Here is a 70,316-nt window from a genome sequence, read left to right on the forward strand (position 1 = left end):
TTATAACTACAATTTTCTCTTTAAGATATGGTGGCCTGTACATGTAGCTGTAATGACACGAGCATTTAATAATACCTCACATTACAAACAAATGCTTGATGGCACAAAAAGAAACCTCATGGGACAAACAAATACTTAGTCACTGAAATCATTGTGAAAGCTCAGTTCAACATGATAACACCATGTGGTATTCTGCTGACCCTCTGAGCTAGAGTGTGTGCCATATACACTAATCTACATGCTCGCAAAGAGCTATCAACAGCTGTTAATAAAAGGATAGAGTAAAGACTGATGCCTTGACTGCATTGCAGCTGCAACACTCTAGTCATTGTCTTACACGTATATCAGACCATCACTACCACTTTACAAGGTCCTAAGGCTTATTCGATTGTTATACAGTAGATATTTAGCGGTAGATGGCATATTATTTTTATAATTACTTGAAGCCACACAGTCTGTGATGTACTTTTTCTCCTAATTCAAAGTCATTTATAAGTATAAAATTATTCAAATTAAAGCCTCAGACATAATTCAAGCAAACAATTAAGTATAACCTCTCACTGAATATCACTTCCCCAACAGTTTTTTTTTTTGCCTTGAGGTATAACTTATTTTGTGGTAGAATGTTTTTCTCTAGCTGTGTCACTTTTTGTTTGTGCCCTTCAAAGTATTTGTTCCTGCCATTTGAGTTTTGATTTGTTGGAGCTGACTGACCATAATTATTAACGGATGTGAATGATACTTTAACACCATAACAGTAACTGTTAACAACATCTACACTGTAGGTCCACTCAAAAACTTTGTTCCTTTCAACCCTTGTCATGCTGAGTGACACTGCCATTAATGTCTATTGTTTAATGCAAGATGTTTTTACTCATCAATAGGAAACCAGGGGAGGGGAGAGACGAGAGGGTGGCGTATTTTTACATGGTCAAGTATTACGATCATGAAACTCCTTTTTTAAAAAGGCTGTCCTGACTACCTGTTAAGGAACACCTCTTTTATCATCAAGCTATCATGGCCTTTAAATGTATGACCAAGCAATTAAACAGACCAGTTCAACACCCTAGAGCAAGTAAGCAAAATAATGTAAAACTACATGTAGGAGTAGTCAGAAACTTAACATTCCTCTTTTTAGAACAGCTTCTGGACAGCCAACCTTTTACTACAGCTTTTACTATTCAGCTTTGGAATGATTTAGAACCTTCATTAAACTTAAGCCATTTGGTCCAAGCTTTTAAACAGAAAGATGCACCTAAAAGGTGTGGTGCATTAGTCACATGCAAATGATTTATCAATCAACCATGGACGCAACTTACGGCAATATGCCCATAATAATTATGTCATAAAATTTTATTAGTCTTTCTTTTTTTAATCCTGAGTCCCTTTTTCTCGCACTAGAAATATCCTTAAGGGCTTCTGTCTCTGTGTTGCTGTTTGTTGATCATTTTCTTGGATAATTAATCAGTCATGCTTGAATGAATTCAAACAAAGGCAGAACGTGAAGCCACCCCTTTTATAGTGCATCTGTGTTTAAGACGATTTAGTGTAAACTTTTGGAAAAATTTGAAATGGTTTTTAGTTCTTTATTTTTTTTGTTTTAAATACATTACTATCTATTGTCTATTTTCCTATTAACTTTTTAAAGTATTTTTAACATTATTGTAAATATTGTTCCTGAAAAGCCCCTTTGGGGAGGCAACACTAGGTGGGTTCATACCAGCGGAATAAGTACACCTTAAGTATACCCGAGCTCAAGTATACTTAAGATCGTCCATGTTTACTTACCGTGATGAGCGTTCATATTAGAATTCAAAGTATGCTTTCAAGGTAATCGTGTTGTCAATCAATTTCCCGCCGCACAACATGCTTGATTGACGTCCGTTTCCGGAATGTGTTTTGATAGTAGATAAGTAAGCTCGTAAGGATGGTCTGAACTAGACTTGAGAGTGTACTTCGGCTTCTTTGAAGGCAATGAGTTACCATGGCCACAAAGTAGGCTACTTGAGCTGAAATTAAGGCCGTTCACATCTCAAGTAGGGCTCAAGTGTACTTAAGGTATCCTTAGTCCGCTAGTATGAACCCACCTAATAAAGTATGTTAGTATGAGGGTGCAAAGATGGCCATTAAACTAGCACGTGATAGGACTAAAACCCAATCTTTTCATGTTTGTTCACATGTTACAGTAAGTGTACATATAGAGCGTATTCATATTATGCATTGCTAGCAAGATAAATTATTTTGGTGTACAGTACACCTGATGTCTTAATTATTATTTTCTGCACAATTTACTCAATAATAATTTATTTTTGCTTCAAAGACATGATTGCTTCATATAATGGTAATCAAAAAGCATTTACATCATATCCTTACGTACCTCAAAGTTCTTTAACTTTAAGTTCCACAAAAGTGGATCATTATCTTTGAGCTTAAAAACCCTCAACATGACAAAGAGAAGATGGACACAATGCGGTCTGGTGCAAGTACAACTCTGAAAATAACAATCAACACAACAGGGTGACTATTCATTAGGCATCAGAAATTGGTCTGGCATAGTTACAGGAAATTCTCTCCTAAATTTTCCTCCAAGCAGCCATTACACCACTGTTACACCTTGAAACTTTTAGCACAAACTCATGTGCAACGGTACTGCAAAACATGTTTCCATGGGCATTGCACCATGTAACATAACAGGTCGAAACTAGTTTGTGAACTTTGAAGCTGGTCTCGAAATGTTGTTTCAATGGCCTTGGTCTGTTTCTGATTGGCTTACACAGTGTAGCATAACAAGACCGAGCAAGACCAGTTTCACAAAGTCAGTTAAATTCTCTTTTTTAACACCAATGTGACTGCTGTAACCACTGCAGAAGTACAAAGCAGTTCTACTTTACGTAAAACTTGTCTCACAACAATAAGTTCAAAAAAGTTTCACAAAACTGACCATGTTACACGGTGAAACTTGTTTGACTATGCCATTGCACACAAGTTTTGGCTAAAAGTTTCAACACATAACTTTATAGTCAGAAAAGAGTTTTGTTCTTTTGTTGTACCTGAGGCCCTATCATGACACGGAATTTATGATCAGGAGAGTCCCCACCAATCAGAAATGAATTTGGACCAGTCTGCTGCAAAAGATACAATCTTGCTCGCATGGCTTTCTCCACTTTGCGCTTAAAATCACTGGACACATCACAGATTGGTGATCCACTTCTTGGGAACAGGAAGGAACAAGAGTTGTTTGGTGAATTACCAGGAGTGCGGCGGCGTGATGGTGGGGAAGGTATTCTAACAGACTGTAAACAAATAAGATTGAAAAAAATGATTAGTTAGGATATGGATTGGGATATAGATGTGGAGACATTTTGTTTTTGTTGTTGTTTATAGTAATTCACTTTATAAGGTCGCAATAGTAGCAAGTATGATAAATACTGTAGGAAACAGACAACTTTTTTAAAAGACATATTTCGGCATGCTTATGCCATCATCAGTTTAATGAGTTCCTAAGTGTGAACAGTAATAAAGTCTACGGGTAGATGAAAAAATTATTACAACATGACGTAATACAAAAGTGGGTACTATTTACAGCGTGACACCAAGAACATCAAGGTGTAAACTAAAACGTGAGAAAAGTGTTGTAATGCTGCAATTGTTTGATCTTATTTATATAAAAAGCTTCTTTGAATTCACTTTATCCTAACAAGCAGACAATCATTATTTGATTGGAGCTGGAGGGTGACTAAACTGCTCGTTGCAGGTTAGGGCTGATGTCATTGTTTCACCATAGCTGAGACAGCCCAATCCTTTACCAATGCTAACATTAGGCACAATGCTTTCGATAATGTTTAAAATTTGGTTAAATGTAATTTAACTACGTTAACCACCACGAGCTTAGCGGTCAAGTGGTCCACAGGCTTAGCGGTCAAGCGGATCATAAGCGCAGCAGTCAAGCGGTTCACAAGCTTAGCGGTCAAGCAGTCCACATGTTAAGTGGCCAAGTGGTCCACAAGCTTAAGTTTAGCGGTCAAGCGGCCCACAAGCTTAGTGGGCATCCAGTGGTCAATCCCATAAGTGCAGGCTCACATTCTATGAGGTAGCTTTGTACAATGCTAGGATCTGCAAGTTCTTTGTTGAGCGTTTGTGCAGTGGTCTGTGGAGCCCTTCATTTAACGTCTTCTCCCCCCTTCCCATCCCTTATTTTTCTTTCTTCCACTCTTTCATCAGTGTGATGGGTGCCTGGAATGGGGACTCATGGCTGGGTTGCGGGGATTTGCCAGCCATGGGGGCAGTATTCTATCTAGGGGCTGGCTGGACACAGTGGAAGCCCCTGGGTATCCCAGGCACCCACCTTCCACTTAACCTAAGGTTAGCATTTTTGTAAAGGTTTGAGTTGTTTCAGTTAATAATAATAATACTAATACATACAACAATACATACTTAATTGACCCCAACAACTGTTAAGAATCCCAACTGGCTGGAGGCAAACCAGTTAGCTATTTACAAGTGCAGCTGGGAAGTTGAACCAGGGACTACCAGAAAAATATTCAACGAGTGGTCAGCGCGGGTATTGAACCCGGGATCTCCAGATCTCAAGGCAAGCGCCCTAACCACTGGGCCACACTGCCTCCTTATGGTAAAACAATGACCTGCAACCCTCACTTTACACCTGCTGAATTGGAGCCACAAATAAAGGAATCTATAAGAATACAATGTTCTCTGCAAAGTAAACAGTTTAATCTTTTAGTTCAGTGATCAACATCTACGATAAAATGTTTGGATTACCGACAAAGGGACAACTACATTTAATAGCACAAAACAAATTCAAGGGGTTTTACATGCCACTTACAGAGGCACAAATCTTGTTCAAAAATATGAATTAATCAGATAGAGCTTTCAGTATACCCAACAATGTGTTACGTTGATAAATTTAATTATCTGCATCTGGTAAAACTTATTTGCAGCATTCAAACAATGATACTGTGGTAAAAATTGTTTGTACCTTACAAAACCTTCAGTGATAAATTATTTTAATTTTCTTGTTAAGTTTGTAATAAATCAAGTAGTGCCAGTTTTTAGATGAAATATTATTCAAGCTATCTTGTGCACTTGTTGATAATTTAAAAATTTTCATAATAAAATTATTATAGGGACAACCAACAAAAGAAGTAACAACAACTGACCACTGATCCAGACTGACACGATCTAATACTATTAGCACTTGCAGATGTCCCTGGTGATGGAGGCCTAGCAACCTGGCATTACAAAAAAGACAGTTTGCAATCATTATTGAGGGGTGACCCGAAAACACTGATTCCTGGCCAGTCCATGGACTACCCCGACGTACTACCCAAACGGAGTACCCCAAAAATACTATTTCAAGTGAGTACTATTGCTCGTAAGCAGCGTCACAATTAGTGCTAAGTCTAAACATCCATTTTAAAAAGCGTTTGTCAACAGTATTTTCAAGTCTAAGCAACCATTTTAAAAAAGGTTAAGGTTAGCTTTCAATACTTGTTGTGATGGCAGATTACTTCATGTAAGTGAATTACTGAAAGCTAACCTTTTTAAAATGGGTGCTTAGACTTAAATACTGTTGACCAACGCTGTTGTATACATGTAAACTATGTACAAACTAGGCCTTATTTATAAAAATATTATTACACAAGCTTCATTAAAATTTAACTTGTTTGAACAAATAAGTGCAGATGCCATTGCATTCCAAGCAACAAAAGCTCAAACCTGGAACAATCTGCAGATTTGATGCTCTGTTTTAGGAAATTTGGTTTTTGTGTAAGCTTACGTTAATTATAAGCGAAAATTGTGAAGACTGATAAGATCACCAGAATAAATTAAAGACGGATTGCTTAATTCCCAAGTGAACCCATTAACTTGATGTTATCTTGAAAGTATTTATTTTGCAAATTAATCGACTATGTTACGATTAGAGCAATGGTTGAGCCACTGTCTGCTCCAAGGAACACCCCCAATAATTTGAGAACATAATTATGGGAGTCGTCCAAAAACACCTGACGTGGTGCAACATAGAATAGCAATTATGAAGCGGGAATCAAACAATGTTTTTTTTGCTTTCGCGAATTAAAATATCACACCACCGACACAAAATACCGATGTCAAATATTTTTCAGATTTTTCAGCTAACGTTATTTTATATCGGAAAACACATAACTGACGTTCTATTTTTAGCAGTGTCTATTAACAAGTTGTCATGCTTCTGCGCTTTGCATTTGATCTGTACATATCTTACCACAGGCTGTGTTTTTCGTTTTTGCACGGTTTCTTTATCCTTCTTCCAAGATGGCATAGTTTTAAGCTTTTCCCTCAAAAGTGCTTGCTCCTCCAAAAAAGGTCTAACGTAAAAAAAAAAAACAGAGAATATTGAACCGGGTCCGATCGTGTTTACACGTATAGTAAATCGAGTTTGTTTCACAGCATTTTCTTACTTTGCCGATTCCGTAATTTTCGCTGCTACAGGTTTTTTCTCTTCCTCTGACCTCATTAGATCTTTCCCCTGTTTCCCAGATTTCTTCCACTGAGGAAGAATTGAATCTGTAGGGCTCTGAGCGGCCATTTCAGCGGAAGAAAACTTCCAAACTTCACCACGCTTTCGCGTTCTTGTCGTTCCTGCGAGAGGAATTTGATTGTGTCAGGTGAACTGGCGGCAAACAATACCGATCTCGATGACATCATTGTTAGCCAATCAGAACACAGCTGTTTTTTTACATCCACGTTTTTCCCGCCCATTATTTTTCCAAATATGGCACAAAACGTAATCATTTTGCGTTGTCATGGAGGAGAAAAACACAATGGCCGACAATGGCCTATAATTTTTGAATGTTGTTTTCATTGTATCTAATCTAGGGTCTTCGTTTGTTTACATTGTGAAACTGAGCGACTTTTAAAAACAATGTTGCGATCTTCTTGGTCAACATCGGTGCAATTATTAGCCGATCAGACCAGATGATATGATCCTATGATCTCTACTTTGTTTCTCACGCCATCTTGTTTAAAGCTGCGATCAGCTGGTGTACTCCTGCCAAAGAACCGATGGCTTCAAGGTGCATAAGTACTTTGAACGACCTGGATAAGATTTCAAACAGAATACATCACAAGCATTCAAAGGTAAGCCTCACATTAATTCCAAGGTAATTGACTGAATGTTTAATACCTAATGCGTCAAAGGCATGCAACGCTTCGTTGTTGTTTGATTTTAATAATTGGTATGAGACTTCTGGTCGTAATTATTCATCGGTGTCTTTCAACATGTGTAGTATTCCTTGTTTTTTGCTCTTCAGAGGAGATTTGGTGTTGGTATCGAAGCCAAACTTAAATCTGCACGCGATAAATTGGAACGATCTTTGCGAGAAATTGACAAGTCCTGCTCTCCGTGCAGCAACAAGCCCTCTGTCAACCTTCGATCGCCGGCAATCAGGTACATAGTCCACAAAAGAGCTAATTAATCAATTAAAGGTGTACACGTTTGACCACTTAAACTTGTACAATATATGATCCCCGATATGCTTAGTCATCCATGAGTTTTTATTAGTTACTTGCTACGTGTCAAAATATTATAACTAGTGATTATCAGCTAATGGTTTGATGTGTTAGAAATCTCGAAACAATCACTTCACTTAATTATTTGTTTTTCCTTTCTTTGCCTTGTTTATGGTGGCTAGAACCAGTTTCACAGTGGTGAGAGCACTCGATTCCCAGACTCGGCGTCATATGTGGGTTGAGTTTGTTGATTCTCTATTCTGCACCGAGAGGTTTTCTCCGGGTACTCCGGTTTCCCCTCTCCTCAAAAACCAACATTTGACTTGATTTGTGTTAATTGTTAATTTCAATTTACAGTGTCCCCAATTAGTGTTTCAGCGCTAGAACGACTAGACACTTAAATAAAGTTCCTTTTTACTCTGATAAAAAAATCGTTTGCTTATTTTCTTCAGAGTTTGAAAGCGTGCTCGCTTAACAAATGACTGGTAAAATTTTGAGATTTGATTTTTATCCAAAGGCTGTTTATTCTGAGTGTAAGTTTTGGATTTCACAGTCTTCAAAACTGACGGATTGGACCTCAGAGGGTTGGATCTAGCGAAAAGCGACGTCATTTACTCACTAGCTTAAAATTTCAGCGTGTAAACGCAACTTATTATATATGCAAAACACAAGTTTAAAAGTCTGAAAGCAGGAAACTCCCATGCTGCATATTAATTAAGTCACGTACACACCCATTGCTTCTTAAACCAGTGAGTCTTTGACGTCATTTTCTCCTCAACCCAGCTCTCTCAAGATCTTAAAGTTTATATAGTAATGGCGGACGAATAAATAACAAAATTCCAGTTAAAATAAACAGGTGGCTTTTTAAAATCGGAACTTAAAACTTGGGTCACTTAGTGTTAAGTTAACGTAGTTTTGAAATCCAAAGGAAAAGAAGAATTGTTTTTTGGTCGCAGTAGCACTTTAAGAGATCTTCTTATTAAAAGGGTTAATATATCATGTAACAGAAATATTAAGGTAAAATATGAAACACCAATTATTGCTAAATTATTGCTAAACACAATGCGCCGACTATTGTGACGTAATTGGTTACCATAGCAACATGAACATTCTCCAAAAACACCCTATATTTTGTCTTGACTTGCTTATATTTTAAAAATGAAATTGGTGACCCCCATGAAACCAATTCAGGCTACCATTAATTTTTTCAAAATTTAAGGTAGCTCTGAATTGGTTCTCATATCGTTTATTACTATTCTACAATAATTTTTAGATATAAGCAAGTAAAGACGAAAGAACGAAAGATAGGGTGTTTTTGGGAGCTTTTATGTTGCCATGGTAACCTATTACACCACAATAGTGGATGTATTTTGTTCAGCAATAATTGGTGTCTCATTTGATACCATAACATTACTGTAACCAGAGGGCTAGCAAGACAGGTTTTGCAGAAATTTATCGTATGAAGTCTTTTAAGTCGCCAGTCAGCCCAAATTTCTGGGCTAGTCACTCTGGACAAACCAGTTTAGGCAGCACGCGCATCATATTTTTGACTAGCTGACGCTCAAAATTGAGCCCTCAGTACGAAAATCAATATGGCATCTAGGAGTGCGATCAAGACTAAGGGCCTGGGTTTGAAACTGTCTCCAAGCAACGGCTTGTACATACTCAATTTCTCATTCTCGATTCCTGTAGAGTCCTTTCTTATTCTCATCGATTTAAGAAAGGCTCTGCTGGCAGGGTGGCATACAGCCTATTTGTATCATTTCTTTCATGTTTTGGGACAATTCAGCCGATTTTAACCAAAATAAAAAATAACACCCCCATAACAACAATCACAGATAGGTCAGTCGGTCGGTCAGTTGGTAATGATTGGTCAGTCAGTAAATTGACTGTCATCACTTGATCAATCAATCAGTACAAAGAAAATATCAGGGAAAGCGCAAATTAAGAATAGCTAAAAGATTTGTGAAAAATAATATTAAAAAATAATATATTATTACATACTGATTCATTGGTCATAGGCTTTTACCAAGAATATAAAAAGAGTCCAGCAATTTTGCTTGTTTGATTTAATTTGGTACCTTTGTACTAAAGCCTATGATGTGGCACCAAGAAGGAATAATTAATCCACAGCTCTCAGATTTTTGTTTTTGGAGTGGGAGGAAGGGGGGGGGGGGGGGCGGTTGTCAGGTTTACAAAATATCCGAGGATTAGTGGTTCCCTTAGCTTTGCATTGTCTTAAAAGTCATTCTATCCTTCTTTTCTTTTAGCATAACAAGTGAAACTCTTTCCTCAAGATACTTGTCACCAACAACAAGATCAGTAACATCAGAACATGGAAAAAAGTTGAATTCTAGTGAAAGTGCATCTAAGCCATCAACAACACAATCAACATTCTTTGCAAAAAGTAACCAGGCACAACACCGAAAAACAAAATCCTGCCCAGGCAGCTCCCTGGTTAACAGAGAGGACAAACAAAATATTGATGCTGCCAGTGATCCTTTCAAAGTTGCAAGGTCAGCATCTGTTTTTGGCAAGTTCAATGGGAAAGGAACAGAGTATAGACCAACAGCTTGGTTTAACCTCCCTCTGGAAACAAGTTTTGGGGTTATTGATTCATCTGCATGTGAGGCAAAGAAGGTACAGCCTCTGTGTTACTCTGTTAACACCAAGAAACGGGAAAGTGTGTCAAGGCTGCTGAGGCATAACTTGGAAGTCAGGGTTGGGCAAAATGGGATTGTAAGAACAGGGAAGAAAAATGAGGCAGAGACATTTGAAGATGATCATAACAAAGGAATACTGGAGAAAAAACGCACAGCTCCATTGTCTTGGGAGGAGCTGCTACACTGGCAAAATGTTAGTATTATAACCTATATGTATATTATATTAGTATATAAACCCGTAAAGTGTATTGGCATGTATACTGATTGGATTTCTTCCTCGAGTTCCTTTTAATTAACAATTCTAAGGGTTAGCAGGAACAAGCTAATTAACCATAGTTATAAGAGTGGGACGTGAACCTACAACCTCTTAATTTCAAGTTTGTACCTTATCCACTCAGCCATGACAAGTATGCCAAACATTAATACCCGTCACCTACTCTCGCACAAAATTATGTGAATTGCATAGTGTGTTACAGGAATCGTGTAGCCTATGTGGTACAGGAAATGCAATGTGACTGTAGTTTGTTCCAAGAAAGATCCTCAAGTAGAAGTGGTAAGATGAAGTGTAACAAGAGAGTGCCATCAAGGGAACAAGAGCAAGGGGCCATGGCCATCAATGGCAGCCCTGAATGTTGCCTAATGGCGCCTACTGATCAAAAGGGATCCTAAATCCTTGCTCATTTATTCCTTTGGCCTTGAAAAGCCCCTCAGGAAAATGGGCAGTTATGTATTTTTCATCGCCATTAACTGAAAAAAAAAAAAAAAGAAAAAGTTCGTGTAAGAGTACAGTTCAACTCTCAGTTGATCATTGAAGAAGCTAAATTGGCAGGTTTTATTTAACAACAAGACAGCTGGTGGCATTTACGTGGGATTCTGCTGTTTGTGTAAAATGTGAAAGTTGGTTGCAAATGTCACTGATCCCTTAAGCTGACTGAGAGTCACAAAGGGAATGGTAAAAGTGCTAAGGAAGGTTAAGTGTGATGACAATCGACCATTTTCTTTGCTACTGACTTCAAACATTTTCATGAATCAATCTTATTTGTTAATGTGCTCACATTCAATAAAAGCAGTTTTAGTTGCATTTATTTACAGTAGGAGCCGGAAGTGAAGGCAAGAGGTGTAATATTCTCGCGTTCATTGCTGTTCTTACGCGCTTTATCGACAAAATCGATTTCAAAGAAGGCTTGCATTGCTAGCTCTTAGAGCAGATAAAGGTCGCTTGCGAATAGGCCATTTCCGAGTTCATGTCTGCCTCCTCTTCAAAGCGAGTCTAAGTGCAAAGTTTTTGTTATGAAAATTAGTTTTCATTCATATGTAAAGTAGAACTAATTACCATCACAAAAACTTCGCACTTAGACTTGCTTTGAAGAGGAGACATACGTGAACTCGGAAATGGCCTATTCAGTGCTGAGAATGCAGTAATGCGGTGTGTGCGCTTGGAAGTCCGAGTGAGCTTCCCGAATACCTTTTGTGAGAAAGAAATAAAAAGAGACCTGCATGTTGTATTTCCGACATGACAGTATCAAGCCAAGAGTTTCGTCACAAGCACGTGGCTAATTATCATATCTGACTGCGATGAAAATGACAGTCTCAAGCGATATTTTAAACTTGGTATGCCACAGGCATCCTATGTAATAAGGAGAGTAAGTACTTGGTAATTTCAGACTGTTTTTGGTTGAAACTTGGTTACCCTCTAAAACGAGCGTCAATAGCGGTGGGATTTTAAAAAGATTAAAATTGTCCGCGGAAACAGCAGTGGTCAAGGCCCTTTCTTTTTCAGAGGGTTAGGTCATATCAACCGATTATTTTCCCCAGTAGAATAAACAAAAACCAAGCAACCTTCAACGTTTGTTCCCAAAGGCAGTGTGGCCCAGTGGTTAGGGCGCTTGCCTTGAGATCCGGAGATCCCGGGTTCAAGACCCGCTCTGACCATTCGTTGGATTTGCTCCTGGTAGTCCCTGGTTCAACTTCCCAGCTGCACTTGTAAATAGCCACTGGTTTGCCTCTGGCCAGTTGGGATTCTTAACGGTTGTTGTTCTGTTCTGTTGTTTCGTTGTGTTTCATTGGCCCTGAAAAGCCCCTATGGGGAGCGGTCAATTAAGTATGTATTGTATGTAGTAATTGCGTATGGAGTAACATTCAAAACAAACTTCTTGTTGTTCTTTTACGACAGGCATGTGTAGTTTCATCACAACCACAGACTGATGAAAGTTCCTCATCCAAGGTAATAAGTTTTCGCATTAGATTAGCAATGCTTAGAGGTGTTTCATGTTGAACTTGTAAGTTTGGGTCATGTAGGTGCTCTCCCAAAGGTACAATGTGATTTTGTTTCAACACAAGTCTAAAAGAAACGTCTATTCAGCGAAAAATGATGACTCGGATGACCAATACCAAGTATTAATATAATTACATAGGTGATTAATGAAAATTCTCTGCACCGATTGGTTGCAAGCGGTTTTTTTCAAAATGGCCGTTAGCCTTTTCGTCGAGGTGAAATTGTTTTGAAGAAAATGTATATTTTTCAAATAATCACTTACGTAATTTTACTAAAACAATTATTCACCTCAGGCTCGGATAATCGGTTAATAAGAAACCTCGACTTCGTCTCGGTTTTTATTCATCGATATCGTTCGTTGATACTGTTCATTGGTCGTAGTTTCTTTTTACAGTATCATTTCATTGTCACGAGAGCAAGTAATGGAAAGAAAGGAATATCACCGGGAGTTAAAGACCTCTGAACGGTCCCGCCCTGTCACTCCAGTTGGCAGACCGGGCCAAGGTTGGCGCAGAACGAATTAAAAACCGTTTCTTTGTCGCACTTAGGATTGGCAATAACCCTACTGAGAGAAAAATTGGCTCTTAAATATTCAAGAATTTCGGCAAAAATTGAATTAGCATGAAAAGGATCGGCACTGTAGTTTTGAAATAATTGAAAACTGATTATCGTGTGAGTACTTCCTTTAGACGACTTCGCATTTCGTCATTTTTCGTCGTCTTTTAAGAGAAGATGGTAAAGAAGCGTAGAAAAAAGAATTGCAGATCCTTTGGTTTTTCCTCATTACAAAAAGCTGTTTTGAGGCATTCACGGAGCCGTCTACACCGTGTTTACAAATACATCGTTCCACCCTGTGTGAATATATAGGGCGTTTTCAGATGGCTTTTTTTTTGGCCATTGTGGCCTATTACCTCGATCCCGGGCCATATTGGTGGAAGACGAGTGCTCTCACCACTGCGCCACCCTTGCTTCCCGCAGGGCATCATCCTACACATTCAAAGGGGTACAGAGCCTATCAAGAGTGTTTTGAGTGGCCACAAAACCTCCTTGCAGAAGCTAAGTCACATTTTTGCCAACTGACCTAAGAATCCCCTACCGAGGGAACAACGAACTGACGCCGTTCCTGAGTAAAAAAAAAAGTAGACGGTCTCAATTGGCTCCCATGCTTTTTTTAAAACTTTGTCGCTAGTTCTATCTCACATTACTAGTTATCACTCGACAATAAAAAATGGGGGTCACCCAGTTCATTTTTGAGATATAAGCAAGTAAAGACGAAATATAGGGTGTTTTTGGAGAGCTTATTACGTCACAATTGTGGGCGAATTTTTGAAGAAATAATTGTTGTTTCATATGGTACCATAACATTGCTGTTACGTGATACAGCTAGTATAGTAATTATAACCCTTCTAATAAGAACGTCTTTTAAAAGTGGTGAAACTGGTTCCAGCCACCTTAAAATGAACTCAACTCTCTTCTAAATACTCTTTGAACAAATTCAACTCGTTACATATTTTTAACGATATCAAAATGATGTACGCGTGTGTTAGTTTCTGCGCTGAACCCCCTTAATTATTACTTTGAGAAAAATATTGTTTCATTTACCTACTGCTGGTTATTAACTCTTTCGTGATTTTATTTTTTTCAGAGCCTTTGCGAAACGCACCCGGTTATCTTCAACGGAAAGAAATCGCGTCAGGCAGAAAAATGTATAAAAAAGAGCGACGCCGGGAACCAGTCTCCCTCTTACAAACTTAGTTTAGACAGTCGCTGGATTTCTGGAGATCGAAGAAATTTGGTCTCCAGGGGTAACAAGTACATAAAATCGGTGGAAATTGAAGATTTTGGGGACGTCGACGGTACGCGAGAGAGAACGCGACCTTTTCAAGGTTTTACAGCTTCCAGTGAAAGAGAGCGAATATCAAATTCCGGGGAGAATATTCCAAAGAAAGTCAGCTTCGAAGACGAGGAAGCTATTAGAAAAAGAAGCGTTAGAACTAAAAAGGATAAAGACAAAGAGAAAAGCGAAGAAAAGGAAGAAATTTCCCGGGTTGATATTAAGACGAATGATACAAAAATTATTTCTTTAGCTGATGTTCAGAAATCTCGTCCGACGACAAGCACGACATGGCGTGAAAGATCGCGTACAGATAACGACGACGTCGCGGTGGATTCTAGAAAGCTACAAAGACCGCACACTGCACCGCCTGCTCCCCCGTCAAGTCCAAAGGGCCATGGTGGATCGCGTTATTATAGTCTTTTTCCGATCAAAATACCTACTTCTCAAGATGAAGGTAAGAAAAACTTGCAAAACAGGACAAACACTTCAACTGACCAAGATCAAACTTTTAACGAAGTTAGTGAGTGCGAAACCCCTAACGACGAAAACCAAACGTGCAGCGATGAAGAAATCTCCCCGTTTTCTGTTGAAATCTTCGCGAATTCATCTCCCGATTCTAAGAGCACCGTTCAAGATGGTGGCGCGCTCAAAACACACGTCACCTTTGGAACTTCTAAGTCAGCTCCTGCTCTACGAAGTGCACATCAAAACCAGCAAGAAAAAAAGTTGCGGGCTAAATCATCAACAGCATTTGAACAGAGAACTTATAAGCCAACGGCTCCCGTAGTTGTAGAGTCCAATTCGTCTCTTGAACTTCCCAAAGAATTGCCTCCAGCTCAAGCCCTTATTGCGCTGAGGAAACAAATTCGTGATGATTTGGCGCAACAAAATCTTGAATTACAGTTAGACATTCAACGTTTGTACTTGAAGAAACATACGGAGTAGCTAAATCAAATAAAAGTTAAATATTTTCCCCACGAATAAAGTGTTTTTGTACCTTAGTTTGGATGATGAAGGTTGTTCCTTTTCCATTAACAGCTGAAGGAAGTACGGACTTGAAGCAACCACCACTTCGACGCGGACGAGAAGGTCAACGTAAACTTTTAATATCTCTCAGTTTACTGCGATGATGATTTTCCAATTACTGAGACTCGTTTCGTGTGTAAAACTGTGATCTGTGGCATTTGTTGTTGCCTTAAACAGCAATGTCAGTAACAGAGATGAAAAATTATTGTCCCGTAAACTCATAATTGGTCACTCCACGTGTTGTTAGGAAGAGAACGGAAAAGAAATGTACCAAAATGTAAAACGCACGTGCGGGACGTGCAGAACCATTGTTTTTCTCATTAAACCTTTTGTTTTTTCGCTTTCTCGTCCTCGTCGACGCCATGTTTGCTTAAGATCCGAATAGGGAGGAATTGTAGACTAGCTTTTAAGTTTTTTCACATCTTCATGGCTGACAATAGCTGTGGCTACACTAGCCCTCTTATCCATAGGTAAATAGCGTTTTGTCTGACCGCTTTCCCTGGACCGATACTGCCCTAGGGTTATTTACATGCCGGGATACATCGAAAAAAAAACTTCCCATGGCAGTTCCTGAACTGAAAAGTACGGTTTATCTACTCCCTGTGGTGGCTTGGCCAATCGTAAAGCAGAACTAATTTGCAAGGCCTGTGAACTCATATCTAATTATATTTTACCCTGACGGGAGTCTTTTACTTTGTAACCTCATCCCCAAGGGTAACATGAAACCTGAGCTGAACCAAACCCAAGCCATTTACCCTAGCCCCAAACCCAAGGTGTGTGTAAAAGGTAAAGTCACTGCTAGCCCCAAACCCAAGGTGTGTGTAAAAGGTAAAGTCACTGCTTATGAGCCAGAAGGCCCATCAGGCCGGCGCTTATCTCCGGTTTCTGTAGCATGAAGCGACTAGGAGTATTTCTACTCCCCCCTGGATGGGATGCTAGTCCATCGCAGGGTTACCCCCAGCATTACGCCGGTACCCATTTATACACCTGGGTGGAGAGAGGCACCGTGAGAGTAAAGTGTCTTGCCCAAGAACACAACACAATGTCCTCGGCCTGGCCCCGAACCCGGACCACTCGATCCGGAGTCGAGCGCACTAACCATGAGGCCGCCGCGCCTCCCAATAAAAGCTAATATCATAAGAATGCGTAGAGTGATGATTTAAACGGAATGTGTGGCGTTTTGAAGCAACAAGGATAACAAAGATATGTTTAAAATAGCACTTTAGCAGGTGTTTGACAATTTTAATGTGAATGTACGTAAAAACGAAGGATTTCTAACTTCTATTCCATGTATTCCTATTCCGGAATACGGTCAATCGAACGCACAGTAAGTACCTTTTCTCCATTAGAGATGATTAGTATAAAAATCTGGGAGACACCACTGTCTTGGCGCGGGAAATGTTCTCTTCCGGTTGCCTTCTCAAAAACGCGCCTGCAAGCTCCCTATTTACTGTCTCATATCCCTCGCGCGCTCATGAAAGAATTGCGAAGGATTTTCGGCGTTTGAGTGGCGAATCAGAGCGCACCTTTAACGCTATAGACTGTGTTAGTTGATACTAATTATTGTTAAATAGCTGAATTTTCCCCCCAACAGCGCGCGCTCTCATTGGCTACTTCAAGGTCACATGACATCCAACAACAAAATTGTTTCCCGCCAAAAGTCTTTGAGCGAGCAACAGTGCACTGTTACCCGCGAATGTTGACCGACGACCGCCGTTGTTGTTACCATTGCACGTTTTCCTTTTCTGCTAAATAACAAATCAATTAAGGTATTGTTACTGCGCATACGTTCTGCGCATCTCGAGATACTCGGGGTTTCCTCTCGGTGATTCTTATTAACACAGGGATATTTTTTGCGCAGTTTAAAACTATCCGAAGAAAGAAGATCTTAGTAGGTACTCTTGGTATCCAAAGAGAAAACTGGGGGTAACCATGTATTTTTGAGAGATAATTACGCTTCAATTTGAGAAAGAACGCCATACATTGCTTTGTATTTTAAAGCTATTCACGAATATTATTCATGAATTATCTTTGAAAATTGCGTAGTTACCCCCAATGTACTTTTTGGATTTTAATAACACTTGTTAAGATCTACATTTCGATCCTGCATAATCATAAACCGGGGCAAAAATACCTTTGAATATTAGTAGGCACTGTCCTTAATGACTGGTCCCTCGGGAAACAGTTCATTTTGTTTCCCTCGAATTTCAATATTTCCCTCGGCTGCGCCTCGGGGAAACATTGAAATTCTCGGGAAAAAAATGAACTGTTTCCCTCGGGACCAGTCATTAAGTGTTTAATATAATACCTGTTTGCGTTCTGGGATATAACAGTTCGGTCCTACACTGGTACGATACCCTGAAGGAAAATGAAAAATGTTTGGCCTTCGGTGGGGTTCCGAGGACTCTCTGTGGACAAATACGACTAACAAATATTACGTAAAAAGAATTACAGAAGAGGAAAAAACGAGAACGAGAGTTAGTTCCTGGTTTTAAATGCCTAACCGAGTCTGAAATCCGTTGTAGGTCGCTCTTTTGTATGCACGCTTTAGACGGTTACGATTTTTGCGTACGACTTTCGTCATGCAACTAGCTGTACGTTATGACTCCCTAAAAGTTGGTTTTTGAGGAGAGGGGAAAACCGGAGTACCCGGAGAAAAACCTCTCGGTGCAGAGTTGAGAACCAACAAATTCAACCCGCATATGACGCCGAATCTGGGAATCGAACCCGGGCCACTACGCTAGCCCTGCACCCACTGATTATTACAATATAATGACAATGGTGATGATGAGACAACGCAGCTCCAGAGACAAAGACAATCACAGACAGAAGACACTGAGAAGAGGAGAGGACTCTGAGCCCGGCTGAGTTGCAAAAGGGAGTACGACGGTAAGATGCGATTTTTAGGTCAACTCGGTAGACGCCTACACTTGTACCTAACGAAACAGACACTGCCATCCGCTAATCGGTCACATTAGTAACAATCGACACTGAGGCTAACCGAGACGTCACCCTGCAACCTGTCGAATAGGGTGCATTGTGTGACTGAAGTTTTTAGGTAAGCCCCACTCATGTTATTGGAAGTTTGTGGATTTTAGAAAACTTCTGTAGACTCGACCTTGTTTTAAATTGAAGGTTCTATTCAGCAGCCATCATTTGAATATTATTGAATTTTAGGGGTGGGGGCTTTTCTGATAGAAGGCATTGAAAAAGTACTAAATTCTCATATCCATAGCACTCTCAACAAAACCAATATACTCTCGAAAAAAATGCCGAGTGAGTTTCAGTATAAATTGCAGACTATACAGTCCATCCAATGATACGTTGCAAGTCTTGTAAGGACGAATGAAAGGCGCTTTGTGGCTAGCACACTGCACTTAAGTGCGGACAGGGTGAAAATCAAAAAGGAAAACCTACACCCTGGAAATGTCCCCAAAGGAGCTTTGGGTAGAGGGTAAAAGTACAGAGCCTTCCTTTACACAAGGTGATATTTAAAACTCTAAGCTTGGACATGTGCAGGAACTAACACTTTAGATAAACACGACAGCATTTGGACGGTGCCTACTAAGCTTCGTTATCTCTGAGAAATGCATTGTTACCCCAATTTTCTTTTCGGATGCCAAGAGGACTTGCCAAGTTCTACTTTCTCCGCATAGTTTTAAACTGCGTTATTGAGACGCACAGCTTACCCAAGTCTCCTTCGCAGCCGTTATCAGGTCGTCACGACTAAGCTTACCCCCGTTGCCACCGGCATATCCTGTCATGGAACATTATCAAAACAAGAGAGGGCGTTGATTAGTTGCTGCTTGGAAGGGAAGTCCTCAACGCTCCAAGCCCGGATGGATTAACACCTCGCATTCTCAAAGAAAAACAAGAACCTATCGCTACTGCTCTGACCATTATATTTTCCAAGTCTTACAAGAGCGGTGAAATCCCGAAGGACTGGAAAAAAGCAAAAGTTGTCCCCATCTCGAGGAGTGACCCTAGCAACTATCAGCCAATATAGTTGAGCTGTAGAGCATATAATCACTAGTTCAATATTATGCGACGTGCTAGCGACCACGGCATCCTTTATGACGCAGCTTCAGGACTGGGAGATCATGTGGGACTCAATTACTAGGTATTATAAATGACCATGTTAGCGCCATGCACGACAGCTAATGGATTTTAGCTTGGTATTTGACAAGGTTAGCCATGGGCTCCTTATTAGAAAGCTGAACCATTACGGTGTCTGCATTTTTACCAATAAATGGATTGAGGCCTTCCTGACTGGAAGATCCCAAAGGGTCGTCCTGGAAGGAGAATTTTCGGACAGTACGCAAGTTTTCTCTGGCGTTCCACACTCGTTCGGTACTCGTGCCTTGCTTATTTCTTTTCTACATTAATGATCTTCTTGAATCCTTACGTAGTCTCCAACGTTAGGCTGATCGCGGACGACAATATTATACTATTCTTGCTGATAGCGATAGTCAAGTCCTCCAACGTGACCTTGATAACCTAAACGTTTGGGAAAAAGAATGGAAAATGGAATTCGAGAGTGGGCGGCTGTACACAGGCAACCGAGACAAGTGCAAGGTTCTTCGTATAGGGCGTAAGCGCAATTAGGCGCAAAGTGGTTATATTCTACATGGTTAAACCCTAGCCTCAACTGAGTCAGCGAGCTATCTTGCCTGACCTCGGCATACAATAAAATCGTTCGTCCCATATTAGATTATGCTGCTATTAAGTGGGACCCCTAAACAAAGATAAACATAGACAAGCTGGAAATGGTTCAGTGTAGGGCTGCTTGCTTTGCCAGCGCCAAGCCTCGAAGTTCTGCATTTTTCTCTATTGCACAAACATTCCGTCAGTGTATATGAAAATGTTCTGCTGGGCTCTCCGAACGCATACGTACCATACCAAAAGAAGATGCTGGTTTTTACAAGGAATTGACAAATTTCAGTTGATTGTACAGGCATAAACGTAGATGTAGGAACCGTGCGTGTCTGTCTGGTCTTCTGGAGACAGTGGTGAGAGATGGCTTCGTGCAGACTGGGATGCCTAAAATGCTTTGTTGTAAACATGGCGGTTAACGAGTGAAGTTGTCTCTCTGGCCTTTCTGTGCACGAATTCCAGGACCTACCGATACAATTTGGGCAAGTTTTGAAAGCTAAAAACTTCAATCGATGCTGTACTTTGCTGGTAGGACTGGGTGGCCCGACACTTATAAAAAAATCGACGAAATGACAACCAGGGGTCTTCCCTTGTCGTGGAATGGCAGAATTACCCAGAATTCGTTTGGGAATGAACGAGGCAACTTGAGAAGCACGAGACTGGCCCTCATCAAATGGCTGAAGCGCGACCGGAGGAAAAAGGGAGAAGAACATTTCTAGCCAGATACTAAGGAGTAGCCCTGGTGTATGCTGTTAATTAATGTAGCCTTTAGATTTCTGAACAAATATTTGTCATAGAATATTCGCGACAAAGTAGTACTTTTCGAGCTGTTATTCTTGCAGAAAACACTGCGTAGCCTTTCGTGAGTTGTTCTACTAAAAAAAACGGTATAATGTAAATAAGAGATCACTGAGATTTATATTTGTAGATTACTGAAGTGAAACTCAGGCTGTATCTCTATGCAATAAGCGCATTCAAAATTTCCTCATATTACAGTGTATAAGTCTGTTTTTGAATGATCTTCCTGCTATTACACGTGAAAAACAGCCGAATTTTCCTCCCCATTTTCTTTGCATAATCTTTGCGGAAGTTACATTCTGTTCCCCAATAAACCTAGAACAACCAGTTATGGTCTTAAGTCTTTGCCCTTACTTAATCAGCTAAGTTGTGGAATGCGCTACTGAGTTAACAGGTTTTAAAATGAGAATCCAGGCAAACATTTTGTACAAATGAATGAAGGGGTAGTTTCTAAAGAAACTGTGGTGCTGCGTCGGTGGGGAAGTAGTATACAAAAATTTGGTTTATCAACGGAGTTGATAATGTAAATTGACCACCGTACAGAGATTCTAAAAGCTGACGTTTCGAGCGTTAGCCCTTCGTCAGAGCGAATCGAGGGATTATGGGTTACGTGTAGTTTTTATAGTAGAGTAGGAGCTACGCTATTGGTGGTAACATGGCAACGTGAAAAGTAGGAATATATTAGTTAAATGAAAAGCGTTCGTTAATACCGTGAGGATTAAGGGTGCCGATTTGAAAGATGAATTTTTGTTCCAGATTCTTGCGGCTTTCCGTCGTACCTAGATGTAGGGAAAGGCCGCAGATAGCCATGTGTTTTTTGGAGTGGTTAGGCAGATTAAAATGGCGAGCGACTGGTTTAGATGCATCCTTGTCATTCTTCTCAACATCGCGAAGGTGTTCGCGGAATCGGTCACCTAGTCGTCTACCTGTCTCACCAATGTATAATTTATTGCATAACGTACAGGTAATGCAATAAATGACATTTGCGGAGGTACATGTGAAACGATCGGTGATCTTAACAGATCGCTTAGGTCCCGATATCTTGCTAGTGTTAACAATGAAAAGACAAGTTTTGCAACGTGAGCGCGCGCATTTGAAAGTGCCGGGTTGCTCGTTGGTTTTGAGCGCGCTTCTAACTAAAAAGTTGCCTACGTTTTTGTCGCGTTTGAATGAAATAAGTGGAGGTTTCGAAAAGATTCTACCAGTCTCGGGATCATTTTGGAGTAATTTAAAATTACTAAGAATGATGCTTTTGACTGCGTGATTATGAGGATGGAAAGTGAGGGTGAATGGAATTCTGTCATTCTTATCTTTCTGTGACGTTTGTAGTGACGACTGTCGATCAAATTGTTGGGCGCGATGATGGCCCGCTTTGACCAAACGCGACAAAAACGTAGGCAACTTTTTAGTTAGAAGCGCGCTCAAAACCAACGAGCAACCCGGCACTTTCAAATGCGCGCGCTCACGTTGCAAAACTTGTCTTTTTATTGTTAACACTAGCAAGATATCGGGACCTAAGCGATCTGTTAAGATCACCGATCGTTTCACATGTACCTCCGCAAATGTCATTTATTGCATTACCTGTACGTTATGCAATAAATTATACATTGGTGAGACAGGTAGACGACTAGGTGACCGATTCCGCGAACACCTTCGCGATGTTGAGAAGAATGACAAGGATGCATCTAAACCAGTCGCTCGCCATTTTAATCTGCCTAACCACTCCAAAAAACACATGGCTATCTGCGGCCTTTCCCTACATCTAGGTACGACGGAAAGCCGCAAGAATCTGGAACAAAAATTCATCTTTCAAATCGGCACCCTTAATCCTCACGGTATTAACGAACGCTTTTCATTTAACTAATATATTCCTACTTTTCACGTTGCCATGTTACCACCAATAGCGTAGCTCCTACTCTACTATAAAAACTACACGTAACCCATAATCCCTCGATTCGCTCTGACGAAGGGCTAACGCTCGAAACGTCAGCTTTTAGAATCTCTGTACGGTGGTCAATTTACATTATCAACTCCGTTGATAAACCAAATTTTTGTAAACATTTTGTACAGCCGCTTTTCTTTTGAATTAATTAATTTTTCTTGAAATATTTTCTATTACCATAGATGCTATGTATTTTAGCTGTAAATGTAATGTCTCCCAAGATAGTAGCTCCTGTAGTTACTCTGAATTGTAGGATCGAAGAAAGAAAGTTGAATGCATTTGTGTATGTTTCCTTTAGCAGGGCGCGTGCGTACACTTTGTATTCCGCGACTTCAGTGCTTACCATATGAGAGATAAATGACTTTTCCCTTGAATATATAAGTCATCGAAATCTTACGTTAAATTGTAATGACAAGGGCGGTCTGATGGAGCTGTGAGTAGGCGTGGGATTTGTCACATATGGTTTAGGGGCCGACATATCTCTCCCTCAATGCCGTACCGGGAGGCAAGGTCGGTAGCAGAAAGCAGCAATGGGCCAACTGCGTCCAAAAGCGATCGCACGGGCCGAAATCCCGGGATGACTCGTTTGGTACGACGCTCCAGCGCCACGTCTGGAGGTACTGCTTTTTCTCTCTTGCTCAAACATTCCGTCAGCGTATGCCAAAATGTTCTGCCGGCTCTCCGAACGCATACGTACCATACCAAAAGAAGATGCTGGTTTTTACAAGGAATTGACAAATTTCAGTTGATTGTACAGGCATAAACGTAGATGTAGGAACCGTGCGTGTCTGTCTGGTCTTCTGGAGACAGTGGTGAGAGATGGCTTCGTGCAGACTGGGATGCCTAAAATGCTTTGTTGTAAACATGGCGGTTAACGAGTGAAGTTGTCTCTCTGGCCTTTGTGTGCACGAATTCCAGGACCTACCGATACAATTTGGGCAAGTTTTGAAAGCTAAAAACTTCAATCGATGCTGTACTTTGCTGGTAGGACTGGGTGGCCCGACACTTTTAAAAAAATCGACGAAATGACAACCGGGGTCTTGTAATGACAAGGGCGGTGTGATGGAGCTCTGAGTAGGCGTGGGATTTGTCACTGTGGGGCCGACATATCTCTCCCTCATTGCCGTACCGGGAGGCAGAAAGCAGCAATGGGCCAACTGCGTCCAAAAGCGATCGCACGGGCCGAAATCCCGGGATGACTCGTTTGGTACGACGTTCCAGCGCCACGTCTGGAGGTACTGCTTTTTCTCTCTTGCTCAAATATTCCGTCAGCGTATGCGAAAATGTTCTGCGGGCCCTCTGAACGGATACGTACCATACCAAAAGAAGATGCTGGTTTTTACAAGGAATTGACATTTCAGTTGATTGTTAGAGTGTCAGTGACATGTTACAGCAACGTGGATGTGTGTCACTTCAGGAGAGAAGAATGGTGCAGCGGCTGTTTATGTTTTACAAAATTCATAAGGGTGTGGTGGACCTGGGCACACAGGAACCTTTGTTCACTTGATCTTCCAGACACCATGAAGTCCCCTTTTCTCGTACTAGACACCATCAAACGTCTTTTTTCTTCGAGGACGATTGGCGATAAGAATAAACTACCAGATTCTGTTGTGCTAGCCCAAGTCCAGAAACTTTCAAGAGCCGGTTGAGGGTCTACCTTTGCGATAGACACTAACCAAATGTTCTGTAATAAATAATTCTCACTTGCATTGACATTGTTTGATTTTACGCTTGCACATTTATTTAATGTTTACACTTGCACGTATTATCTCTTATATTGCACGCTCACAACAATCTTCTTATGAGGGGGAAGGCTGCCTCAGTAAGAAGAAGAATATCCCTGTAGTAGTAATCATCAACCATAGGAAACCCGAGTATCTCGAGGTGCGCGGAACGTATGAGCTATAACAATAGTAGGTAACTATTTGACTATTTGAATGAAGGAGTAGTTTCTAAAGAAACTGTGGTGCTGCGTCGGTGGGGAAGTAGTATACAAAAATTTTTGGTTTTATCAACGGAGTTGATAATGTAAATTGGCCACCGTACAGAGATTCTAAAAGCTGACGTTTCGAGCGTTAGCCCTTCGTCAGACCGCTCTGACGAAGGGCTAACGCTCGAAACGTCAGCTTTTAGAATCTCTGTACGGTGGCCAATTTACATTATCAACTCCGTTGATAAAAACAAAAAATTTTTATTTGACTATTTACCAAGCACTGCCTGGAGGAGACCCTTGTTTTGACTGAATTCACCTGGATCTCCTGGGATGGAAAGGTGTGACCAAACAAAGGAAAGTAACCTTTATTTAATATGCCACGTTTGATACATCAATATTCACAAATGGCTACGAAAATTTGAATATCGTTTTGCTTAGAAATCTCCCTTTCAGACTTGTGAGGCAATGAAAACAAAACTGAGCTGAAAATTTGACCATAAAGCCTCGTAGCCATGGCTGAATATTGATTCAGCCTTTTATCAAACAAGGGAAATGAAGGAATGCCTTTTTAAAAGATAGTGAAATTTATTCTTGTGTTCAGCTTGTGTGGTTTGTGATAGATGAATACACTACACAATGAATTCTTTGTTTACAAGAAGTAATTTTATTTCATGTACATTTTGCACCCATGAACATCAGTGATAAGCTTAGGCACTTGCTGGTTGGGCAGCAGCCTTTTTCCTTTTTAGAGATTTTGCTTGGGATCCTTCTCTAAATCCATTGTTAAAGCGGCGATAAACCAACTTCAAGTGGCGCATACGGCCGGTTCCAGTGGTCTTTCTGCGATTTGCCTTGACGCTCCAGTTGACTATAAATAGAAGACTTTGTTTTAAATTGGACTGTCCCACATCACATGATAATAATTATTATTGATTATTGGATTAGGCTAAGTATATTATTGTGCAAATGCTGGCGTGGGAGCGCGGGGGGGGGGGTTAAATTTGTTTAAAGGGGACATCATCTGTCTAATGTCAGATGATTTTAGCATCAAACAGAGTAAAATCTATTACCGGTAAGTCTTGACTCCTACGAGTCAATGGGTTAAGAGCAAAGCATCTTCTGGGTCAATTTGCACCATGCCATGGGATGAATTCAAATTGAAACAAAGTCGCAAAGCAAAATAAACAACTTACATTTACGCGTCTTAGCAGCTGGGTATCCACATCTTGCACATCGCTTCTTCTGGATGTGGTAAGATGATCGCCCACAACGCACACAAATAGTGTGTGTTTTGTTATGGCGCTTACCAAAACTGGATGTTCCTTTTGTCTGAAAAGAAACAAGTTACCAACCCAAATTAGCAGGTAAATTTGAGAAGTCAGGCATTCAGTCATCCAAAAAGGCAGTTAATACAGATTCAAGTTCATGCACAATGCTAAAGTTAAGAGTTAAGGCACTCTGTACTGGTTTAACCTTCTTTTGATGCTAAATATCAACATATGCAATTGGTAGAGTGAACAAAAACCCTTTTTTTTAAAGACATGTTAAATTCTTTTCACACCACAGGTTAAGGTTAATACAGTATAAATTCGTGTTTTTGCTTGTCTATCCAGCCATCAAAGCAACATTGGACTATTTAAGAAAAATAATATGATGCCAGTCACATACACAAGCAAAATTAATCACTTCTCAAGTACATTTGAAGTTGTAACATTATAAAAGGTACAAAGGAATCCTTTGATTTCAATGAAATCTTGGCAGCCATGTTGGCATCCTTAGACAAAGAGACATTGGATATGACTTAAGGAATTATTTTGCAAACATTTTGGTTGGTTTAAAACATGGCCACTAAACTTACCACAATGAGGAATTCCCACCCACTCATTCTACAATCCCCCTCCCTCCCTCCCCCTCCCCCCAAAACAGCTCCAACGGCTGTCACAATCAATAACAAAAGAAAGCTAGAGGCACGTGTACTGGTAAAGTGAGATGACTCGTACCTCAATGATTAGCAGGGCTTGAAATAATAAAAAAAAAAAAACTTCAGTCGCCGACTGAGAAAGGTAAGTCGCCAATAAGCAAATTCAAAACTTTCAATTACCACTCACTGCAAGACAACCTTACGACGTGCTAATTGTGCAAGCAAATAATAATAATAATAATGTGAAAGCAATTAAAACTGCTGAAATTGATGCTAGGTGTCATGTTGTTGGTTAAGCCCCCCAAAAGCAATCGAGATGGCAGATACTTGTCAAGTATGTTCTTTCAATACCAGCGGTCTTTCTGCAAAATGCTGTGCCCGCGATTTACACAGAAGTAACACCGCTAATAATGGCATCACGTTGAAATGTTCCTAACCTGAATCACTTATTGATTATTTATTCACTTTTTTCAGAAATGAACTTGCCAAGTTGGCGACTAAAGGAGCATTTTTAGTCGCCAAGGTAGAAGTTTTTGTCAAATTGGCAACTGTACTGGTCGCAATTTGGAGCCCTGATTAGGGGGTGCAACCAAGAAGATAACGAAGTCTGTATTGCTACAAGGCCACTTCTTAAAACAATGATGAAGCGTAGCTGCTGAATCCCATGCCATCTTCGTTAGCATTCGGCGGTGTTCTTTGAAAAACAAGTCATAATGCAATAGGGGTCATTCCTATGCAAATACATGCAAGTGGCAGGATATTCAGCAGTTGAGCTCTTAAAAGTTTACAGACTGTGTTTGTATGCAGTTCTATGGAACTGGAAAACGTATCTGTAAACCTGGAGCGATTTCACAGTATATGGCTACAAACAACTGCTATTGTCTTCTTCTTCTTACATCACTGTTGTAGTTAGTGAGCCTAAAGGCCCACAATCACCCAAGAGTCATTGTGGTCATTTGTTTTTGTTTTCAAATGACAGTTTGTCCAAATGTGCGATCATGAGGGAAACAAAATGTTAGCTATAGGAATAATTTCGTGTTCCACAAAATTCAGCGACGGTGTGCAATGACTTTCGGGCGAATGTGGGCCTTAAACTGCTGAATACACTAATGGTTCCAATGGCAATGTATTCAGCCGTTACCGCCTTTTCAGAATACTATAAACACTTCCCAATTATGTTACACGATAGTTTGTTACTGTGTTATAAATTGCTTTCCAAGACATGTTCACGGACTTTTATACTGAGAACTGTATTATGATCGGATATAGATAACAACTTAATATTTCACTTGTTTTCATTTATAATCGTTTCCCAAGTCATGTTGAATACAAAATACTGAAAAAAAAGGAAGAAGATAAACTCTGGACAAATTTATTGGAAAAAATGCCCACAAAAATACATTCTTGGAACGAGAGCATCACCAGAAACAAGTGCTCCACTGGATCTCAGTAAGGCATAAAATCGAAAAATCACACAGCACAGTTACGGAGCAAAGGCATTGGTTTAATCAGGGCATATTAGATTTGCGTTTTACCCGTACTGTTATGAGATGAAAAAGGATTTCGATAAGACATTATGCTAACACTCACCATGGCTCAGTAAGGCCGTGAAAGAAAGAATGACTGAGGAGCCAGGCAACAGATTTGTTCCCACTGGACTGCGGGTTACCTCAACAGAGAAAATACAGATGTCCTTACATAACGTAATATATGGATAAAGAAAATGGCGAGAAACTGTGAGAAGAAACTTATCGGACTAAACAGATTATGGCTGGAAAAACAACAAAAAGGTTGGACTTTAAATTCGCCTTCCCTAAAAAACATTTGTTCAGAAGAGCATTTTTTTATTGTTTAATTTTTCTCGCAGATGAATTGGAAAAAAATCCGAAGAGACCCAATCTCGTAAGTAGCAATGAATTTGAGACACAAGCCAAGAGGAAAAGTCGTGAAATGACGTGGTTAGGAATACAGGGGTGTCATCAAGTTTTTTCACAGGACGTCGTGAGAGTTCTGCATCTGGATATTTTGTCGTATTTTTTAAGAAAAGTGAAGTAAGCAACCGACGTCACAGACCGGCAAATCATTGGGCAAATTTAAATTGATGTTAACAACTGGTAATAAATATTAAATGCCTTATTTTTCTGTTTAACTATATTTTTTCTCTTCTTTTTAAGCGTTCACTGAATACTGCCTCTGAGGTAAAAAAGTGGATTCCTGGCATTAAGAGAGAGATTGATTATTGTTTAGACGTAAGTTAAATTTGTTTTTTTTTAGCTATAGTATAATGCCATTCTTTTTGTATTTGTTTTTTCGTAATCTTGAAGTACCTTTTGGTTCCTTGATGAGCTCAAGGGTAACAGTTAGTAAAAGGAAAGAGACTTTATTATTTTGAATGTCTAGTTGATCTTGCGCTGGAGCAAGTCTAATTGGGGACACTGTAAACTGAAATTAACAATTAACACAAATCAAGTCAAATGTTGGTTTTTGAGGAGAGGGGAAACCGGAGTACCCGGAGGAGACCTCTCGGTGCAGAGTAGAGAACCAACAAACTCAACCCACATAATTATGATGCCGAGTCTGGGAATCGAACCAGGGCCACATTGGTGGAAGGCGAGTGCTCTCACCACTGCGCCCATCACTGCGCCATCCCTGCGCCCTCCATCATAGTCGGCAGGACACGAACCTGCGCGGGGAGACCCCAATGGATTTCAAGTCCATCGCCTTAACTTCTCGGCCACAACTACAGTATTAACGGTAGTCCCATACCACGACTACTGTGGTATGGGAGTTGAGCGGTCTGCGCACTTCAACATTGAAGCTTGTACCCTGAGATAACAATAATGTACATGATGCACGTCTTCTCCTCTCCATTACTTCTCTCATGTTGCTAAAATTTGCAGACTCATTGTTAATTAAGCCCCAGGGTTGCAGGGAGGAGAAGAGGGTTGCATCTTTAGTGGTATTTTAGGGAGATAGTCTAAGGTTGGGAGGCACGGTGGCCTCATGGTTAGTGCGCTCGACTCGGGATCGAGTGGTCCGGGTTCGGGGCCTGGCAGGGGACATTGTGTTGTGTTCTTGGGCAAGACACTTTACTCTCACGGTGCCTCTCTCCACCCAGGTGTATAAATGGGTACCGGCGTAATGCTGGGGGTAACCCTGCGATGGACTAGCATCCCATCCAGGGGGGAGTACAAATACTCCTAGTCGCTTCATGCTACAGAAACCGGAGATAAGCGCCGGCCTGATGAGCCTTCTGGCTTGTAAGCGGAGACTTTACCTTACCTTTTACCTTCTTAACGTTACAAGGGTCAACCAGCCTACATACGTATTGCGTATTGTTTCTTTCTGAGCTAGTTATGCTCTTGCAAAAGCATTCTTCTGTTATGCAAAATTTAAATGCCAATATCATGCTTGCCAGTGAAACTGGAGAAAACGTCTTTCACATTTGTTTCTTTGTCCTGTACATGTATATACAGCAAATCTCTGGAGCTAGACAGCATCGTTATCCTGACACAAAAATAAAAGAGTTTGAAACAAAGGTGGAAGAGCTTGAGAAGGAATATAAAAGGTAAAAATAATTCACCCTCCCAAAAGAAGGCACAGCTGAAGATGCAGCTGATCTTTCAAGAATAATTTTTGTTTTTACTAATTCCTCTTAATAGGTTTGTCAACAAAGTCTACAAGTTGGATCCAAGCACAACAGGGGTTCCATGGCAACCACGAGGATACATAAGCAAGAGGAAAGCAATGGCAAGCCCTGCAAATGAAGCAACCTTTAAAAAGATTTGCACCCCAATTTTAGACAAAGAGGTTTAAATTGATTTTTTTTATTTTCACGATGGTGTATGCTATTCTCTGTTTTCACATGACGTCACAGCTGCCATGTTTGTGCCTCTAAACAAAGAAATGGCGGCCATATTTGTGTCCCCACCCAATCCTCTGGGAATTGAACTCTACTATTATGCAAACGATTTTTTTTTTTTTTTTCATCGAAAAACATGGCTGTTGATCATGAGCGTGAAAACCAACAATTAGTGCATTTTCTGCATGTGAGATGAGGAAAGGGCAGTACTACATGGAGTTAGGTCAAACTGTAAATACAACCTTCTTTATCATTCACTGTTCTTTACAATGGGTATGTGTTGTAAGGGATTTGGTGTACAATTATAAAAAACCAAAGTTCGTCAAAGTACTGTAGACCAACAGATTAATTACGCCGAACATCTATAATGGGTGTGGCTGTTTAGTGTTACCTTTAGTTGTCAATCACCCAACAAATAATTTTTTTTGTATGAAGTTAAACCTTTGCTTTGTTTAGCACCAACTTGATGACAGAGTAAAAAATGATGCAACAACATCAACTAGAGGTGATAAGGCAGATGAACAATCCATTGAGCTCACTCAGAGGATCAGAGCAAGAGACTTGGCTGTGACCTCAAAAAGAAATAAGGTGCTAGTTAACATAATTTTTTATTTATCAGTTTGATCAAATGCTGTAGCAAGAATTTAGCAGCGAGTCTGCTCTCTTCATTGTGAGATATCTGCCCAAGCAGCAGTTTCTTCTTGAAAGAATGTGTGAAAGTTATATCTTGTAACTGAGGATATGAGGTGATGTCCCAAGCAAAGAATCATCAAAATTAACAAACTACTTAAGCAGTTGTGAAGGAAACTGAAAAAAAAAAGGATTTGAACCTATGACCATGCAATTTGTAGCCATCTGGGAACTGGTCATTAAGCACAAGTCATTCTTTTTTCCATAGAGGGAGAATAGATCCTTCTCCAAAATGGCAGCAACAGATTTGAATGTGTTAAAATCATGAACTGAATGAAAAACTGATACCAGAAATAGAAAGAGCACCTTACTTTAGTAACTCTTAAAATTTTTAGTGTATTAGGTGTTATATCAACTGAGAAAATGTAAATTGAAATTTGACAAATTTACAGAGTGACGTTTGTTTGGATGACTGGGGATAGACATGTACGTCATACCCGCAATCATGCGAACATTTGTAAATTTTCATTTTTCAACTTACATTTTCTCAGCTGATATTACACCTGATATGCCGAAAAAGGTAAGGTGCTCTTTCTATACATCAGTTTTTGATTTTAACTTAGCGGTATTTGAATTTTCAGCCGCTGCTTTTTGGAGAAGGGTCTAGTTACGATGAAGAATGTTTGAAAGTCATATGATTATTAATACTGTGGATGTCAAACTATTATAATTTTCCTAAGCTAGAGATCATTGCAGTCAATAACCAAGAATGAATTCTTGAAACTGTTGTACAATCATGATACACTCGATTAAATAAATAATCATTCAATTTTATTGTTAATTACTCTGTAGGTATGGAACAATAAATTATTTATATTTGGTTTTCTTGTTCATTATAGGATAATTCTGAAAGCACTGAATTACCTGAAAAACAGGACATTGTAGATGTCCAACACAAAAGGTAAACTGCAGTTTCAAAAAAGATGCTCTTTTAAAAGAAACTGGGTCTCATTTCATCTTCAGAATGGCTATTGACAATAAATTACGGTCTTTTAGTCTTCCACTCATATATTTTAAGATACAAGGTCATGGATTTAAATATAGATGCTACAGTACATGTAACTTAAAGTTGAGAAGTTAGTGAGCTAATTAGCTCGTGAATGCAGACGTTTCTACGTCTGTATTCGCAGGCTAATTATGAGCTAATAGGTACTAAAAATTTTACTCAGATTGACTGAATAGAGTGCCACGCCTTTTCTAGCAATGTTGCCAGTGATAAGTTCATGGCATCATATAGAAATTAAACAATAAACATAGAAATTTTAGTAAATATTACAATTACCATTTTGCAAGGTTGTTTCCATTGCCTACTTGTATGCAGGAAGGAGACAATGATTCAAAACTGCCACTTTACCTGTAGGTTAAATCAAATTCTTTCTATCCAAGTTGCCACCCTTTGTTACTTTTCTGAATGTTGCACTTGTCGTTTGCAAAACTTTTGGCCCATATCTTGAGATTTTTATTGGTATTTTGAAGATGTGTAGATCTTCAAGCGCAAAATCTACTTTGACTGGCCGCTTCTGGGACCATGCCATGCAAATTGATCACCCTGGTGTGAATTATTGTTTGTGAGGAAATGAAACAACAAAAGTGGTTTTGATGCATGTATATACTCATAGAAGTGTAAATTAATTTTTCTAATTCCTTCATTTATAGTATCTTAGGGTTGGACTATAGCTCATCAAGTGACTCTGATGTTTCATAGCAAAGCTACAATCCATAATGTCATTCATTTGTCACAATTATCGCAGATGAGGTAAAAGAATTGTTAATTTTATCATATGCACATCATGGTAGTTTGTTTTCAGCAGTGCAAAGATAAAACGTGAAGGAATTCTTTATACAATAGTGGTGATAATGGCTAAACTCTCTTTGTTACTATTGAGTCATTAACATTAAGCAACAACTGGCCGCTGTTTTCAGCATCTTCCTATTAAGTCCATAAATATTAAGCATCGTTTGACAGTGATGTTAAACTGTTGGCCTTGGGGAATTGTTTTTTATGTAACTCTTTCTTCTTAATTTAAACCTCAGTGCACATTATTTTAATATTACTCTGTATTTTGTTTGTTGATTAAAAAACTTTTTGCTTTAAGTGAATTCACTCATCATTTATTTGGTTTATCTCATTTGCAGTCTGTTTTGGTGGGGGAATGTTTTATCCGATTTGGTTGCCAAATAAACTAATAATGAATGAATCAGTGAGGAGATCAATGCAATATCTTGAAGTACCTGAGACCTGTGGGTTTAAACACCTGACAATGAAAAATAAAGTGATTTACCAAAGATTGACTGCTTCAGGTTTCCTGAGTGTGTTATTGCAGTAGCCCACAAACCTGCAGGAGCACTGAGCTTTGAGTGGAATTTAAAGTTTTGCTTTGAAGCTAGATTTTCCACCATGTGGAAATTTTGTTGTACACTGTTTTTCTCTTGACTTGGTTACATGTATACATATACAGATAGGTTGGGGATGGAGAGACAGCAGGCTGGTACCCTAGGTTAGGATGCTTTCTATTTGACAGAACAGACCAGACAGACACGTCATTTGGAAGGACTAACTCTACAACACTTTCAAATTAAGACACTTCAAGGATGACATCCAGAGGAATGCAAGGGATTATTGTGCAGGTTTTCTTCAAATTGCAAACTGACGGGTCTGCCCGGCCAGTTCTGACAAAAGGAAAACGCCCCTAGATCAGACTAGCTTTATGCCCAACAGTGTTCTCAGGTCATTCATGTTGAGTTCAAATTTGATACTGAATGCAATAACCCTTGGTTGATTTCTAATGAAACCAACTAGTTGACCAGTACCTAGTAGGCTTTGTGCAGACATCCCCAATTTCCTGCATAAAACGAAGAAAAGACATGTTCTTGCGGACTCAAAAAAGACAGGTTCCAACACGACAAAAACATATTGAGCATTGTGAGGGAAAAAAACTGAAGGATTAATGGAATCTGAAGGTCTTTTTAAACGGGTCGTAAAAGGGAGGATCTGTGACTATGTGGAAGCGTACATTTTTGTAACGAGTCCTTTTTTAGGCTCATCAATGTCACGTTTTTAAATAAAGTTTTTCAGTTTCAGCCATCGTCACCAAAGAAGAGTTTGCATGTTATGTACATATAATCTGGATCCAGTTATTTTCTTTATCATGAAAACCTTTATGGCCAATGATACTACATATTAATATTTGTCACTAAATTTCTGGTGCGGTATGAACAACTAAAGCACAACTATATTTTGGGCAAAATATGGCCGAAATACTGGGCGCGTCTCAATTTATTCGTCGATGGTAAAATTAGAAATGACAGCAGTAGACTGTTTGTTTACTAGGCTCACGCATTATGCGACATTTCAGAAGAGTTTGTCTCTGAAAAGACTCTTAGTTTTCACCCATATTTTGTGTTCAGGTAACTTTTTCAGTTGTAATTTTAAATACTTATTTAAAAATGCTGTTTTTCTTTCAAAAAACAGTGAATGAGCGCGGGAAATTAATTGTTTATTTGCCAAACCCATGGTGACTCTAAAATTAGACACACGTAGGTTTCGTGCGTGACAACCGGAAATTGCTAAAAATTGCCACGTCGATAAAATCTACGTACTTCTTCAGGCAGCTGAAAGTTTGTCAAAACATGTAGAGCTTAATGTATTTTGTGGAGTAGACTTTATCGCCTTTGTCGTTTTCAGACTTGGTGAAGACGCTTTCTTTTTTATCAAATCGGTGTAATTAATCATGCGAGATAATCAACACCAGTTGAATACTACTTCCGGTTTGACTCTGAGCAGTTCGGAGAGCGAAAGCATTTTAGAAGCATTTGCTTTCCCTGTACGGTATTTATTCAAACTTTATGAAACCGCAGTGATGGAGAATGAAATACAAGAGATTACAGTTCTACCTTCAAAGGGTCGGGCGGCTTGGAGTCGAAGCGATATCGGAAGAAAGGTGGTCGTAAAGGAGCCCATAACATCAGAATTCGGTTTCCAAGAGTTACCGGTAAGCGAGAGAAAATCATCTGAGAAATTTGAAAACTCGTTGAAATTTGAAGTTATATCAAGACATGATCAATCAGTCGGGTAACAATGTGCGAGGTAAACGAATCAGTTAAATCGGTAATGGATCCGGTATTTCGTATTTCCACGTTATCAGGTCTAGTTACTTTTCCGTAAGAAAACATCGGTGCCATTGCTTTTTCTATCGGAATCATTGGCTGGTCAGTGTAAAGGATAAATGAACGAGGAAGGCTTGTATTTCTGTGTCTTGGTGGCTTGTCATTGCCAGCAAAGGAAGGTAATGTACATTTTTCGTGGCTCGTCGTTCGTCAGTACTAGTGACTGGAGGATCAACTCTTTAAATTGAGTGATGTGGCCGGTCCGAAAGCTTAGTGCTTTATTATTATTATTATTATTATTATTATTATTATTTTTATTATTATTATTATTATTATTATTATTATTATTATTACCATCTGTTTTTTCCATAATTATTTGTAATCTCCCACTCCTTTGCTACCCTGGCAGAAAGACACTATGATATAAAATTCGAACTAGTTACAGAAGATGGCATAGTGCATCTGTCTCATTATTTTTCATTGTTACAGTATTGATTTTTGTTATTCACTTTATCTTTTTTGGCAGATTAACTTGCAGCTTAAAATATTTTCGTACTTGGATGCACGATCAGTCTGTACAGCAGCAATAGCATGCCGTTACTGGAGCATGCTTAGTGAGGATAAGATATTATGGATGAACTTAATGCAGCGTGACATGCATCAATGGAGCACCATGGGATACCAGTCATGCCCATCAACGTACATAGAGGCTAGGTCTGATTTAACATTGAAGCAAATGTGAGTGCCAATTCCTTACTCCCTATCATCCCTCCCTCACTCCATTTCTTCTTCTTTTTTTTCTTTCTTCCTTCTTTAATACCATCCTTCCTCCTTGAATTCCCTTTCTTTGTCACTTTCTTCCTCCCTTCCTTTTGTCTTCCCTCCTTTCTTGCCTTGCTTTCTTGCTCCAACCCTCTTTCTCTAGTCTTCTCTTCTTGATTTCTTCTTACTTTCCAACCTTCCTTCCTCTCTCCCTTCCACCCCTCTACTGTACACTCTTTCCTGGACATTTCTAAACAACGAAACAGGGAAACGCTGAAACAGCGAAACAAAGCACCAAAGCACCAAGTATGACCCCACCGTACATTGAATACTAACCGACAAAGGTTGGACTTGAGATTGAATATCCTAAAACATTATCGTTCCTTATCTCAGTCTTAATCTGAAACTTAATCTTAATCTCAATGAATTAGGAGAAATAACATCTAAGACCTAATTAGGCCTAAAATGATATTCCTTCTTCCTTCCTTAATTACTCACTGAAAAATGTCTCCATTAACCCTTTTATATTTGATGTCCAAACCGGCCTAAACCGGCCAGACTTAGTATTTTACTCTGTCTAACGCCAGGGTATTTTACTCTGTCTAACACCAGACGATTTTACTCGTCAGTGGGGGACCCCTGTGAGTCAGTGGATTAATTCTCCCCTCCTTCCCCCTTCCTCCTTGTCCTTTTTCCATCCTTTCTTAGTTTAGTTTAGTTTAGTTTATTGAGATTTGTCACCACAAAATACATACATTATCATAACAGTAGTATGACGTGACCAGAGAGACGAACAGGGCGGAGCCCCAATTGCAACGTATCCCCTAGGCTCAAAAAAGTATAAGCCTTCCTTCGTCTATTCCCACATTTCTTGTTCTTTTCCTTTCTTCCTTTCTTCCTTTCTTCCTTTCTTCCTTTCTTCCTTTCTTCCTTTCTTCCTTTCTTCCTTTCTTCCTTTCTTCCTTTCTTCCTTTCTTCCTTTCTTCCTTTCTTCCTTTCTTCCTTTCTTCCTTTCTTCCTCCCTCCCTCCTCTCTCTCTCTCTGTCTCTCTCTCTCTCTCTGCCTTCTTCCTTCCTTCCTTCCTTCCTTCCTCCTTCCTTCCTTCCTTCCTTCCTTCCTTCCTTCCTTCCTTCCTTCCTTCCTTCCTTCCTTCCTTCCTTCCTTCCTCCTTCCTTCTTCCTTCCTTTCTTTCTTTCTTTCCTTCTTTTCCTTTCTTTCTTTCTTTCTTTCTTACTTCCTTCTATATTTTTCTGTTTAACATTTGCCCTATCTTTCGTTCATTCCGTGGTGCTTTCATTAATGCCTCCTTTCCTTCATAATATTTCATGATTTCATAATCACCTTCACTTTTAGAGTTTACAGTAGCTTATTCATCCATTCAACCATAATACCATCTGTTATTTTGAAGCTCAATATTGAGAGAAAATAAGACTTTTTTGAAAAAGAGTGTACATGTATTTTGTACTTTGCTTTAAATTTTCTCATACTGTAGATACTTGCAATGTTGTCCAGAGTGCAGGTCTTTGCGGAGAAGTAGAAAATCAAGCTTTAAGTCCATCGTCTTCTACAACTTGCAGAACTTGTCATCATTATTTAAGAGAAAATCACCGCGTGTGGTTATGTTTGGTCCGGGGTTGGAGTCAGACACTAGAGGCCTTGTCCGTCAACTTCTTCATGATCGAACATCTCCATTTGAAATGACTGGCATGTTTCCTGGAAAATTTGACGGTAAAAATTTATTGCATTGTATCTTTCAAATAGTATAATTATGCACTTTGACTGCATTGCCCAGTTTGGCCAGTTATTGGGCTCTACTGTTAAGAATATATTATATTTTAATAGTAGAGCCCCTTAGCCAATTGACACCTTTATTGTCCTGAGACTGTGCATGACCATTGACAAGTAAAATCGTCTGGCGTTAGACACAAAAATATTTTAGTCCCACTCCTAGGAGTTGAGACCCAGAGATGTGAAAAAATACTTCTCAAGCTTTAATCCTCTACTTCCTAAATAGGCCATTTACAGCTTTTACTCAGTGTAATGCCAAACAGTTTTGTCATCTATGGGGAACCTCCAAGGGGGACAAGCTAGGGTCAACAACATCTATGTCCAATCAAAAACTACATTTATCATATGACTAGCGCTCCATGAGCAGGCAAGATGAACCAAATCCTGTGCTGTGATTGGCTACTTGAGCAGGCAAGATGGAGCTATCTCGCCTGTTCGGGATTTCTTGCTTGGTCCCACAAGATCAAAGATCATTTTTTGGTATTTTATCCCATAATATCGGATTATAATAAATCTTTTATTGACCAAGCTTATTCTGTCAAGATGGCTGGATTATGGGCCTCATTCTTTTTTTGCATGTTTATGGACCTCAATGAACTAGGCCAATATATAGCCATCTTGACCTCACGCTTGGTCAATAACCCATATTTATGGCCCCTTTATTGTTATCTTTGGAATTAACCACTTTCAAATATTGCCAAAGTAAAGACTGCCAGTATCCCTCTTGCTTTGGTCAGTGTGAAAATTGTGCTCCTAATATTAGCCACTAACGTATTGTAAAATGTATTTGTTCATTTGATTGCAGGCATGGGTTCTGGACTTTGCTTGAAGTTGGATGACGTGGAATTTAACCTTATAACACTTTATGCCTCAAACATGTAAGTGAAATAAACGAAAAAATTAAGATAGTCCTCTAAGAAAAAAAATTATGGCAAATAAACAAAGCTGTTAGTACAAGTAAAATATTATGTGTCAGTAAATATCTATAAAGTTAATATATAAAATGCACATTTATTGTAAGTGGGAGACTGCACAAAATGGAGACAAATTATTTACATATATGGCCAGTTCGAATGAGCCATGTGAAGATCATAATAATATTATTATGTACTTTATGTAATTCCCTTCTGAGTCCTTTGTTGAAGAATTAGTTCTGTCACTAGCTCTGCAGGCAGAGAAAACACAGGTTGATGCTTCTGTTACATGACTTGTAATCAACTTGAAGACAATCCCTCCTTCAAAATCCTAGCTCCACCCCTGCAATCTACCTGTGGTGGACATCACTGATGATGATGATGATGCTGCTGCCACCACTGCTGTCGTCATCGCCATACATGTATGCATGGGAATTAAAATGATTCTTGGAAACCGGCCAGGAAATCAATGCCACATTTTGATTTTATGGTTTCTGAGTCACTTCATGAGTTGTTAACAAGTTTTACAATAATGCTGAAGCATTAAAAGAATCAATCATGGTTGTCTTTTTAGGAAAGACAGAGAAGCCAATGCACGTCTTGGCCGACCAAGATTGAGCAAACTGCTTGTTGATGTTGACGATGCAAGTAATGATGATGGAATTGATAGTGACGAGTCTCAGCAAAGTGACATGAGATTAAGACACTCAGTGAGGGAGCTTTGTAAGACCATAGATGGCTTTATATATGTGGTTGATTCTTCTGCTGATAGCCAAAGAGGTGAAGGGTTTTAAAAAATTGTATCTTTTTTTTTAGTTGGAAGTGAATCCATTTAAGATAATCCTATTTGAGGTACAAAGGAACTTCACTATTCCTATTCTTCTTAAGTGCAGAAACCTACACATTTTGGATGCTATTTATTCGCCCAAGGCGAAGTGATTATTGGTGAATATTCACCAATAATCACTGAGCCTGAGGTAAATAACTGTTTTAGTATAAATACACAGGTGATTATTTCAAAAAAGGGAAAAAAAAAAACATTTCAATGCGAAATCATCTTCACTTACAATGGCAAAACAACTACCGGCAGCCATTTTGTCCGTCGAGGTGATTATCTGCTGATAATCCGAGATAGCGAGCCATTGAGAGCACGCAATTTTGTAAAATCACCTGTGTATTTATACTAAAATAATAGTTTTATTACTTAATTGAGCCTTTAGGAGACTGGCCCAGCTAGGACTAAGCACATGAAATTGTGGGCATGTTTGCAATGATATTATTCTCGACAGTGAAAGAAAGAAATGATGAGTTTTCAATAATGACACTGGTGTACTTGGAAAAGATAAGAGTGCTCCAGAGAGGAGTCAAAAATATATGGCGACTTTCTGATTGCCACGAGATGTGACAAAATTTTAATGTTAAACAACTATTTAAAGAATCATTTTAAACCAACCTTGTTACTGACCCACTATATTGCTTTTACTCTTTGCAAATTATAGTGAATTTGGGTGACAGAGAACTTTCAGCCTTGATGAATAAGAACTGGACACAAGTTAATGCTCCACTTCTTGTGCTTTCTACCGTATCACAACCAGACACACCAGCCTTGTCTTGTGCTACGGTTGTTGAGCTTCTGCAGCTGAGGCAATTTAACAGGCCATGGCAGGTAAACATTCCAACTCAACATTATAGGCCGTAGGAGCTGTCAGTGCATATATAATTACACTGTATGAAGCTGAGATGAATGTTGCCTGCCCTTTTCCTTCCATAGCCTGCTGCACAGGCTACAAATTTCTATACATGTAGGTTATTGCCTTATATATCGTGACATTTATTCATGTAAGGACATTCATGTGCTTCTTGAGGAAACTATCTTGCATGCGAAATGGCATTTTTGGGAGGTCCAGGTCCGTAGGATGCTGCATTTTCATACAGATCCATTTTCTTCCTAGTCAGCCTGTTGATCATTGTTGTTTTTGAAGGATTTGCTTTACTATCGCTTGTGACCTTCAATAATATCCACAGCCTAAACTCAAAGCTTGGTCTTTATAATTTATTTTTGTTCCACTGAATTAAGTTTGATTTCCTTCGATTCAGTTGGACTCTTAAAACTGACTAACAAGTAGCAGGTGTTTTATTTGATTTGTGATCCAGGTATTAAAAAGAAAATTTCCTCATCTGTTTTCAGGTTAATGCTGCTTGCGTTGAGTCATTAGAGGGGATCCTTTCTGGTATTAAATGGCTGCTAAATTCATGCAGCATATGAAAGTACATTTGCATGAGAATTGTCGACCATGAAGATAGCAAGTCATGACTATTGGTTCAGGAGCAACAGAAGAGGAGTTGAAAGTTGATCTGCCATTATTACAGAAATTGTTGCATGTAGAATCTGAAGAGTACAAAATTGAGCCACCCTACCGACAAATTTCATGGAAACAATGGATGGTTTTGTTACAAGTGTACAAATTTTATTTAATTTAAGGACATAGTAATTTACATGTACACAAAAATACAAAATTAAAAAACATGGCATTGGCTGTTTTTTTTTTTTTTTTGGTCAGGGACAAACTCGAGAAAGCATAAGAAGGCTATACATGTTATATTAATTGTGTCATCTTTTTAACCAGTCTGTATGCTAGAATTAATTTTTTTTTTATCCAAAGGCATTTTAGTTTGAATTTAGGTTTTGGATTTCACGGTCCGCTATTACTCACATTCGAAAACGGAGAATGGACATGAGAGGGTTGGATCTAGGTAAACGTAACGCCATTCACTCAAATTAGCTTAAAATCTTAGTGTGTAAATGCAGTTTATTATGTATGCAAAATATGAGTTTAAAAATCTGAAAGCCCAAAACTCCCATGCTGCATATCAATTATTCAGTCGCGTACCAACGCATTGTGTTGTTAAACTAGTGAGACATAATTTTCTCGTAGATCCAGCTCTCTCAAGATTTTAAAGTTAGTAATGGTGGACCATTAAATAGTTTAAAAAAATTTAAATTAAGGCTTAAAATGTGGGTCACGCAAGCCGTGTTCACACTCAACATTGATTATGATCAACTGAAGTATATATCAGGCTATCATACTCCATTCAATTTTATTCAATTATGGTTCTGTTCACATCTGTAAAAATTCAAATACAGTGCGAGACAAAATGCCGCCGTATTGCATGGCTGCCACGATTATCATCACCATCATGTGCTTGAGGCAAGAAGAGAACCAAGGATAGCTTCCAAGAATAGAAGACAAATCCAAACCTTCGCTCTACAAAGCGATTAGAAGTTTAGTCTGCTCATACCACCACATGCTCGCCATTCTGTTCAATTACGCATTGTAATTACTTCAAACAACCCCTTTGAGGTTGTTTGAAGTAATTATAATCCAGTTATTATAATCAGGGACTGCAACTACATGTAGTTGATGTGAACCAATTTCATATTTAATTTGATTATAATTCGATCATAATCAAGGCCCAATATGAACAGGGCTTTAGTGTTTAGTTAACATGGTTTTGAAATCCAAAGAAAAAAAAAATTGATTTTTTTGATCGTAGTATGGTCACTTTAACAAGGTTAGATCTAAAAACAACTGTTGCACAGGTACTGCATTGGTTAGCAAGTTTAACACAGAAATTCAGCATTATTGACTGGACACTGTAGAGTGATTAGAAAGCTCAATGTTTTGAGTGTTAGTACTTCATTGTTAGTGTTAATCCAATAATATTGTGGACACTCCTTTAGGATACTTTAGTCTTCACTATTGGACCACCACTCTTTCTTAAAATTTCATTGTCATTTGTGGGATACATGTGATAAATCAGTTTTGATTTTTTTCTGGTCAAATAAACCCGTTATCTCATCAGTCAGTGTAAAATGCGGACTACAGATGAGGGGTCTACCCTAGTGAACCAATTAGGTCAGACTAAACATTGATTTAGGCCTAATAAGGCGTAAGGTAAGCATCTGTAGGAACTCTGCTGTTGTGATCTATCATTTGTCTGTATTGCCTCTTTTCTGCACTCCACACTGACCAGTGGACTAAGTCTGATAAGGGTTCTACACCCGAACTTGATTTATATTTATTTTATATCACTCTAGTACTTGTTTAAGAGATATATATCAAGTGAAATAATAATAATTATGTTGTAAGCATTCTTCCCCATAGGGAGCTGTTATTAAATATTTATTTTTAATTTCAAGTATTTCATTAAAATACATCAAAGGAGTTAATGTAACTTGCATGTAGTGAAGCGAACATTGCTCTTTAACCCTTTGACACCCAAACTGGCGTGAACCAGCCAGACTCTAACACCAGACGGTTTTACTCATCAGTGGGGAACCCCTGGGAGTCAATGGGTTAACAGAACAAAAACTGTTCCATACATACACCATTTGCATTATGTTGTAGCATGATATCAGACTTAAAGTGCACTCCAATCCCCCATCTTTCTCACTCATCCCACAAAGAGAGAGCCTGCTCGCAGGTACTAAGGAATGGAAGCATCATGTTTAACCCTTCTCCTCCTAGGAGTGACACTTATTTTACTCTGCCTTTACTTGTCAAGGGGGGCTGGCTAATATGCAGGGGCATAGCGTGAGATTTTGAAGGTGTTACACACACAATGAATGTTTCAAGTGCCAAAGGTGCTGCAAACTAGGTAGGTCTGGGGGCATGCTTCCGCAGAGAATTTTGAAATCTAGGCTTTCGGAAATGCCATCTCCAAATATTTCTGAAGGACATTTCAACAAATAAATGCGAAGAAAAATGCAGTAGTTAGTTGTTATTTTACCCATCTGTAGAGTTTTCAGCAAGCTACAACACAAACAGAGGTTTACAGTACAAGCAAAGGGCAAAACGTCATCATAACATTTCTAACTGGGAAGTGTGGACTGGTGATAAGACTAAAACTGTGTGGGGGCCTCAGAGGGCAGAATTTTTTTTTGCTTTTGTCCACTATTACATTTCTTGCTGTTAAGGCCTGGCCAAACAGGTCCAACATGGTGGTGCAATATCATCCAACATTGTTGAATCCAACATATTGCACTCATTTGGCCACCATATTGCATGATGTTGGATGTTGTTGAATGAAGTTTGATTTCCATCTTTCTCACTCATCCCACAAAGAGAGAGCCTGCTCAACATCAACATCATCCAACATTTCTTTTGTTCTAAGGTGTGAACAGTGTTGTATTCAGTTGGCCATTGCGTTCAAAAGTGTTGCATGCGCGCGTGCCCACTAAGGTGAAGATGCGGCTATCGGTATCCATGGTGATGGTTAATTCGTTGCATCTGAACAATCTCTCTTTGAACAGATAGCCCTTCTTGTGTTCAAAGCTCTCAGGGGCATGGTGCCAATGTATCTGCTGGATCCTTTGCAAGTGAGGACCCTGGGACTCTGCTGTTAATTTAAAAGGAACTTTAAAATGCCAACATGGCGAGAGTTTGTTTTCTAAGGATTCTGGGTATATTTTGGTTCCACTCCCTTGAGTCCAAAATGCTGGATCCAACATGTTGCATTTGTTTGGCCACCTCATTCGACACTTTTCACCAATGTTGGACCTTTGGCCAGGCGTGTATGGGTTATGAAGAGATACAGCAAAAGATACTGGAAATACTCTCACAGAGAGACACCAGTATAACTCAAAATTTAAGAAACTTAGCCCAATTTTATAATGACTTTAAAAAATTAATGCTTCCAGGGAATAAAGTTTCCAGGATTTGAGCTGTACGCAAAGGCGTATGTGCGTATGTGGATGCTACGCCGGTAAAATGGCTTGCAACATCTTTTACCCTGTCACTCCTAGGAGTAACAAGGAGTGACAGTTCTAGACTTTACTCTGTCTTGGTAGAGGTTTTAACCTAGAATCGTTAGGTCCAAGCACTGATGTCAAAACTGTTAGCCGCTCAGTACTTGTGTTGAGAAATAGTTTCTTTCATGTGATTTCACTACAAAGAGACATTTATTGGTTTCAGTGGATGTTATTTAACCCTTTCACCCCTTAACCAGCCATACTTGGTATTTTACTCTGTCTAACGCCAGACAATTTCACTAGTCAGTGGGGAGTCAATCCAATTAATGACAAACATCCCAGGTGTATCTTAATTCAAAATTTACCGGAGATCCTCAAAAAGTTGTCCCTATTGACACTGCAATTTGCAGCTTTTGGAACAATAATTTTCTAAGAATGAGAATTCCTGTGGGTTTAGAAAACGATGTTAGAGCAAAAAGTGTTTCATGTCTTCATATATTATCTCTGCCATTTTCTTATAGCCCTCCTCTGTAAAATGCAGTCCATCACTCCAAAATTTACCCAAATCTTGCTCAGACAAACTTTGTTGAGGAAACTTCTTTTCCAGGTCACACAAGATCACTGCACTATCATCTTGTCTAATGCCCTGTCTGAGCTTTTCATTCACTTTCAAACGAATTTTCTCTCCTTCTTCTTTAACCCACGACAAACCATTCTTGCCCAAATCTTTATAAAAAACATCAGTTTCTGGAATTGTTAAACCAATGCACTTTGCTCCATGTTCTTTGACCTGTGAGTGCAGCATCTGGATGCCCTCAAAGAGAGTCCTTTCTAAGCCTTGTTCTGGTGTAATTACGTCGTTAGTTCCTCCCAATATAATAACTATATCGTATGGTCCGCAAGCCTCTAAAACATTTGGTAATCTTGATGTCATTTCGCCCCTAACAAGCTGTCCATAAACCCCTTTATTGTCTACTTTAAACTCAAAATTAGGATGGTTCTCCTTTAGTAGGTTTGATAGATGAATGGTATACGGTTTATCCAATTTTTCATTTTCTGTTCCTCCTGTATTTCCTGTTGTGAGGCTATCCCCGAAGGCCAGAATCTTGACCAAAACCTTAGAAGATTTAATAGGATGGTCTACCATTTCTGAGTATATACTTCGTGCCAGTATGCCATGGAGTCGCCTAACATATAGTCGTTTATGTACCCAAGTAGGTATCATTGCTGATAAACTGTACAAAACAGAACAACTTACCCTACCACTTATCACTTGTCCCTACCACTGTTTCTACTGTCCCTAGCACTGACCAACGATGTCCCTAGCAAAAACCAACGTCGCTCAATATGAAAACGAGGCTTAGTGCTTAGCATCCAAGCCTCATTATGATCTCCCAAGACGAAGAAAGTATTTGAAGTTTCCAACAGAGATGATTTTGAGGTTAAACCTTGGAAAAGGTGAGGAACTACACGTACGTAAAGAAGTCTGTATCGCTCCCCTGTCTCTTATCATTTACCGACAAAAGTTAGGTCTCACGTCCAGTTTATTAGGTCAGTGTAACACAGGGGTAAAATGTATACAGACTGGAAAAACACTAAAACCCCAAATACTGGTGCCAACCTTGGTGCAAACAGGGCAGGTACAAAACACAGGTGATTGTTTTACTAACAAAGAAACAATCCTAACCGTTTACCATTGCTAACATTAGGCCTAAAAACTTTAAATTTTGTTTAGGATTCTTTCTGTATAATTGGTAAAACAATGACCTGTGACCAGTGTTTTGTTCCTGCCAATCCAGACCGGTCACGCCAAAAGACTGTGCAGACCTTGCAGACCCGGGGTAAAATGTGGTGTTACCCTCACTATTATTGAGAGCTAACCGTAAACAGGCTAACCGAATGTTATTTAGGCCTAATTCAGGCTAACCAAATTTTCATTTTAGTCAGACGGTCTGCACGGTCGGCAGTCTGCGTTTTTCAGTGTCCCGATCCAGACATGGTTTAAAGCCTAATTTGACATAAGTTATTAGCTCTGGCATTAGCTATGAGCTCTGGCATTAGTTTGGGTTGTTTTGGCAGTCTGCCTTTTGTCTGGCAGTCTGCCTTTTGTCTGCATTTTACACTCAGGATCTTAAAATAACTTAGGTGAAAGTGCTGTCTTTGTAATTACATACATGTATGCAAATGTTTAGACTTTCAAGTCTTGTCAGATAAGAAATGTAAACTGGAGGTCCCGTCTCATAGCCCATGTTACATGGGCTATGAGACGGGAATGATGTTGGAAATTAAATAGTATGGGACGTTAAAGAACCCACCCACTATTCGATAAGAGTAGGGGACATAGTTCCCAGCGTTGTGGCCTGACCTTATCTGGACGGGGGCATCTTTCACTTCCTAAAATTAATTGTAAACTGCGTAACAAGCAGTCTGGCTAAAGTCCCCCATAGAGCATTGTAAATTATTCCTGAAAAGCCCCGAGGGGAGAAACTTATAGTTTCACTTCACTTCACTTCATTCACTCAGGATTGCCATCTCAAATGAGGGAAAGGGCAACCTTGGAGACCCAGGGGTAGTTTACGGGGCACAGGAGAAGTGTAAACAAAATGGTGCAGAGAAAAGTATAGCTGTTCACTTCTATGCATGTGCAACTTGTTCTTTAGCATTGTCTCAATGGATTTTTTTCACATTTTTTAGTTCTTCTTGACTCTCTTCTTTGTTCCTTAGTTTTGAAAACTGGAGTTCATTTTACAAATTCACATGCAGCATTGAAGCCAAGACAAGTGTTGTTAGCATGTTGTAACGGTCCTGTGAAGGCGCTGGTGAGAATGAACAGTACGCAATCATACACATTTGAAACACTTGCAGTATCCAAGCCTAAGGAGCATGTCATTCAAGTGGAACTCAACAGGCCTGATAAAAGAAATGCAATGAATAGAACATTTTGGAGGTGAATTCAAAATTTAATAATTTTTGCTGACTTTTGTTTGACTTTGGATGAAGCCTTCCAGCCTGCTTTCATTTCTTAGGCAAAGCATGTGATGGGTTTATCCCCCTTATTGTATACTCAACAAAATATTGCATTTCTGATTGGTCAATATGATAAATATGTTAGAGAATGCAATATGGAAGTTGCTATGGAAACAGTGATGGAGTAATTTTGTTGCATATACAGTATAATAAATAAAAATTGTATGAACTTTCTCGTGCATATTCGTGATTGTTTGAAAGTTATGAAGTTGCACTCTTCAGTTTATATAATTTCCCACAGTTATTGGCATTTTTCCTTGTTTTGTGTGTTTGTTCCATTGCTTAATATTTTACTCACCTTTTAGCTAAAAGGTAATGTCAATTTTGTCAAATAAACTGAACTTAATTAATGTACATGTAATTTCTTTTTCTGAAAATCATTTCTTCCCTGTACAGAGAAATGGTTCAGTGTTTCAAACAAATATCTGATGATTCTGACTGCAGAGCAGTTGTCTTAACAGGAGCAGGGAAAATCTTCACAGCAGGTGAGAGATTAAAGTAACTTACAGCTATGTACCGGTACATGTTTTTTCGTATTTGGAGCACCACATGGTATCCTTCACTAACCCTAACCACAACCCCTGTTTTTTCACTTTTACTTGTCAAGGCATTTGAGGTGTCATTGGGTGGAATTAAGGAGTCTCCTTCCATTAACCCATTGACCCCTGGGAGTGAGACCTTTGCAGATTTTACCCTGTCTAAAGCGTTGAAGTGTCATTGGGTTCAATTAAGAAATATGCCTCCCCCTCCCTCTCTTTAATTTCTTTGGTCTAATGCCCCAATTTGCTACTTGCACAAATCTCATAATACACCTCTTTTACCCCCCTCCCCCCCCCCAAAAAAAAATTGTATAGGCATTGCAAACAATGATTATGCAAACTTTTGGGAGATAAAAGGGGGGGTAGTATGGGATTTGTGCCAGTAGAGAATACATCAAAAATCATGTTTTCCCACGGAAATGGCATCTATCTAGGCTACTCCAATCTAGGAATGTTTTCTTATCTGCATTTTGTTTCTTCAATGATTTTTTTTCAGGTTTGGACGTGATGGATATTGCTAATGATCTCATGAATTCTGGTAACGAACCTTCACGAAGAGCGTTTCATTTGAGGAAGTTTGTCTTGTCCCTTCAAGAATCATTTCATGCCATCGAGAAATGTCCACAGCCCGTGATTGCGGCTGTACATTCAGGATGCCTGGGTGGAGGAATGGACATGATCTGTGCATGTGATATTCGATTGTGCTCTGCTGATGCATGGTTTCAAGTGAAGGTTTGTTATCTTAGTTAAAGTTCTTGGAGTAAAGTGTATGTAATAATTATTATATATACTGTAATAGCTGCACATTTTTTTGTTAATTACTATCATTAGGCACCAAACTCTTTTTGCGATTAACTGTCAAAATTATAATTTCAAAACATAAATGTAAAAGAAATGGAAAGAGGCCAAATTAATTTTCACCATTTTTGTCACTACAGCCAACCTTTTTAAAATTAAATCAGAAATTTCAGCAGTTGTTAAAATAATTATGTCTTCAATCTCTGTGTGTGATAAAGATCATCACATATTCTGTGATCTGTGTGTGTGCCAAAAATTCACTCCTGTCACATATTTAGTAGTGTATGTATATTTTTCTTATAAAAGTGCATGACATATACTTCATAATAAATAATAAACTTCTTTTGCAGGAAATTGACCTTGGCCTGGCTGCAGATCTTGGTACACTGCAGAAGTTTCCAAAAATCATTGGAAATGACAGGTAAGAGTTGAATTTGTTTACATTAAGACACAAAAGACATGATCCTTTTGTTGTTTGTTTCATTGTTGTTATTGTTATTGTTACTGTTACTGTTACTAGGCACAGCTACTGATTATTATCCTCTGAATCCTCTCTGTTAACTTTTTTTTTTTTTAAACATAGTCTGACCCTTTCCTTTTTGAAATATGTTTTTCTCTTAGTCTTGCAAGGGAGCTTTGTTTTACTGGCAGACAATTTACAGCCCAGGAAGCCAAAGAGATGGGATTTGTAAGGTATCAGGCAGGGTTGTGATTATGGCTAGTCCTTCATGACCATCCCAAAGGATGTTTATCAACTGGAATGGCAGAACGAGGACTCAACCCGTACACTGCAGTCATGTAGATGAAAAATAACCATCTATCAATAACCAAAATTTTAGTTTCTAAAGAAACTGTGGTACTGTGCCGGTGGGAGACTGAAACAGAAATTGATTTTATCAAGCAAGTTGATACAGGTCGAATCACCACCGTGAAAGTTTTGGAAAGCTGATGTTTCGAGCGTTAGCCCTTCGTCGGAGCGAAGGACGAAGGGCTAAATGACCTTTGAGCAGTTTTCAAATAACTGTCGAAAGTACACTGTAGATCAAAGCAATGCATCAAATTCAGGGGTTGGTTTTTGAGGGGAGGGCAAAACCGTATTACTCGGAGAAAAATCTCTCAGAGCAGAGTAGAGACCCAACCAACTCAACCCACATACGACGCCGAGTCTGGGAATCGAACCCGGGCCACATAGGTGAGAGGCGAGTGCTTTCACCACTGCGCTATCCCTACTTCCTAACATGTTTTTCGTGTTTAATTTTTCTTTCAGTCGGATTTGCTCAGACCGTGAGAGTCTTGTAAAAGAAGCTGTTGAGCTTGCTGGTGAGATATCCAAGAAAAGTCCTGTTGCAGTGTCAGGAATCAAACATAACCTCATTTACTCCAGAGAACACTCAGCCAAAGACGGAATGGAATACACAGTGAGTTTGGATTAAGCCGTAAGGTCAACTCGCTACCAGGGTTATTCGCCACCGGCCAGTTCGCTTAAGTACTCCCGCTTTTGAGACGCGGACGGCAACCGGAAGAAAACATAAATTCGCGTGCCAGTACAGTGGTGTATCCCAGATTTTTAAAAGAATAATCTCAAATGGAGAAAAGATACTTGGCCATGTAATTTAATTTTGTTGTGTGAAGACAAGTTAAAGGGAAAACATTTCACTTCCGGGTTGCCGTCCGCCCTTCAAATATCAGACGCGGATAATGTCGCGCTTAAAATGTAGCGAATCCGCAGGTGGCGAAATGACAAGTATCCAGCAACATCTCCAGAGGATGAACGTTCATTTCTTAGTTTGTTGTAGAGAAAAATGAGTGCTACTTGGGCGGGGATTGAAGCACAAACTTCATTGTTAAGATCAACCGGCCTCTGCTGATTGAAGATTTGAAAAGTGACAAATATTATCCCTTCGGTGCAATGAGTCCTTTCTTTGGTGCACTGAGTCTAAGGTCTTGCGCAAACTTGACGATCGGCTTCTCGCGTAAGAACAGCAAATTAAAGCCACCTCCTGCAATCAGGCTACGTTTAATGTTTTCAAACTGCTTTTTTTTCGTAGGCAACCTGGAACATGGCTATGTTGCAATCAGAAGACGTCATGAAAGCTGTTCAAGCAGGACTGACCAAAGAAGAGGCCACGTTTTCAAAGCTTTAACATTGTGTTAATTTTGGTCCTGTTTTAGTCATGGTTGTGGATTTAATTGCGGTTTTTTATTTATTCTCTTGAAATTTTCGATAACAAATTACCGCGGCAGACGCAGATAATCGAACTACCAATCCCTTGGGACCTGTCCCTAAAAAGCCCCGAAACCTTTTGGGGCCGGATTCGTGAAACTAAAATATGCTCATTTTAAAATTTGGATCTTGGAACATGTTTTCAATACCTTAGAGAACAAAACAATTGCAAGGTTTCAGGACTTGAAACGTATTCTTTTTGAAGATACAAAGCGTTTTATGTCAACCGAAATGTGCCCGAAAAGTTTCGGGACTTTTAGCCAATTACAAAGCTTGTAATTTTCAACATAAAACTGAAAAATAGATGATTCAATCGTGGCTACAATTTTAGTGACTTGTAAAGAATACTTGAAGACTAGTCAGCATAGGGGTATACCAGTGCAGCTAATATTTCTTGAAATTAAAGAACTGTAAGATTTAAAGTTTGACAGTGCAACATTTTTGGTTAGTATTGAGGCCAGTGAACACCGACATATATAGAGACCATTTTTATAAATGGCGACCCCGGTCTATTCTTTACGGGGTGCAAGGATGGCGCAGTGATGAGACCACTCGCCTCCCACCAATGTGGCCCAGGTTCGATTCCCAGACTCGGCGTCATATGTGGGTTGAGTTTGTTGGTTCTCTACTCTGCACCGAGAGGTTTTCTCCGCGTACTCCGGTTTCTCCTCTCCTCAAAAACCAACATTTGCCTTGATTTGTGTTAATTGTTAACGTCAGTTTACAGTGTCCCCAATTCGAGCTCCAGCGCCAGAACGACTAGACACTTTAATAAAGTTCCTTCCCTTAAAATTTATGTTAGTAAGATCTACTGCCCTCATTTTAAAACAAAATTCTTTTGAAATTTGCTCGTTCTAGCGAGGCTAGAAAGGCTTATTAGCATTAGTCAAAACAGAAGAATATTTTATTTTGTCGCCATTGTGAAAGAGGTCTATACGTAATAGTATTTAAAAAAAAAGCCATGTTCCAGGACTTTCCCCGTCTGGGTTCCAGGCCCATTTTCAGGGCGGGGTAAGAGGGAGTGCTGGAACAGGATTACCCCCGTGCGTGAATGACACTGCAATAAATAATTCCCTTGGGCACCTTTGGTGGGGCTTGCCTGTTGGAAGTCAAAGTCGTGCTTCTAAAATGAAAACAAAACCAATGCCAGCAGGTGTCTCATTGAATCATGTAAACACAGGTTGTACTGCTTCCAAATATCGCTTTTTTAAGCAAACGAAGTTGGAAACTGAAAGTTTCATAAAATGACATTTCAAAATGTGTCATTCCAAGTTTTAGACTCTTGTCAATAGAAAAGTACAATTTGCATCGTTTCAACAAGTCTTTCGAAAAACCACAAAAAAAGCAAAGCTACAATATTTTCTTTGTGGATAGCTCTCTAAAGACTTAACGTTGTCTCAGTTTGTTTGACTAATTTTATTTCCCGATTCGTTTGCCACGCAACGAATATTAATTTCCTAATGGGAAACCATTTTTCACCGCAATCGCGGTTCGTGATTGTCAAGTGTTAGCTGTCAGTAAGAACTTAGAAACTGATTTAATAATCCTGTAGAACTCACGTACAAAAAGCCAAGTCGTCCAAAAATTAAAAGATGAAGTGCTAAATGCAAAAATTGTCCGCTTGGTCGACTTCCCCGAATATCAGTTAAAATTGAAGTAGATATGATTTCTAACCACAAAAGATAACCAAATCAAAATGCTTTGTCCTATTAAAATATCTGCCTTGCTTTTTACGTGCCTTCAAAACGACCACTAATAAAACTTTTATTAGTTGTCTTTAGAGAATTACCACGGTGCATAATTTCCGTGATAGCCTCTGGCTTGTTTTGGTCACAGAGATTTACTGAGACCATTTAAGGGTGTCGTACCGTGTTTGTAAACAGCACGTGTTTCCAAAATCAAGAACATGAAGTTGTCGAAACCACGTCATTTTTTTTTTCGAAAATCCACGAGTATTTTTTCCTCTTAAATACCGCCTAAGGCGTTTTTTTACCTTTAAGGAAGTTCAAAGCCCTTAAATGCACGGTTTTCAGACTGTGAGACTAATTGACATAAAATATAGACAAGTACAGTCTAAATCTAAATCTGAGTCAGCATTACACGGACCAATTATTTGAATGCATGTTGCCATGGTAACACGTGCTTTGGCGACTGTCACGAACGAATGCAGTTTGCATCAGCGCTTCTTCAGCGCTCCCGAATTCCAGAATTTTTTTCGCCCGAATAATCCCCACAAAAGCCCAAGACGGAAAAGAAGCTCATGATCACTCGCGTGAACATCTGTCAAGCAGAGTCTGTATTACATGCGCCAGAAGGGGAAACACTCAGAGAAATCGGAAACAGCGAAAAACACTCTCAAAAGATTTTATTACAGTCTCTCATATCGGAACAGCATTTTTCTGCAAAATAAACAGCACCACACGAAAGTACTTCTTTGCAGCTTTTATTAAAATGGTTCAATTTTTCGATCCACTCAAACACTAGAGCTACTTTGTACAGCATAATAAACAGCACCACAGGAAAGTACTGTTTAGTAGCTTTCATTTGAATGGTCACACTTTAGGATTACACCCACAGACTCAGAGGATAGAATCGCCTTGTTCAGCATTGTATAGCAGGTAACAGTACCAAGGCAAAGAACTCTTATTGCATTTTAGCATTTTGAAATCTGATTCAGATAGTAAATGGTCTTTTTATTTGCATTACGTGACTTGCGGAAATATAAAGACCTCCCATAACCTAAATAAAACAGGTTTGTTATTTAAATATGGGGGGGGTCCCTTTTCGAGTTCTAGGCTAAGAACATGTCATGAACCGCAGAGTTTGTCGGTGAAGGTTGTTGAATTTCGTTCAAACACTGGTGTTCGCTACACCTGTTGTTTAATTTTTAGGAGGACGAGAAGCAAATTAGGGCTCCCAATCACGAAACAGACGAGCAATAGAGAAAGTATAAGAAAGTATGATAAGGGTAATGAAGTTCATCCTGATCTCGTTTTTCACCTTCGTAGAGTTCTTTGGAAGGAAACGAAGTTGTGTTCATCGCGTGCGAAACTTCAGTACACCGTGACATTTCTTATGTAATTTGTCACGTTTTCCAGCGAAGTTGTACGATGACGTAGTGGTGAACGCACGAAAACCGGAGCGCTGTGGACTGAGTCACTTCACATTCAAGATGACCTTCTTGAAAATGTCAGCGACCTTGGCATACCCAGTCATCGTTGTATAAATAATTAGCGCGGATCTGGTATCTTCATTTTACTATTTGCCTGCGCTCGCGGATAAATCTGCCCGCTATTTGAAAGACGCTGACGTCTTTTCTTTTTTAGGTAAAAAAAGAACCTAAAAAGGTGAGTTCCTCAATGAGTAGTTTTTTCGTGTTCAGTTTTTTTCTTTTAAAAGATAAAAATTACGCATAAGCCGGACTACCCGTTTTAGAAACCTGGCATGAAATTTAAAAGAATAAATCACGTTGACACGCTGGCTAGAAAACCAGCAAAGTTTGATATATTATCCGAGATAATTCACTGCAGTTTTCAACTCAAACATCTCTATCATATAGTGTATTAATTAAGTGACTTCGTAGCGTATATTTTGCTGAATTTTAGTACAATTTTGTCGAAGAATGATTGAAGAGCACCACTTCAGGTTTTCTCTCAACTAGTTTTGAAAGGGGAAACTACCTTTGGATTAGAACAACAACAGCAGGAGGTCGTTTGTAAAATTATGAAAATAGACAAAGATTAAATTAAATTGGCCTATTAGAGGATGGTGAGAGGCAATCAAAAATATATGGAGAGTTTCAGAAGCCTCTGAATTTACGCCCCCTTTCGCCATAGGGAGAAAATAAACATAAAGAATGACCAGGGAGATTGTTGTTTCTCAGTTTTAAAACAAACTGGCCCAAGAATATAAATTACAATACCAGCACTGATTTGCAATGAATGAAGTATTGCTGTTTAAGATCAATTGCCACGTCGAGTATAAACCGTGTATGCAGGTCTCAGTAAAGACATTAAATGCGTGAAATTGCAGACCTCAGTAGAAGTTTATTTGGAGAAAACCCTTCAAAATTGATAATTTTTTATCAACCGCAAAAAACGAATAAATCTTGTCTCCGGACAAGCGAGTAGAGGATATTGTCGCCATTCTTGAAGCAAAGTGAAAATTTTGGAGAAAAGTTGGTATTACATAGGCAGAAATTCAGGTGGAGGAAAGAATTACCTTTTTGTGGCAAAATTTGAATTGATAAGGGTCCAAGGTTTGAAATGTGGTATGGCATCAATCATGTGATGGACGATTAAAAGATGCCATAGTTTGTGCAGGTGAGGATTTGCTGAAGGTAAATATTTCTTTACGACTTAATGAATATGTGAGTCTTTTGTTTGCAGAGACTTGGAAAAACAAACTTCAACATGTCGCTCAAGGACGCAATTGAAGAAACTGACCCTCCATTTTACGCACGAGATCAACAGACTGAAGCCATGCGAACAAGGTGGATACATGTTGCACACCAGCTTCGTTTTGTTGGAGACAAATTGGAAACACAATATCAAAGACAACAGCACCCAGACGCTGTTCATCAAGAACATAACTGGCAAATCTATTTGAGAAACTTCACAGTTATCAGAAATGTTTTATTACGGACATGGTTGAACTGTCTTCGGTACGCAGCGAGGATTTGGTGATCAGTAATTTGCTGAGCTGTATGTCTGGCGCAGTGGCATGTCACGTGTTTTAAGAAAGTCAAAATCTGCTGTTTTATCGCTGATTCTTGCTTGAAATGCAAAAAAAAAAAACAAAAAAACTTGCACATTGCAAACACAATATCGGATTCGCGTGGCGTGGATGGGACAGACTGCTCCTTGCTGGATACTGAGTACACAAGTTTAATAAAAAAGCTACTTAAATCAACATAAGACTTCTAAAAAGGTGGTAGTGGGCGGCGTAGTCAAGTGCTTACGAAATAGGATTTTCATGCGATTACTAAGGGTAAAGTCCCGTTCCTGCAAACCGCGAATGCATTTGTCCTTGGTTGCCCCGCAATCTTCTTTACTACGCTTGGTATTTACATGAGACCGGAAGGAACTCAGGCCGGCATGAACTTGCCGGTACAAAATTTTTGTAGCGGTTTATATAATTACATGCAACCGGGACGAGATGCTTGGTGCCTGGTTTCGGGATGAAATGAAATGTTTTATCGAATGAATATATGGCTGACTCAAAAGCATACAAGCTTGAAATTTCTGGACCCGGTCTGAGATTTGTTGTCATTTACGTGAGACCGGTACGAGAATTTCTCGTCTTGGTCCAGCAATCGAGGCGAAGTCATACCGGTCAGAGTTCATTGGCAAACCGTTCTCATATATACGCATAACAAGAAATGTATGGAGGCCGATACGAACATGCCGGACTGAGTTTGTCCCGGTCTCAGATAAATACCCCTGGGCCAAAACATCCGTCATTTGAATTATTTCTTTCGATCTGAGAAGGCTTTCTTCACAATGGCTTAAGCTTGGTATCTGAGCACAATTCCGCTATAAACAAAGCACCCATAACTGTCTTTTAGACGAGAGGAACGTAAACAAATTGTTATCGTCAATGGCGAGGTGAAACTTATCTTAAATTGATTGCTTGGGGATTTTCAGTGGGCTCGAAAACACAAATTTTTTCAAGTGATTAAAAACGTAAAACAATTAACCTTTAGTTGTTTTCCCTTCGTTAAGACCAATTCAGCAATTTAGTACTATAATCATTGTGGACTTTTTTATAGTAGTGTCAACCGAAGGATATGAATCCAATTAGAGCGTCAGCACTTTTTTGTATTCAACAGAAGGATTACACTAAGGGCTCGTCCACACGTATCCCGCGAATTCGCTGGTGAATCCCGAACTTTTTGAATATGCTCTCCAGAGTGGATATTTTTTAATCCGCTATGAATCCTGAACCGCGTGGACGCTAAATCCGGAATTTTTTTAATCCAGATGAAGTAACACTGAGATCGAACCCAGAGGCCGGTTGCTCGAAGCCCGGTTAGCGCTAACCGTTTGTTAAGATGTATCAAAACCAATAGGTTTCCATGGTATTTAACGCTGGTTTAGCACTAACAATGCTTCGAGCAACCCGGGCCAACGGACCGTTTCTCGAAAGTCCCGAAAACTTTTCGGGCACGAAAGCCATTTGTGAAACTGACAACCGCTTGTTTTGGAATGCCGATCTTTTAACATGTTTTCGTGGTAACTAAAAGAAAGGGTCACCTCGCAGCTCTTACAAGGTCTCACCTGATTGGAGACCACCCTTGAGGTTTAACAAAAGAACAAATAACAGAAACAATGGACACTAGGCCTAAAACAAAAGGGCCATTGTTTCTGTTACCCTAGGCCTAAAACAAAAGGGCCATTGTTTCTGTTATTTGTTCTTTTGTTAAACCTCAAGGGTGGTCTCCAATCAGGTGAGACCTTGTAGGAGCTGCGAGGCTACCGAAAAGAAACATGTCTGTGAAGTTTGACGACTTAAATCCTCTCCGTTCTTGAGATACAAAGGGAATTGTGACACCTGAACATGGCCCGTAAAGTTTCGGGACTTTCGAGAAACGGGCCCCTGCAGATCGTTACCGTGAAATAATTCTCAAGATGGCTGCCGAGAAAATATTCGCGCGCTTCATGGCGCATGCTCTGTTAACTCTGTTCCCTTGAGGAGTCCTGAGTACTAGAGTGAATCCGGATACTCGTGGGTGGACGGCAAACTCGATTTCAATACGCTACGTGTGGATGGGAATATTCTTGAATAGACCACTTTCGATATATTAAAATTCACTCCTACACAAAAGGCATCATCTCGAGGCTCTGGGGAAGAAATATAAGGATTTGTATGAGTTTACTCCCCAGAGACTCGAGATGATGTCTTTTGTTTAGGACTGAATTTTAATATATCGAAAGTGGTCTAATACTGGGAAAGAAAAAGTTGTGGATTCAAATATGTGCTCGAAAACAATTAATGTTTCAAGTGATTAAAAGCGGAAAACAATTAACCTTTAGTTGTTTTCCCTTCAGAAAGGTCGATTCAGCAATTTAGTACATATACTCCTTGTGGGCTTAGTGTCAACAGAAGGATATGAATCTAATTAGAGCGTCACCAGAGGAATTACACGTCACTAACACATGACCGTGGCTCCAGACAGCCTAAATTCACCATCCAAATATTCGAGAAATTTCTCCATTATTCAAAGAAACGTGGTAACAAAAGGAAGCCGAAGTGTTGCAGAAATAGTCTGAGCTTCCCTTCAGAAAAAAATTGCCACTTTTGCCTAGATTTTCGTTACCTATGTATCAAGCGCTCTACCTCATAATAATTTCTTTTTTTCCCTAGAAATTTGATTTTCACCCAACAAAAGTGTGATAGACCCGTGTCCCAGTATTATCCCGGTATTTTATTTTTTTGATAATACATCTTTGACTTATTCACGTTTTACAGCAATAATAAAGACATTGTAGACCACACATGAAAGTCACAAGTCCTCCCATATTTCCGAAAATAAATTGCGTTTAGATCAATCGTAAATCACGAGATTCCTACATTGTCTAGAACTAATTCGAAAAAAAGCACTTTCCAGTAGTTTTGATTTTCAGCGAGGATTCAAACAATATCATTGGGACCACTTTTAATAAATTCTACCAGGCAATTCTTTCATTCCTACAGACTTTCTAATCAGAGGCCGAATATTGCTTTCCTTGGTGTCTGATTGGATAGCGTTTTCACAAGAACAAGAATGTAAATTAATTAAATTTGTTGCTCTTTTGGGATGCTAGCCGAAAATTTATTTGAGCTATTTTTTCTATTCGAACTGAATAACTAATGAATAGGTGGTCTTCACGTTACGTCATCATCGCCATGTTGGTGGGCGAAAACGAAAGATCTCGCATCTCGTTTGTCCACAATCAATTGTACATTACAGCATTGTTATCTGTGTCCACTAGACACTAGTTTAAGCAATGCCTTGCTGGGCATGGGGCTGTGAGAAAGTTTAACTATACTTTTTTTATACATGATGTATTACATCTATTCAAACAAGCTAAAAGATAGCTCGATTATTTTGTCTGAATTTGTTAATAAGATTAATTTTAAATACAAGATTGAGAAATTTACATGATTTAATTTATTTTAATCGCCCTCTTTGATTAATCACTCAGTTCTCGTGCATGTCAGTATGCGATTAGCTGCCTATTACATCCTGTTTTGGCTTGCATGTCAGATAATTAGTTGTATTTGTTTTCTTTTTTTTATATGTATCTTGTGCAATGTAAACTTCTGTTATGTTAAATAAATTAAAAAAAAAAAAATCTGTGTCCCTAGACACCACCCATACTTTCAGAAATATATGAGATATTTATAGAGAGTAAAATATTTCTTGTCTACTTAGTGTCATTTTCAATTTTTTTCTTTGGCTGTGTTTTGCCATTAGTATAAATTGTCCGAGTTCAGTTTAAAATCTAAATAAAAGTTGAGGTATTTCGTACTTACACGCTTTTAACCCAGTTATTTAGCTTGGCGTATTTAAAGTTAAGCAGGATTTCAATCTAGTCTATTGAAAAAAAAAGCTATTGTAATAGCAGTTTTTGGTTTATGGCAAAAAATAGTTTCGTCAGTCATAACTTGAGAGCACCTAAGAAAATTCTCTAAGAAAGAGAAAGAAAAAAACAAAGAAAGAAGAAACATTTTTATGCTTCATAAACTGAAATCATTTTTTTAGTTATCCTTGTATTAGCTTGTATAAACTTTGAACACTGGATTCCAGGCCTTGGTGCTTGAGTACATACTCTTGAATTGCATTGCTGTTAATTAGAATCATGAAGCGAAATAAAGGATAGCTATAGACTTAGAGCAGGCCCTCTTACACCGCCTAGTTATTTTGAGCGCGAGGAGAACACGTCAGGCGCGAGAAACAATGGCCACGCGAGATCTAGATTCGAGGAGGAGCTAAATCCTCCTCAAGGTCGCTGCTTTCTCTTGGATCCAGATTTGGCGCGGCCATTTTTTCGACAAACTCAGCGGCGAACTTGGACTGCGCGAAGTCTAAATAAAGGAATGCTGACCGCAGTCCTTCAGTCGCCTACAGTCCAAATTCCGAATCTTCATCTTCACCTCCTTTACCTTTGTGGTTGAGTGGGCTATGATTTGCAATGTCACAGTTTTGATACAATCTTTTAGCTTGCGTAATGCAAAATTCCCACGGGGCACAATGAAGGGGTTTTGTGGATTTATCACGCGCGTTTAATGCATTAATCCCTTAAACCTATGTCAGACGGTCACGAACGTTAAAATGTGCTTCTAATAATAATATGGATCACTTGAATTTTAACGAGAAAGCTAAATATGGCGGAAAAAAGTCAAGTTTTTGGCAATGTCTTTAGTCTAGTTTCAAGCAATGCCAGTCTCACGGTGATGTGATATTAAGATAGCGAATCTTCTATATAAATATTTAAATGCCCTTTGAAACACTTTGTCGGGAAACACAGATGGACTAAGCGTGGCATTAAAGTGCATCCGTTCGATCTTTAATACCCATTCAGATCTTTAAAGCTGACTCCAGAACAGAACGGATTTTTGACTCACCACAATGGGGATTTTTCGAAAGACTTATACAATCTCATACAATGTCATGAATTGGGGCCTTCGGTCGTTGCAATCAGTGCAAAGGAAATAAGAAATGTTAGAATTCCTTGAGTACTTTAACGTCGTCATGGACAACGAATGAAGACGTTGAGAGTTCGCGTGGCAGGCATTAAAGTAATACAGCGTAGCGCGTGCGATTTGTTTCTCCGGCCTCGTTGAACTTTTTAAAAGAGGGTATAGTGGCGCGAGACAATCACTGTCTGTGAGGTTAGCCGCAGCTAGACAATTCTATTTTGATATGACCTTGACTTCCGGGTGTCTAAAAGACCCAACAAGGGCAAACACGCGAAATAACGCACGTGTTATTAGTATCCCTAGGGTCACTTTCACCAGCAATAATATGTGCAACCCGCGCCCCCCTGACCATCGTCCGTGAGCATCTGAAAAAGGCGTCATTCAGGGAGGGGTCATCGGAGGTAGGGGAGAGGAGGGAGAGAGGATATAAGTTGAGTTTAACATTTCAGTCTTACGTAATAACAGTGAGGTGGCCTTGGTATGGAACGCATTTACGACCTTGATTCCACTGTACATGTAAGTGGCAAACACGACATGTTATTTGCCATTCACGTTATACAATTTTGAAGCCACTTAACCTGCTTTGACTCTAAAAAAATATCAAGTGAGCGACAGACTGACAGGTGAGTTGTTTACAAAACAAAATTTAACTCGTCGGATTCTCAACGTGAACAAGTCGGCAAATCAAAACTCGTCTAGTACATTAAAATCATCCAAATTTTCCGAGTTGAAACCTCGTCGACAAAACGGTACAACGTCTTAGTTTGCACTGCCGACTCTAAAAAGAAATGAACGTCGGGTCTGATAACTTAGCCGACACAAAGAAATGGAATTGAGAATCACAGTTCCATATTTAAAAGTTCATTAACTTTGCTAATTCATCGTCTGCAATGAGACTTTCAAGAAACTGTCACGTGGTGCTACGTCCAACTCAGTTCATAAACTCCTTTTCTGTGTTTCATAAAAATAGTCAAAACCAGGTTCAACAAAGAGACAAGGCGATTTACGTGAAAATCGTTGATTCGTTTTAAATCAGTTTATTTGTTTTCATTTTTTATTGAATTTTTTTTAATGTCGTCAAAAAGTGAAACTTAAAAGGTACCAATTTTGAAGCTTTGAGATTCCCCGATTTAACCAGTTGCATTTTCTGTGGGATTAATTGTAGTAAAAGTCCACAAACCTATAAAAACTAAAATTTGTAAATCGCAGGCAAGGCAACATGCGTTGACACTTTAGTTTTAAACGGGTCAGCATACAAATAGCTTCTCAGATATTGTAGGAATGATATCTGTAGCTGAAATAGAAATTTTGGTTTGCGCAAAGATTGGAAATAGAATCACGTTTTTGATCGCATAGCGTGAAATTAGAAAAGGCGAGAGTCCATGGTCTTTAAAAGCGCACGAGAACCACGTGATGATTTGACCTTGAGTTAAATAATTGAAAAGACTGGGGAAAGTTATTCGAAGTTCTTCATGGCTCTGACATGCGTCTTGGCCTGGCTGGCTTTCAAAATACATGTATAAGTGAGAGGACTGCCATCCAATGAAAGCAAAAAACAAAAAGAAAAAAAAAATAGAATCTTCTCAGTTTTATAAGACGAGGAAAAGTCACTTCATAGTATAGTGTTACTCACGATTGTTCGAATGAGCTGCGTTAGTCACTTTTTTCACGAAGTGTTGTACTACGACAGAAACGCGTTTTTCTTAGGCGAAATTCAACTGCCGTGTGTTGTGATGAAGTTACTGAATTGAATTGAACACGGATTTGATTTAAAACAGTCCCAACAGCCTCGTTCAATTTCACGCGAACAGATAAATGACTATCGTTAAATTTATTCAGTCTGTCCTTCAGTAATTGTGAATACTCTTTTGTTTATAGAACCAATTTAAAAATGGTCTTTAGAAATGGAAAGAATTCAAACTCGCAAGATGACTTTTCCAAAAGCAAAGGCTCGAGATGTGGTCAGGTTGCGACGAAACTGCGTGCTGTTGGTGACAATCTGGAAAGGCGCTTTCAAAGACAACTACAGTTTGAAAAAGCTCCACGAGAAAATAACCGGCGACGGCGTCTGACACACGATATACATTCCGAAATTATGAAGAACCTGTTTGTGTTGATGTTCCTGTAAGACTGGAAGCAAGAGGAACCTTGGTCGTGTGATCAAGTCCGCACCTGACAACACGTGATTGATCACGTGGAAAACCCATATACTGAACATGGGATATTTGAAACTTGCTGGGAAACGATTTATTAACCTAAAACTACTATTGAAAGTACTAAACTGTATGTAAACAAATAAACAAATATAAAATCCAACGACCGGAATCGGAATGTCAAAAGACTGATTAACTCTGTTGGCATATTTAAGAGAATCGTATAAAAATCTACCTTTTTAAATGGCTTTTAACATGTAGTCAGTGTTCTCTAATTTTTCATACCTTTGAACTTTTAACTTGATATAGTCTTCGGTTGCAAAGCGCCATGAGCGAATAGTGATAATAATAATTATTATTATTGAAATTATTATTATTTACTGTATTTATAATTTATTTGATCACTTGCAAAGATGCTCAAAACGTATATGTTTTCTGGTTAGTTTTTGTTGTTGCGTTCGTCTAACATTTTAGCACGCAAATAGGAATTTTCTTCTGAATTCATGGGAAAGTAAAAATAAAGAGACAAATGATTCCTGTACGTCATTCCTTTGTTTACTCAGGATTTTCTTTTGCAATGGCTGTAATTTAGTTACCAGTTTCGTACGTTGGGTTTCAGGGTGAGACAATTTTTCGGGCAATTTTCCAGGGTGGCGATAGAACCGTCTGTTCACGATTACAAACTTCCATATTGGACAAAAGGCAAACATATTTTAGAAGCTCTGACGTCACCGTGTTGTTGTAGTAGTCCACCGATATTGATGCAGGACACGTCAAAGAACACTTTCTTTCGATTTAATTAGAGAAAGTGAATTGCGATTTGATTCTTTAAAAAGAAGAAGACAAGAGTTTCAAACGCATGAAATTTGGACGGAAGGTTGTCTGTGATCCCATTTATGATAGCGGATAGTGAGGAAGATAGTGACGAGAGAGAAGTTATAAGAAGTTATAACAGCACAGATTGACGAAATACGGAAGCGAATCAGATAAAGCCAGGAAATGATTAACCCTTTCATTCCTACGAACGCAACGTTCATTCTGCGAAATATCAATGATTGATTTTTTTTGTTAGGGCTAGTTATGAGAATTTGGTGTTATAGAGCGGTTTTCAAATTGAGTGTCGAAAGTAATTAGCGAATTGCTTTGGTTTTGCATTACTTCACTCAGTGATTGCTTCAAATTTATAATTATGGGACACAAATTTCGTTTCTGTACGACAGATAATTGTGAGCTATCAATGATATGAGCTGAAATTATAACATTTGAGTGGTAGCCGTGAAACATGACTTTCAAACGTTTTCAACAGATTTCAATCAAACCTGTCTTTCGCAATCTTTTCTCTTCAACGTGACTTGATGGGCTTTAGTTAATTTGTCAGAAAGAAAGTCTATTTTTCGAGATTTTCGCTCTTTGGAACCAGTCACCAACGTCAACAAGTGAGCTCACATTGGCTGGTCATGTATCAATAATAAAAAAAACGCGCATTTGTAATTAACTTGCTATAATTATTGTTACTGACAATTTTCACTGGTGATGACAGGGTTTGCCTGGATCCGTATTTTTGTTTGGCCAAGATACGCCCATTGTCACTATACAAGCCGGTACACGCTACGATATATAAATAACACAATAAAACAAGAAAAATCACTTTTAAAAAACTAGTGGTGACAGATGATTTCGTGCAGACTGGGACGCCTAAAATGCTTTGTTGTAAACATGACTGTTCACGAGTGAAATTGTCTCTCTGGTTTTTCTGTTCACGAATTCGAGGACCTGCCGATACAATTTGGGCAAGTTTTGAAAGCTAAAAACTTTAATCGATGCTGTACTTTGCTGGTAGGACTGGGTGGCCCGACACCTATAAAAAAATCGACAAAATGACAACCGGGGGTCTTGTAATGACAAGGGCGGTGTGATGGAGCTCTGAGTAGGCGTGGGATTTGTCACTGTGGGGCCGACATATCTCCCCTTTATTGCCGTACCGGGAGGCAGAAAGCAATCGATGAAATGACAACCGGGGATCTTCCCTTCTCATGGAATGGAAGAATTAACCAGAATTCGTTTGGCAATGAACGCGGCCACTTGAGAAGCACGAGGCTGGCCCTCATCAAATGGCTGAAGCGCGACCGGAGGAAAAAGGGAGAAGAACATTTCTAGCCAGATACTAAGGAGAAGCCCTGGTGTGCGCTGTTAATTAATGTAGCCTTTTGATTTCTGAACAAATATTTGTCATAGAATATTCCCGACAAAGTAGTGCTTTTCTCGCTGTTATTCTTGTAGAAAAAACTGCGTAGCCTTTCGTCAGTTGTTCTTGTTAAAAAAACGGTTTAATGTAAATAAGAGAACACTGAGATTTATATTTGTAGATTACTGAAGTGAAACTCAGTCTGTATCTCTATGCAATAAGCGCATTCAAAATGTCCTCATATTACTGTGTAAAAGTCTGTTTTGGAATGATTTTCCTGCTACTGCATATGAAAAACAACCGAGTTTTGCTCGCCGTTTTCCTTACAAGAACTTTGCGGAAGTTGCATTCTGTCCCCCAATAAAGCTAGAACAAGCAGTTATGGTCTTAAGTCTTTGTCCTTACTTAATCAGCTGAATTGTGGAATGCGCTATTGAGTAAACAGGTGTTAAAATGAGAATCCAGGCAAACATTTTGTATAGCCGCTTTTCTTTTGAATTAATTAATTTTTCTTTAAATATGTTCCATTAATTTAGTTATATATCTATAGATGCTACGTATTTTAGCTGTAAATGTAATGTCTCCCAAGATAGTAGCTCTTGTAGTTACTCTGAATTCCGGGATGAAAGAAAGTTGAATGCATTTGTGTATGTTTCCTTTAGCAGGGCGCGTGCGTACACTTTGTATTCCACGACTACAGTGCTTACCATATGTGAGATAAAATTACTTGTTACTTGAATATATAAGCTATCGAAATCTTACGTTAAATTGTAATGACAAGGGCGGTCTGATGGAGCTGTGAGTAGGCGTGGGATTTGTCACATATGGTTTAGGGGCCGACATATCTCTCCCTCAATGCCGTACCGGGAGGCAAGGTCGGTAGCAGAAAGCAGCAATGGGCCAACTGCGTCCAAAAGCGATCGCACGGGCCGAAATCCCGGGATGACTCGTTTGGTACGACGCTCCAGCGCTACGTCTGGAGGTAATGCATTTTTCTCTCTTGCTCAAACATTCCGTCAGCGTATGCGCAAATGTTCTGCGGGCTCTCCGAACGGATACGTACCATACCAAAAGAAGATGCGGATTCTTACAAGGAATTGACATTTCAGTTGATTGTACAGGCATAAACGTAGATGTAGGAAAAGTGCGTGGCTGTCTGGTCTTCTGGAGACAGTGGTGAGAGATGGTTTTGTGCAAACTGGGACGCCTGAAATGCTTTGATGTAAACACGGCGGTTCACGAGTGAGGTTGTCTCTCTGGCTTTTCTGTGCACGAATTCCAGGACCTACCGCTACAATTTGGCAAGTTTTGAAAGCTAAAAACCTCAATCGATGCTGTACTTTGCTGGTAGGACTGGGTGGCCCGACACTTATAAAAAAATCGACGGGAGTCTTCCCTTGTCATGGAATGGCAGAATTACCCAGAATTCGTTTGGGAATGAACGAGGCAACTTGAGAAGCACGAGACTGGCCCTCATCAAATGGCTGAAGCGCGACCGGAGGAAAAAGGGAGAAGAACATTTCTAGCCAGATACTAAGGAGTAGCCCTGGTGTATGCTTTTAATTAATGTACCTTTTTGATTTCTGAACAAATATTTGTCACAGAATATTTGCGACAGTGTAGTGCTTTTCTCGCTGTTATTCTTGTAAAAAAAAGTGCATGGCCTTTCTTCAGTTGTTCTTGTAAAAAAAAAAAACCGGTATAATGTAAATGAGAGAACACAAGTATTGAACTATATACTCTATTCGAATTCAAAACTATAAAAAATAGGGTGTATTGCAGATGATCTATGTTCTTTCTGCAACGTGAATCAGAAACAATGTAGCATTTCTTTTACGATTGCTCTTATTCAATTTCTTTCTGGAAAGATTTCAAATTATATTAATTATCTTTGACAAAACAGCAGATACATTTTTATTTGGAGGATATATTAATCGGTCTTCTAACACCAAAACTTCCCTTACTTAACTATCTGTTACTTATAGGAAAAAAATTGTCTGTGGATGTGTAGAAGGAATAAAGAACTTCCAAGTATACGAGGTTTTCAATCAAAAGTCAAATTAAAGTAGGAGACTGAAAAGTATATCTGTACAAAAAATAATAATTTAGATATGTTTAGGAAGAAGTGGGTATTATAAATACTAGAGGTAGTTGAATAATTTAGAATATGTAGGGCTCAAATAAGTTTGATTTTGCTATGTAAACTTTTTCGTGAGTGTGAGTATGTGAGGGAGTGTGAATTAGTTGTGTTATATTGTAGGTCCTGTTTATTATGTTCAGTGGAGTAGTTAAGTATTGTAATGAAGGTTATGTAAATAGTTGTGTGCAATGCAATAAAATAAATAAATAAATAAATAAAATAAAAAATGAGAGGACACTGAGATTTATATTTGTAGATTAATGAAGTGAAATTCTGTATCTCCATGCAATAAGCGCATTCAAAAATTCTTCATATTACTGTTTAAAAGTCTGTTTTTGAATGATTTTCCTGCTACTGCATATGAAAAACAACTAAGTTTTCCTTAAAATGTCTTCATATAGTCTCTTTCAGATTTTATTGCTCGTTACAGCCACGTGTTTGTTCTAGGTGTCAAGATGTCAAGCTGTCAAGATCGATTCCAAGCAGTTTGGATTTACTGACAGTTTCTAATTATTTACCTTGAAGTGCAACTTGTAGACATTCGTTGATTTTGGTTAAGTTTGAGCTTGCCTTAAATTAGCATCGACTTGAAGGTTTATAAATTATAAAGAAGCGTGAGATCACAAGTTATAAACATATCTACCGGAGGCTCAGTTGGTTGAACATCGGGTTGTCAAGCGGGAGGTCGTGAGTTCGACTCCGGGCGGACCAACAATCAGGGTCTTTAAATAACCGAGGAGAAAGTGCTGCCTTTGTAATGACATCTGCAAATATTTTGACTCTACAATCTTCTCGGATAAGGGCAAGAAACCGAAGGCCTTGTCTTACAATCCTTCATTTTTCTTAATCCATTGGGACGTATAAAAGAACCCAGACACTATTGGCAAAGAGTAGGGCAAGGAGTTCCTGCCGGTTTTGTGGTGTATCCTCGGTGGTATATCATGGTTGCACGATAGCATTTCAACGAGTTGCTACTCCTAAGCTTCTCTTGAGTAAATAAACTATGACTGTGACTGTGAGATGGTAATAAAAATAAAATGCGCTTATCACCCGACACCTAGGGCAACGTCTTTTTTTCTATTTCATGGTCAGAAAAAAGGTAGGAAACACGTTTTGGATAAAAAGTCAATTTGTGGCTGGTCTGAAACTGAAGATAACTGCCCACCTCTTCAAAAGGGTCTGGTGGATGAGAGAGAAGTCACGTTAAAAGGGTCTTCAGTTTCCCCACAGGGATTTTGCTGATAGAGAGCCAAATCCCGAGGAAGCACCGATTTAAAGTAAGGAAGCTTAATAATGGAAATTGAACTGAGTGGAGTGCAATTTGTATAGGTAATTGCATGGGGCCGAGTACTATTAAGGATTAATTGCAAAAGTGTTTTGGGAATTTTCCAAAATTACCCGAGCCGCGTTTGTCAATAAAGGGCAAAATTTATACGTTGCTATGCAACGGATTAACCAATCATTGACAGGTAATCAAGCCGTCTATTGATTACCAAAAATGCCCTCGATTAAGAAAAAATGCCGTCTGTCTCAGCCAATCAGCGCTCAGTAATTTTGCCCTTTATTGATAAGGTCTGAAACCATACGAGTGATTTCAAAATGGAACGAGCGCGCAGCGCGAGTTCGATTTAATAAAAATCACAAGTATGATTTCAGACCAAAATTGCACGACAAGAAGTTCGATTACGACTTTATTACATCCATTTAGAAATCACACAATCATTATAGTTATTTAGTCGCTAAAATACAGGATTTTCAGTAAGTACCAATATAATATCGAACCAGTTGGGAAAGTTGGAAAATTCGCCACCCAATGCTTTTCTTTGTCTTTTATTTTCCTGAAATTTGGTTGGTTACCTTAAACAAGCCTTGAAATCTGATTGGTTGTTTTGTTGTAGTGTTCCTTTCTCATCGGCTGGGAAAATAGTGCGATTTAGAGCAAAAAATAGTACGATTTGGGAATAAATCGCACTGCTGAGAGCCAATCAGATTGCAAGGATCATCATTGATTCCTAAATGGATGTAATAAAGTAAAGTAAAAGTAAAGTAAAGTAAAGTAACGGACGATTACACCGATCAAGTTTGACTGTATTACTAGAAAAATTTTCACCTTGAGAAGCTGTTTAAAGGGGCTAAGTCACGCAATTTTAGCCAATTTCAGCACTGATCGAATGGTCATAGAATTAACTAAAATATCAAAATAACTGTTCAAGACTATAGAAGAACTCTAACAAAACACAGGGTAGCCAAGAAGGCACATGGATGAACAAAACTGGAGAGGATTGAAATGGATTAAATTTGGGTAAATTTGAAGAACGTCGGCCAACCTTTTTCAAATTTATATCAGTCTATATCAAAATGTCATTTACACAGCTGGAAAATCATTCTCAGTTGTTATGTGGCCGTGATTTTTCAAATGAAAGACTCTTCTTCTGCCAATTTGACGTTTAGAGCTCATAATTAACAAAATTAAACAAAATTACCTAAAATAGCGTGACCTAGCCCCTTTAAATTCGCTGGTCACGTATCAATAACGAAAAACGCGCATTTATAATTAACTTGCTATAATTATTGTTACTGACAATTTTTACTGGTGATGAACTTGATTGATTAACCAATTAATGAAAAACATTTGATGAAAAGGCACAGTTTTGCTCTTTTTTCACTTGGCACATATTGGACAGCGAGTTTAAAAATAAAAATGCCGCTAGAAGAATAAACTAAAAGAAAGATTAGCCTAAGATTGCACGAGACGGAAATCTCCCACGGCGTTAACCGGATGTCCCTCGCCGGTACCACGAAACTCAGTCTGACGTAATTTCACGTTTTTGAGGAGACAGCATGAAACATGTCGATCTTGGAATAATGTTTTGACCTTTATACGTGAATTAATTAATTACCTCGTGGCCATGCATAGTACTTAGCATTTTTGGTATCATAAATAACAGGCATCAACTGAGAAAGAAACAAACAATTGAAAGACTGCTAACAACTTCACAAGAAATCCTAAAAAGGTAAGTTACGAATATGACATTTTTTCATTTCTTTTATTTTTAAGCGGTGTAAACTTTCCTCGATGATACCCTTCCCTGGACCAAAAATTTAGATTACCTTCAACACCTTTCAGCAAACAA

General features: G+C 39.1%; 6 protein-coding genes, 1 long non-coding RNA gene and 1 other non-coding gene across 9 annotated transcripts in view; 5 read left to right on the forward strand and 3 right to left on the reverse strand.

Moving 5' to 3' along the window:
- Nucleotides 1-6,661, reverse strand: part of LOC138023554 (mitogen-activated protein kinase kinase kinase 1-like) — a 21,212-nt gene extending 14,551 nt beyond the window's left edge. Inside the window, exons 1-5 of the mRNA XM_068870555.1 lie at nt 6,459-6,661; nt 6,263-6,365; nt 5,178-5,249; nt 3,051-3,293; nt 2,378-2,491 (exon numbers count right to left, since the gene is read on the reverse strand). Of these exons, the coding sequence (XP_068726656.1) occupies nt 2,378-2,491; nt 3,051-3,293; nt 5,178-5,249; nt 6,263-6,365; nt 6,459-6,586 (660 nt within the window). The 5' untranslated portion in view covers nt 6,587-6,661. The remainder of the gene's footprint in view (nt 1-2,377; nt 2,492-3,050; nt 3,294-5,177; nt 5,250-6,262; nt 6,366-6,458) is intronic.
- A 125-nt stretch (nt 6,662-6,786) lies between these two features.
- LOC138023555 (uncharacterized) lies at nt 6,787-15,269 on the forward strand. Its single transcript, XM_068870556.1, has 5 exons — nt 6,787-7,137; nt 7,311-7,447; nt 9,780-10,365; nt 12,346-12,396; nt 14,093-15,269. Exons 1-5 carry the CDS (start codon nt 7,063-7,065, stop codon nt 15,227-15,229), a joined length of 1,986 nt encoding a protein of 661 aa, XP_068726657.1. The 5' UTR covers nt 6,787-7,062; the 3' UTR covers nt 15,230-15,269.
- A 13,004-nt stretch (nt 15,270-28,273) lies between these two features.
- On the forward strand, nt 28,274-33,392 carry LOC138025023 (uncharacterized). 2 transcript variants are annotated; one of them, XR_011127124.1, is made up of 9 exons: nt 28,276-28,347; nt 28,425-28,459; nt 28,732-28,806; nt 30,034-30,125; nt 30,220-30,367; nt 30,876-31,007; nt 31,949-32,010; nt 32,766-32,865; nt 33,246-33,392. XR_011127124.1 is itself a non-coding variant. In XM_068872254.1 (8 exons), the coding sequence occupies exons 1-8, from the start codon at nt 28,281-28,283 to the stop codon at nt 32,812-32,814; spliced, it is 660 nt and encodes a 219-aa protein (XP_068728355.1). In that variant the 5' UTR covers nt 28,274-28,280; the 3' UTR covers nt 32,815-33,209. The 2 variants fall into 2 exon arrangements, 1 of the variants encoding a protein (XP_068728355.1); XM_068872254.1 differs by lacking the exon at nt 33,246-33,392 and having other exon boundaries at nt 28,274-28,347; nt 32,766-33,209.
- Trnas-uga (transfer RNA serine (anticodon UGA)) lies at nt 29,220-29,301 on the reverse strand. The gene has a single exon. It is a non-coding gene; the product is annotated as a tRNA-Ser (tRNA).
- Nucleotides 33,393-34,707: 1,315 nt separating the features above from the next.
- On the forward strand, nt 34,708-42,903 carry LOC138025020 (F-box only protein 4-like). Its single transcript, XM_068872250.1, has 7 exons — nt 34,708-35,101; nt 35,743-35,954; nt 37,471-37,706; nt 38,572-38,644; nt 39,255-39,460; nt 40,180-40,346; nt 40,869-42,903. The coding sequence occupies exons 1-7, from the start codon at nt 34,841-34,843 to the stop codon at nt 40,944-40,946; spliced, it is 1,233 nt and encodes a 410-aa protein (XP_068728351.1). The 5' UTR covers nt 34,708-34,840; the 3' UTR covers nt 40,947-42,903.
- A 1,720-nt stretch (nt 42,904-44,623) lies between these two features.
- On the reverse strand, nt 44,624-45,742 carry LOC138025022 (uncharacterized). The gene has a single exon (XM_068872253.1). It carries the CDS (start codon nt 45,655-45,657, stop codon nt 44,899-44,901), a length of 759 nt encoding a protein of 252 aa, XP_068728354.1. The 5' UTR covers nt 45,658-45,742; the 3' UTR covers nt 44,624-44,898.
- Nucleotides 45,743-45,754: 12 nt separating this feature from the next.
- LOC138025021 (delta(3,5)-Delta(2,4)-dienoyl-CoA isomerase, mitochondrial-like) lies at nt 45,755-51,442 on the forward strand. Its single transcript, XM_068872251.1, has 8 exons — nt 45,755-45,890; nt 47,157-47,379; nt 47,856-47,944; nt 48,495-48,730; nt 49,147-49,217; nt 49,418-49,489; nt 50,064-50,214; nt 50,845-51,442. The coding sequence occupies exons 1-8, from the start codon at nt 45,863-45,865 to the stop codon at nt 50,938-50,940; spliced, it is 966 nt and encodes a 321-aa protein (XP_068728352.1). The 5' UTR covers nt 45,755-45,862; the 3' UTR covers nt 50,941-51,442.
- An 18,656-nt stretch (nt 51,443-70,098) lies between these two features.
- The window catches only part of LOC138024824 (uncharacterized), a 1,129-nt gene continuing 911 nt past the window's right edge, over nt 70,099-70,316 (forward strand). Inside the window, exon 1 of the long non-coding RNA XR_011127063.1 lies at nt 70,099-70,196. This is a non-coding gene — a long non-coding RNA (uncharacterized lncRNA). The remainder of the gene's footprint in view (nt 70,197-70,316) is intronic.

This window comes from Montipora capricornis, chromosome 11 (genome assembly GCF_036669925.1).
Source record: "Montipora capricornis isolate CH-2021 chromosome 11, ASM3666992v2, whole genome shotgun sequence".
In the NCBI taxonomy this organism is placed as follows: Eukaryota; Metazoa; Cnidaria; class Anthozoa; order Scleractinia; family Acroporidae; genus Montipora; species Montipora capricornis.

What these genes read in the sequence shown, in the direction of transcription:
- LOC138023555 (XM_068870556.1), top strand. Translation starts at nt 7,063, where the DNA reads ATGGCTTCAAGGTGCATAAGTACTTTGAACGACCTGGATAAGATTTCA. An exon ending in CTTCGATCGCCGGCAATCAG is followed by an intron (nt 7,448 to 9,779) that starts GTACATAGTCCA and finishes CTTTTCTTTTAG; the next exon opens with CATAACAAGTGAAACTCTTT. An exon ending in AGCTGCTACACTGGCAAAAT is followed by an intron (nt 10,366 to 12,345) that starts GTTAGTATTATA and finishes CTTTTACGACAG; the next exon opens with GCATGTGTAGTTTCATCACA.
- LOC138025023 (XM_068872254.1), top strand. Translation starts at nt 28,281, where the DNA reads ATGGCGAGAAACTGTGAGAAGAAACTTATCGGACTAAACAGATTATGG. An exon ending in GCTGGAAAAACAACAAAAAG is followed by an intron (nt 28,348 to 28,424) that starts GTTGGACTTTAA and finishes TTTTTCTCGCAG; the next exon opens with ATGAATTGGAAAAAAATCCG. An exon ending in TGACCTCAAAAAGAAATAAG is followed by an intron (nt 31,008 to 31,948) that starts GTGCTAGTTAAC and finishes TGTTCATTATAG; the next exon opens with GATAATTCTGAAAGCACTGA.
- LOC138025020 (XM_068872250.1), top strand. Translation starts at nt 34,841, where the DNA reads ATGCGAGATAATCAACACCAGTTGAATACTACTTCCGGTTTGACTCTG. An exon ending in TCGGTTTCCAAGAGTTACCG is followed by an intron (nt 35,102 to 35,742) that starts GTAAGCGAGAGA and finishes CTTTTTTGGCAG; the next exon opens with ATTAACTTGCAGCTTAAAAT. An exon ending in AATTTAACAGGCCATGGCAG is followed by an intron (nt 40,347 to 40,868) that starts GTAAACATTCCA and finishes ATCTGTTTTCAG; the next exon opens with GTTAATGCTGCTTGCGTTGA.
- LOC138025022 (XM_068872253.1), bottom strand. Translation starts at nt 45,657, where the DNA reads ATGATACCTACTTGGGTACATAAACGACTATATGTTAGGCGACTCCAT.
- LOC138025021 (XM_068872251.1), top strand. Translation starts at nt 45,863, where the DNA reads ATGATTTTGAGGTTAAACCTTGGAAAAG. An exon ending in GAGGTTAAACCTTGGAAAAG is followed by an intron (nt 45,891 to 47,156) that starts GTGAGGAACTAC and finishes TTTGTTCCTTAG; the next exon opens with TTTTGAAAACTGGAGTTCAT. An exon ending in AAAGAGATGGGATTTGTAAG is followed by an intron (nt 49,490 to 50,063) that starts GTATCAGGCAGG and finishes TTTTTCTTTCAG; the next exon opens with TCGGATTTGCTCAGACCGTG.